We start from the raw sequence: 60,948 nt of genomic DNA on the forward strand, positions 1-60,948 counted from the left end.
ATCTGGGATGGAGAGCTTGTAACTGTTTAAGAAAGCACAAAAAATATTAGTAAACATTTTGACCATATATTATGAATTTAACACTTAAATTAACAATCAATTAATAATTCATTAATAATTTTTGAGATCATAATATGTTACTAGCAAGAATTGAAAAGAAAGTTGCCAGAAATTCTTACTAAATTCTACAATAAATCAAAAACTTAGGTGGTTGCATTTCCCACCTCAGACCATAACGAAGTACTTTTATTGATTAGTTAATTATTAATTAATAAAATTAATGAAGAAACTTAGCTGTTTTTCTAATAACTTTAAAAAATTACATTTCTTGAACCAATTGCAATCCCCAAATTTTTTTAATATGCTGTATTTGACAAAAAAAAAAAAATGGCAATTAAAGAGTTAAATACTTTAAAAAGGGAATTGTACAATGATTCAGAGAAATTTATGATTCGTCGTACAGAAATCGTATACCTTTGATAAAATACATAGATTTAAAAACAAATATTCTCTAGTGTGCATAAGACTCCAGTGCTGAACGATTCATTTTTCTTTATTCAAATTTTTAAAAACATGTTTAGTTTTAACAAAAAAAAAGTGTTTGCATTAATTGAAGTTTAATAATTTAAACTGCTTTAATTTAAAGTCAAAATTTTATGGAAGCTGACAAAAAAATTAGAGAGATACATAGTACAATGAACAGAACGGCGTAAGGCTTCTTCAATAATATAAGTGGTATGACTGTGTAAAGCTTAAAAATATTTTGCTGAAGAAGCTATTAAGATACCAAATTACATAAAATATGGAATTAAAAGTTTTAGATAGCATTAATCCCGCTAACTAGTTGGTCGCCAAAGACGGCTAATAAGAAATAAAATTAAGTATAGATCAAAATAACATTATTCCTTTTTTCGAAGTAGCAAGTAAGTTCATATTTTATTTTGTTTTCTTTAATAAAAAAAAACATCAACTTTTATAGCCTTTCTTTTCTTTTACGTATTTTGAAAAAAAAAGATAATGCCTAGGGAAAGTATAATTCCCTATTCGAATAATTCTTATATTTTATTTTTCTAAAAATGCGAAGATGTTCTGTATTATGCTGACGTTTCAAACATTGCAGCTAATAATTAAGTGAACTTAATGAAACTTAAAGGAACTTAACCAATAGTACAAATTTGCCCAATCCATATTTGACAATCCTAATCTAATTTATAGAAATTAATTTTTGTTTGTTCGTATTTTATCGTGACCTCCGAGAGACACGGAGATCACGATTTTATGCGCTTCTGTACAGTTCATCCAATTGCGATAAAACGTTTCCAATTTATTGCTTCCACTTGCGTGAAGATTACAAGCATAGTACAATTATTAGCATTTATTTTAAAACACAATAAAATTTACAAATAAATAGTTTCATACATCTCTATTATTCAACATTATTTTAAAATTGACAGTTGATAAAAGATAAACAGTACACGGCAAGCGACACGTCATTCGTAGTTCATTGCACATGTATCAAATCAAATCAAATTATTATCATCGATGCAATCAACGTGAGTGAAATGAAATCGAAACTATTTAGTGCAAGCGCTATTTTTTTTTTTTTTTCGTTAATGAATAATCATCTACACAAGATATTGTCAATCAAAGGCCACAATATTTTGACTGACGAACCGCACATATTGTTCAGTGTATCTCCCAAATACAAAAAGAATTATCATTATCGATGCCGATCAAAGTAATTTATATATAATGGAAATTTGCCATTGCAAATAGTAATTTTTCTATTTATTCAGTGAATCGAAAAACGATATTTCGGTTATACAAGCGTATATTGTGTTGATTGCTTCGTTAAAATGTATGCCTCTCTAACGTTCGTTACTTAATAGATCTACCAGTGACATAGAAATAAGCCAATTTGAGCTTCTCAAACAAACGAGGAACGATAAGCGAGCAATGAAGCAGATCGTTTATGAATCGCGAATTCAAGTGCTTCAGAATATCAAGATGAACATGCGGCAAGAAACAAAAGTCAACGTTTATGTGTGCCCGATAACGCGCATCAGAATCAGAAGACCAACATGCGACAAGAACTGAGACAACTATTCTTAACGGAAAGTCGAATGGAGAAGATGTCTCATTGAACGCATTCCCATTATTCCAGCCCGCATGCCTTTTGATTTTAAATGACTGCATTTCCCCTGACCATCAACCAGAAGCAAGGTCAATCATTTCAAATGCGGATTGAACCTATAAAACCCATGTTTTTCACATGGCCTGTTGTATGTTGGAAGATTCGGATAGCTAAAAAATGCATTTGTTTTTGCTGAAGACGGAAAAAAAATATTGTCTACCCTAAAGCATTTGAATAATAAAGTAAAAAAAAAAAAATAGAATGAATATTATTTATACCTCTTCTTTATATAGCATTCAATTTCAATGAATGTATTTATTGCCTACTAGAAAATAAATATCATTCCTAATTAAACAAGATAGCTATTTCAAATTTCAAACGATATTTCCAAAATTATTTCTTCTGCGTCAACAACGCGCCGGATACCAAAGTATTTTACAAATCATAAAATTTGTATTTTCTACAAATGCATTTATTTGGCTATCAAGTTAATAAGATTTTTAATCGAGATCTGTCTGCACCTCCCCCCCCCCTCCCTCTCAGCCCAATAGTCTTAGGCAGATGCCTAGCCTGAAACATGCCACTGGGCAGGAGCTGGTTTTTCACGTTTTTTATTACGTTCAGATAAAAATTTAAAAGTAGATTATTTTTATTTAGAACATACACGTTAAATGTCCGAGGAAAAATATTTTTAAACCAGACATTCACGCTTACTCCTTGTCATGCCATCGGATTGGCAGCATTCTAAAATTGATCGTCGGTGTGAGAACTTGTCAGAATTGGTATGGCGTGGAGTGGAAAGTCGGGAATAGTTTGGAAAAGCGCTCTACAAATGTATTTGGAGAGGGAAAGGCTTGAGAAGTGTGGAGGAGAAAAACTAAAGTGTACTCTTGCAAAGCATTCATTATGAGAATTGGAATGAAGCTTGTGTGCATTGCTCATAGATGACTGCCCAAAGAAATGGGCTGAAACTTGGAATGACATGAAATCAACACTTTACAGGCGTGTTGTAAAGCGGTTGTATAAGGCCGCCAAAATTCGATTCGTAGTAAATATTCTATTTGGATCATTAATATTCACATTCTAAGAATAAATTTTATAATATTCCAAGTTTTTTATAATACACTATTAATTTCTTACTCTTACTTTTTTTAATCAAAAATGTGTCGAAGCAAAACCGAAAAAATTTGAGATGGGGATAAAAATACTCTAAGCACATTGGAATTTTAATAATAATAATTATTATATATATATATATATATATATGTTATCTAGTTTCAAATGAGTATATTAGAATTTCTTTAGGTTTTTTTTTTTTTTTTTTTTTTTTTGCATTGTTGAGCGATTTATGATTTTAAAAAAATATTATTTCCTACTCTTTACAACATTTAAATAACACAAAATTTAAAGATTTTTTATTTTTATATTTAATTTTCCCTTTGAATCGTTAAAATACTTCACAATTCATGCTTACAAATATAGAATCTAAAATTTAATATTTCTCAATTTCCAGATGGCACTACCTCTGTGAAATCAATTTTTAGCTAAATTAATACATCAATCGATAATTAAGAGCTGTAAAATTATATTTTATTATCATTGGGGATCAATAGCTGCCAAATATTTCAGAAATCTAGAACAGGTAAAAATGAGTGAAAAATCGATTATGAAACAAATTTAGTTAAGATTAAAGCATTTAGTTAAGATTTCACAAATGCTGGAAAGTGCATTTAAAAAATATAAATGCTTACAAATGTAGAAATATGTTAAAAATATTGATAAAAATATAAAATAACTTGAAAAATCTAGAACAAAAATCTTTAATCAATATATATATCAATGAATGACATAAAACAATCAAGTGCATTACATATGACATAATCTATACAATTATTAATCCATATCATGGTGGCATACATGATTTCAGGGAAATATATCAATAGCTTTCTTTGTACAGTTACAATAAAATTTGTTAACGAAAAATCTAGAGTCCATTTTTGACGAAATACATCACAACAATAAAAAATTGATTTCAAAGGGAATGTAGAACTGGTTCAACTAATTTAAATATATGCAAAAACCCTAAGCTCCTATACTGATATTTAAAATGCAACTTTTTTATAAATACAAAGCTCTAATTTTCTGTTTTAAAATTATTATTATATTTTTTAAAACTCAGTTGAAATTTCTTCATATTTCAATCAATGATTCTACCTCGAATTTACATTAACTTTAAAAAAAGTCTTTAAAAATAAGTTTAAGAATTGCATTTCATTTAATATAGCATTGCATGAACATTGGATGATTTAACTTTCATAAACATTTATTACATTTCTTTAAACGACTTCAAAAAACAATTTCTTCCAGGTTTATTAAATGCAATATTTCTAGAAGAAATTGTTCTTTTTTTTAATATGTTTCAAATGAAATATATCATGAAAGACAAGTTTCTTCTTAAAAGAGAAAAGAAATTTGATAAATAATTTCAAGCCAAGATTCCTCATTCTGATTTTTTAAGTGGAACTTCCATAGCAAGATTTGAATCCAAAAAAGTATGGGAGAGACAAAAATGAATAGTTAAATTTAGTTGTTTTAATGTTCTTTGTTACTTTCAAGCAAAACAAGAGCTATTTTTTTAGTTATGTATAATAATTTTGAGCTATAGTCAGATGACGATGATGACACTCCATAGCCTCTCTTCTCCAAAATTTCCATGTCATATTGTATAGTATTATAAAAACGCTAAAAGCATAATACAAGAGATAATTTACGAAATAAAGTGGAACATGTATACAAATTTATACAAGTATTATACAAACTAATGTTATTAAATAAAATTGTGTACATCTTATTCTAAATATATTTTTCTAGCATTCTGTGAAATAATTAAAAAGGCATAACAAAGACTTAAAAAAAAGAAGAAAAAGTGAGGGACTAGTCAATCTACAGTATATATAAAAAAAAAAAAACCATACACAATTCTATATCCAATCAGAAATTGGAGGGAAAATACTGAACCAAAAAAAATGTTAACAAATGTCAATCGAAAATAGCTGCCAAAGATGTGTTAATATAGAATTGCTAACTTGAGAAAATTCCCTTAATATGTTTTATCAACAAATATAAATAACGGAAGAAGATCATGTAAAATCGTCAGTGATCATTTCGTTGTTTTGTACAATAGATGAAATAAGAATAATAATTAGTTATCTATCTATACTACAGAAATTTCACTTCAATTCGACTGTCCATTCAATGAGACAAGCATTTAATTATTTAATATGCTCAACTGAATTATATTAAATCAAGGCATCAAATAATGACATCACATGGTTTTAATGCGTATTTATTCTATAATTGTTAAAATTTTCAGACATTGCCTGTTAAAAATAAAGAAAAAGAGATTTTGTAAAACATACTCCAAATAAGAAAAATATATTAAAGAAATGCAAACTATAAATTGAAAATTTTTTTAAAAAAATGCTGAAAGAGGTAGATTCTTACATCCTGGGGAAAAAAATGAAACAAAAATGAGTAGTAATATCAAGTGCAATAGATTACTTTCATTTAAGAAAAATGTTTAACTGACAGCAAATGTTTTGACATCCTTAGAACACATTTTTTGAAATTGACAAGTCTGACAGTTACACTGACAAATCTGAGAATTCCAGCATTTGTAGAGAATAATAAAATAGTATTGCATGTTTTACTACATTTGATTTAAAGGATTCTAAGATTGTTCACAAAAATTCACATACACATAGTGGTAGCACAGATTTAAGCAATTTAGTTAAATTGCCACATTGTGAGACTGCTGTCTTAATAACTGGTAGATCTAATTTCACTTTAAAAATATATCATGGAAAAAAATGACTAAAATTATAAATGTTTGGTAAAATTAATTTAAGTCATTAGCAAGTGGTTTCCTTAATAACAAATATAAGATTTATCATTATAGATTATAAGGAAACAATAAACCTCAAACAAATATAACATTAAAAATTGTTTTACAGAACCTGCCTAGCAGAATAAACATATGCAGTGAAATGAATAATTAATATTCTAATACATTATAACTAAATTTCAATCAAATTTTATTTAATATTCTTTACAAATACCCATTGTAGTCATAATATTTTGTAACATATAGAATTTGTAATATTTTTTTTACAATTTATTTGGCAATTAGTCTAATAATTTTTTAATCAATCTACCTGTTAACATTATCTAGCGGCCTAGACATAGGAAAATCCACCACAACATATATACTAACTCAGCTACTTAAAAATTCTATTTAATGAAACAAAAAACAGTTTTCTTTCATCCTTTTTATTAACACTCACTATTGGAGAATAGTGCCAGATAAGTAGATATTTGATGCATATTTACAAGAGAAACATTTATAAGTGTATATATATATTATTTCATTGGTCTAATATCACAGCAAAATGTCATTAAAAAGATATTTCAATTCATAACATTACTAGATACCCATTCTTCATAAAATAATTATTTAAAAACCCATACACTAAAAAAAATGAATTTAAAGGTTTTACTCATAATAAAACTTTAAACAGTAGTAATTTCAAAGACATTTATTTTTTATCGTTGTTCCACTTCATAGATCAATTTAAAGTTGGAGATTTGGGGGGGGGGGTATTAAAATATTCCATTTTAAATGGTATTTTTTTTTTTCATAAGTGTGCACATAAAATTAAAAATCATATGAACACATATTAAGTTTTTCTTAATATTTTGTTGTTCAAATAATTAAAAGATAATCTTTGATGAAATATTTAGAAGAAAAATAATTAAATAATAATATTAAAAACATTCAAACCAAATTTACTTGATTGGTAATTCTGAATCATTATGACAGGGAAGTATATAATTCTTAGCTTCTAAAAAATCATCAATATAAATTATCTTCTAATAATCATCTAAATCTAATAATCATAAAATCTAATAATCATTTCCTTCAATAAAAAATTTAAAATCATCATTCTTTCAAAGAAAATATTTCTGATTTCAAATATCTACATTTATAAGCAACAATCACTAATTTACAATTCATTTTTACAAGATTTTATACAATAATATTAATTCCTTTTTCAATGATATAAACTGTATTGTTTTAATACTGTTTAAATTTTGTCTTGAAAAAGTGAAGTGAAATTGATTTCCATTATTACATAAGGAAATTTTAACTTGGTTTTGTTATTCAAAAAAATAAAATAAAAAATAATTTGATAACTTTCTTTTTTAATTTTTATCATTACATAAACTTTTAAAATTGAAACACATTTATAAACAATTATTTACATTCATCTTCTATATCTTAATATAAAATTTACAAGAATTCTCTTAAAATAAATATAAAGTTAAAGTTATTAAAGCAAGGAAAGAGATAATTTAAGTTTAAATGCTTATTGATTGAACTTGTTCATTGTCAAATGTACTTCAGTTTTCAAAATTTAAAATGAATTAGTAGATGAACATAATTTGATTATATAATAAAATGAGCTTCAATATCTTTAATGAGTACACATACGGAACAAATTCAGTAATGAAACCAAGTTTTAAAAATGACAATTTTTAAACCACACATATCAAATATGGTCTTACTTCATTAATCAAATTACAAAAAATAGAAGGTTAAGAATCTATTGATCAGAAAATAGTTTTCCAAATTCAGGCAATTGAATACTTAGGTACAAATAAAATTAAACAATGTAAAAGTTATAAAGTCATAACATGAGTGAATATGAATTCTTAGTGAACAAACTGACTAATTAATACAGAAATAGGCAGGAATGTCATGTTTTCTCATATTGCAACAGGCAAATTGTTTTTCAACATATTTTTTCCAAAATTAAAATTTATATTACACAGTGTTTAAATAAATAATTTTCTTTAATTATATTATGTATTCATAAAATACACCAAATTTTCAAAAGGAGCAAATTTTTGAGCATGAGTATAAATGGCTCATTGTTTCTTTCTGTTTTATTATCCTTTTCTTCAATCAAACTATTGAATTTTAAAATATTCAGCAAAATTAATAAATCGGAGTACAATTTAAGAAAAAAAAAGCCAGAAGTATTTTATTTTTTTATTTTCCCTAGTTGAATTAGTGAAACTGCAAAACATTAATGGTAACTGGTAAAAACTTTGCAATAAAATTAACTACTTAAATGTGCAGTCGCAGCATTAGTGCTCAACAAAAAGACAAAGAATTATGCATAACAATCAATTATTTGGTGGAGTGAAGTTTCTAATAATTTATTTTGGATGTTCTCATATTACTCAATAATAATATTTGATAAATCTTTTAATTTAAATATTCTTTTTGGTAAAATATGGAAGCAGATTTTTCAGCTATAATTCCCAAAATGTTTCATTAAATTAATAAGTTAAATGTAGTTCAAAATCCCATAAATACTTATACACAGAATAACATATATAACAATAACAACAATAAAAAACATTTAATATTTTTTGTAATGAATATCTTAAGGTTTAAAAGAAAATTGAAGACAAAAAAAAAAAAAAATCTCAAAAAAATACAAGTTTTTTTTTTTTTAACTTAATGCTCTTTCAAGATAAACATTTTTGCAAACTGAGTATCATAATCAAGAAACACATATGTGTTTCCTTCAATTGTGCAACACTGTAGGAAGAAAAATTTTACTTTACACAAATTAAAAGTTCAAAACTACTTTAATATTTTTTCCTTTTTTTTCATGTGTAACAAAGAGATAATATTGTATTAAATATGATATCTATACATTTTATCAAATAACAATCATAAAAAAACATTTGCATTGAAATAAAATAAAAAAAATTTGTACAAAAATTATGAATCTCGGTACAATAACATTTTTTGGTAGCATTTCCTTCCAACAAATTTGGCATACTCTAGAATTTCACCTTCATCGTTAGCATTCTTGTTTATATTTTTATAGATAGGATAAGTCATCGATGTCTTGTCATACAGAACAAGGACTTCATTCAGATTCACCACACCATTTACATCTTCTGTAATAAAATTTAAAAAATCAGATTTAATAAGTTTAGTACTAATAGTTTCTCTAAGAATTTTTCATACACCCAGAATACATCCTGACAGAGACATTTGTCAGCATGAAAATTATGGACCTTAGATAAGACCATAAGTATTCAGATTTTTATTAGCTTTGGTATCAGAGACAAAGTAAAAGAGTGACAAATGTGGCAATGTCACTCCCTGTCCTCCTCCTTTCTGACTTCTGATTATAGAGACACAGTAAGGCACATTTTGTATTGCATAATATAATAAAGAAAATTGAATAAACATTTTCAACACTTTTTTCATTAACTGGAACCAAAATTTAATACAGATCTATAATTTTGGTTACAAGATTATGTATCAAGCTTCATTTAATGCAGTTCTTACATTTTCTGTATTATCACATTAATATTCATATGAATTTAGAAACTGAAAAAACAGTCAACCCATTAATAGATTTGGTACAAAATGTGATAAGATGTAAAATTCTGATGATACAGCTCACTAAATTTTTCTCACTTTGCTCTCCCAATTTTATTTATTTTTAAATATGTTCAAATGATAAAAGATAAACAGACCACATTCCAGGTAAATTAATTTCATCCTGCATTTGATAGAAATCTACAAAATAAATTTCATTCATCCAGTTCGGAAGGAAGGTCTGACCTATTATCCAGGAGAATTTTAAAGAAAAATTTTAGCTAAAAATTTATTTAACTTCAATTTTCTCAAACTTTAATTTTCATAAAAATTATCCACCATTAACATGATATCTCAAAAACTAATAGAGGTATTTACATAAAAATTTCAGCGTGTGTTTTAAATAATATGGGCAATGAAATGAACCAAAAGTTTAATTGTTGGTGAAATACTTTTTCATTTATAGGTGTTTTTAGAAAAATTAAGTTGTAAATTTATGGAAAAAATGTATATATGCGTATATTTTTACCCATAATTTCTTTGCATCTCAAAATGTTTCTTAGATTTTGGTTCATTTCATTCATCATTATATTCTATAACTTGTGTACAAAGAAAAATAAGATTGCTGCATTACAATTTTGTGTAGAGTGTTAACCGTTTTGGTTAAATTTCATTAAAATTTACTACAAATTTTCCTATTTCTCAAAATATATTATATTTCCAAATAATTTTTTTGTGCTTATAGTGTTTATAATTGACAATACATCTAAAAACCATAAATAGTTTTTTAAAAAATCCAATTGTTCAAAAATATTCCTTTAAACGTAGTCGGTTACCTAAATTCACTGAATTTTGAAATTTTTTTTAAATTTTGTAAGAATAAAAAATAAAGTAAGAGTTTGCAAAAATTTAAGAATTAAAAAACTAAAATTCATACACTTGACATTCTTAGAAAAAAAAATTAGGTCACTATTCAAACATTTCTCTCTAATCTAAAACAAGAACAATCAAAATATAATCTTTCATTTATATTTTGAATGAGCTTAAAGAGTTTCTTCACTTTTAAGTAACAGACATGGATCTGTAGGGAAAAGTTCAGTTTCTTTTTGTTGATTTGGAAAAGAGCTAAATTAGGAAATGAATTATGAAAATTATTTTTATATAATTTTAATAATATTATTTTTGCTGGAAAATTTCTAATTTCTTTCCTCTATCATTTTTTAGTGTTATTTATTCTACTGTGGTATTGTTGATTTCCAACTACTTATTTTGATTTGTATTTCTGCAGTTCACTAGGTGATATCATTGTCATAAAACATATTAATCTAATTTAAATACTAGTTAATTTCCTCCCCCCCCCTTAAATTAGCTCATATTACTTTATTCTAAAATTTCTCTTACTTTCTGCCCCACATCCCTCTTTTTTTATTATTTCTAAGACACGCTTTTAAAAAATTGATGAATATATGGTTTTCTTGGTGCAAGGGCAAGGATAAAAATCTTTAGTGCCCATGGCTTTCTTTCCAAAGATACCTATTATTCTTTTTTTTTAAATGACACATCTCAAAGAAATCACTACAAGAAACTCTCAGTAAAAGAATGAAGCAAAAACTTCTCACACTTTTTCTCTTATGTCCCAGTGCAAATAGATGTATTTCATTGATTATCTTTATGTTTAAATCATGCCTTCCAGCAGAAAAATAAATGGAATTCCAAAATCAATTTTGTCTAATGATCAGCCTTATATTTGTAAAAATATGCTACATATTACACAAATGCAAAATCAATATTATTTTTTACTTCATTTTCATAGCTTTATTTTATGCTATGGTGCTTTAGATATCATTAAAATTTATCATTTCAGGAGCAATACCATGTAGGTTCTGCTAGTGTCTTATTTAACCTAATCACAAAAACATTTTTAGTTTTACAATTTTAAGCTGCTTTCTCATAAGTAATAAGGCCAAGTAATAAAAAAATTGTAGTAAATACAAATGAAAAAATTAACCTTTTGTTGGATCTTCTTCCAGCCGATGATACTTGGAAACATCCAATAAAGGTTTGCACTTCTCTATAGGTTGAAAAATGTAAGTTTCTGGACAAAGTAAAAATGATGGTACATATTGTCCCTAAAAAAATTATTATACATTATAGAAACAAACATCATTACATATTTTTTAATTCATATTGAATTAGATTGAATATGTATCAATTCCCTACAATCCCTCCTCCTTTATTTCTCTCAGCTTGAAACTCTCAAGTCAAGAACTGATTTGTTCAATAAAATTCTGCAATTTAATTATTTAAAGTTTCTTTTCCTCATTTTTTTTATTTTGCAATTTCTCTATGTTTAGTATATTAGAGAACTCATATGGAATGATTAATCAAATTTGATCTCCTTTCCAGCTGCTAAAAATTGAAAATTAATTTAAAAAACAGTCTACATTTTGATTCTCCAAACAAATATTTCAAATTACAACATAAAAACTAATTTACATATAGAAAGAAAAAAAAAATTGATTGTACATCTAAGCTAACAAAATGAAGAACTAACGGGGTAACAAATGCCATTATAATAAAATATTATCCTAAGAAGTGTAGGTTTACAGATCATAATAAAAGAGGTATATATTAGTTATTGGTCTTATTCCTAAATGCAACCAACTTTGTATGTAATTGCCCACATAAAACTAAATACAAAGTAACTGTATAAAATAATTTTAAAAAAATGCCTTGAAATAATTTATTTTAAATAAGACACAATTTATAGTGAAAAAAACTGATAAAATATGTAAAATGAGGAATTTTTTGCTTAATGTTTTGAATGTGGAATATATAAATATTTATTCATTCCACATACATTTTACTATTCATTTAGTGCTAAAAACTATTTGTTACTTATTTTCTCTGTTGATCTTTAAGTAAAATTAAATAAAACAAAAGTTTCAGTATATCACAAATAAAAATATCATTACAATTTTTCAAATTTTGGAAAATATAATGGAATTCTAACTTACTTTGTATCTCATTTTGATGCAAGAGTGTATATAGTAACCCATGTAATAATATTGCAGATCAGGATATATTTTATTAAGCTCACGTGTGAAGGCAATTTCTCTGGAAATTAATGTAAAATTTTAACACTGCATATAACATTCATATTATATATCACATATTATTCAATTTATTTGTACTTTCAAAACATTTTTTAATTCCACTTTTTAAAAATATTTAGTTTCTACTTCAGTTAAAATATGTTTACTTTACTTTACTTCCACTTCAGCTAAAATACTTTTACTTTACTAATTGAATGAATCTATTTTTTCTCACAATTTTCAAAATTTAATGACACATTTTAATTGCCTGAGAGTATAATCTTAACTAAATTATGAAATTCTTAAAGATTCAGAAATTTTTATTAAATATATACATTATTTGCTTTAAAAGTTAACTTATCACGCTTTAAACTTGTTAGATAAAAGTAACAATAATAAATGCTTAGAAGATTAAAACAATTCAGAAATGATACTGATTAAAACTCAACAATTAAGTGTCTCTCCCCCCTCCCCCTTTAAAACTCTTTAAATTGAAATAATGGAAAATCTTGTTTCACACACATATCAACTATGCTTTTAACCCCTTGCATGCCGCAGGCGTATATATATGTCTCCCTAAATCAATGTGTTAACTGCCCCTGGCGTATATATATGTCTTGCAACTATATATGTATATATACACATGGCACTGAGGACCGAATCTCGCAAGTTATCCTCAGCAAGTAAGGGGTTAATTGGATAGGCAAAATAAAATGCTTAATTAAAGAAAAAAATTTTTAATTTTAGCACTTTTATTGTTATTCTAAAACAAAATGTTATAAACAATTAAATACATCATCATAAACATTTTATAGGCACATAATGTTTAGGAGTTAATAGAATACTTATAGAATGGCCAGTATCTGTAAAATGCATGATGAAAAAATTATTCAAAATAGTTTAGGGAAGAGTCTGCTGAACCTAGAGCAACCAAATTTGATATAAATTATTTCTTGAATAGTAGGTGCTCACTAAGAAAAGTTTTCAAAATTTCAATAAAGAATTTAAAAATTAACAGAAATTTTAATGATTTTCTTCCATAACTTCAGAGCATATTCTAGCATAAAAATCATTTTTACATCACATTAAAATTAAAAAGATCTTTAAAGATAAATAAATTTTATTTTCTTATGATTTTTTTTAATTTTTAAAAATATTTTAAGTTTATTCTACAATTATATTCATTACTTCAATTACTGTGCTTAGACGCAAACTACAGCAAAAGTAAAAGCAATTTTGTGCGAGTGAGTGCCTGTTGATAATTGCTATATTTAAAAATAAAATTTTAAATATAAACAGACTAATTAAGTTTGAATCATTATCAAGTCATACTGGTGGATTAAAAATTTGAATATCCTTTTAAAAACTTTATAGCTGTTTAACAGTCTGAATTATCATATTAATGAGTAAAAGAAAAAAAATTAATATGAAATAAAAAATAAGATTACAAAATATTGAATTCATATTACCTCAAAGCAGCATATGTCCCAAGAGAAAGGAAACTGTAATCAGGGTCATAGTAAAAGTAAACAGATGACAAACAATAAGGCAAAATATCTAAGACACCAACTGCGATTAATTTACCATCAAGCCAGTATTGTTGATGATATGAGCCATAAGATGGTTCTGGTGAGGATGAACTAGCTTCTGGCTTCTAAAAATATAAATATAGGTATATTTATTTTGAAATGGAAGAAACTAAATTATCTGAATTATAAGCAACAATAATACAATTTATTTTACAGGCTTTAGCATTTGATTTGGAGGTTAAACATTTAAAAAGAAATTTTGCTTATGTGTTTAAACATGTTTTTAATTTTCAATTCTTTCCTCAGTTTTAATCAAATAATCTGTGACCTCATCCTTCAACAAAAATTTAATTTTGTGAATGTAAGCATATTGACATGCAAGAATAGATTTTTTTAAAAAAGTGAAGCATGAAATTAAGGAAAGAAATTAATTAAAATTCCTTAATTATTTAAATTATAATAAAATTATAATTTAACTTGCAAAACTTACATATATTATTTGTATACAATATGAAAAATTTATTTACTACTTATTTATGTGGTATTGTTTTCACCTCCCAAAACACATATGTTTCATTCAGGACAGGCCCTGTATTTTAAAAAGTTCAGATATAAAATAAATATATATATTATGTAACAACATTATAGCACATTTATTGGAAAATAATACCAGATAAAATATAAACTTCCTTTAAAGATACTCACAATGTCAGCTCTATGCTAAAATAAACTCTATTTATGATCATTAGTTATATGAATACGATGTTAACTGCTGAATGGCCAGTTAAAATGCAAGAACAATACATGAGCATATCTAATAAATATATGGCTGCAATTAACTCAATATTCAGTATTCAGAACATTTAAAAGAAACAATATTTTGATCTTAATAAGATTGTAAGCAAAAAGAAGGCTGCACAATCAGCAGAAGAAATTGTAAGAGAGAAATTGTAAAACTCAACTTGGGATAAGAATTTCGCTACTTTTTACAAAGAAAAGAAGTGAGATCTTTGAGTAGATCAAAAATGAAAATAATTTTTGTAGGCAAATTGACAAGAAAAATGCAAAAAGCAAATCAGGATGAGAACCATTACTTCCTGAATCTGAAAACAGGCTACTGATAGAGACATATTGTTTGGTTATTTGCAGGGTTGATATTAATTTTGGATCGTTTCATTGGCATCATAGTTAGATATATCAATTAAAAAAAATTACAGCATCACAACATCAGATGGGTAACTCATTTAAATGATACAAACATTAGTTCTTTCAAATTAATAAATGCAAAATGCGCTTGAGAAAAACGTGTTCTCTGAAAATAAAATCTAATGCATCTTTTGGAGCAAAATATAATATTTTCCCAGATTATATTTTCAGAGAAACACTAGTCAGAAACAGCAATTAATTTTTTTCTTGATATATAAATATAAATTATAGACAAACAGATCTAAGAAAAGCAAAAAACGAATGTTTATCTCATTTCTTATTTTTCATCAGAAAAATTAAACAATTTTTTAAACAAGTATAATTTTTTTAAATGATTTTTCCTTAAAAAATTGAATATTTGTTTTAAAATTAAAAAATTTTTATAGAAGGTAATTACAAAATTACAATACTACAATATATTCTATAGTTTTATTTTACTATAAAGTTTTAGTAACTTATTAACACTTTTTATTCTGGTACTATTTTCTGAATGTGTATTAAAAGTAAATTAAGTCTAATTGAGCACCTAATTCTGATTAATGCACATTTTCATCATTCAATCTAGATTATAATATGCAACTGAATTGATTTTCCCATAAGTAATAAAATTTTGTTCCTTCTTTTGCTGTTTGCTAATCAGCAAACAGCAAGGCTATCTCATCTAAAACAATCAAATTTGGTAAAAATATAATTTAGAAGGTAAAAATTTTCACCTTTAAGGGGTTTTATTAAAAATTTTATTATCAAGTTTTTACAAATTAAAAACTAAGTGACACATTAGCCTTTTTTCCTTAACTTCTGAATATAATGTTGCATGAAAATTAATTGCACACTACTTTAAAATTCAAAATATTGACTTTTTATAATGAATCAATTTAACTGTCATGCAATTTTTTCCAGAATTTTGGCAACTTAAAAAAAAATATTTTTGGCAAATTTTCAAAAATATTTTAATTGTTTCATCACGTATTTAAATTTATTATAAGTTTTTTTTTTCTTTTTTTTTTTTCAATTGCTGAAAGTTAAGATAGAAATTTTGTGCAATTTACATCGAGAATTTAAAGAGAAATTGTAATATTATGGAAATTTCATAGATTATAACTTTCATAGATTCGTATTTATAAAGATTAGAAGATAAAATATAAATATATCGATAGATCTATTTCTAACAGAATTATATTATTATCAGACTTGACTGTTTTAAACCTTTGACTACGATCTTTTTAAAAATATTTTTCTCTGTAATCACATAGAAAAGATAATAGTTCTTATATTAGACAAATCTGTTCGATTTTTTTTTCAAATGTTTTTAAGGCTCTGTGGCTGGGACAAGATGATCATATACACACTCATCCCACAAAAACCACTACTTTTACTCAGAATTATTTAAACTAATTTTGTCAAAGGGTTAAGAAGGTATGCACAGACAATAAAAAGAAATTATTAAAATTATGCAGTTTTAATATCATTAATTTATTGGGGAAATCATGAATACTATATAAGAAATTTAACTAAAATCAACATTAGCAATATTTTAAGAGAAAGCCAACTAACTCATTTAGTAGTATATTACAACCTAATAAATGGATTTTTAAAAAATTCCACATAGATTCTACCTCACATGACATATATAAAAAAATTATCATCTTCTGAAAAATATATACAGAAAGAAATTTTATAAAGATACATTACTTTTCTTCAAAAGTCAGATAGTATACATCCCTGAAGATATAAATTAACAAAGTAAAACACTATATTATATGATCAATAATTAAATTCATCACAAAATAAGAAAACTATACCTCAAAAAGACTCTCAACCAGAAACATGTCATAACTTTCTTTATCACAATCCTCCTCTGCATCGTGATGTATGGCCATCTGATATTTTACATAAAGTTTATGTGATTCATCATAAGTAGAGAGAAATTCTTTTGATTTTGGATGAGAACGTATAAGTCGTAACTGAATAAATGAAAATATGAATTTTTAAATTGAATAAAAGAAAAAGGAAAACCCAATCTAAACTGGAAAGTTTTCAAAGAACCAAGTTAATAAATATAAGAATGTGGAGTTGTAGGAAACAGCAAATGATTGAAAATTTTATGTAGAGAGCTCTATTTAGAATTTAAGGGAAAAAAAATTTCTTTTGTAATTCTATCTTTTAATATCTTAAACTTGCATCGATAATAACACACTCAAAAATATCCATTTCTTACAATATTTTTTTTTTCACTTAAAATGTGGCCTTCGTAGTAAATATGTTGAAGGGGGGGGGTATTCTAATGTAAAGCATATTTTAATGTCCAATAAATACAATAAAACAAGCTTAAATTACCTTGATGATCAAAATATCAGACCTTAAAACCTAACAAAAAGAAAAACAGCCCTTCCCAGATCTCCATGAAATTTATGAATAATTCTATCTAGATAAAGATTAAAAATGAACCGTAAGATGAATATTATGCTTTTAAGTACAAGCAAAGTTACATTTACCCATCAACATACACACACAAAATTTGCACATATTTTAACACCACAGAATGAAAGTATATACTAATTCTCACTCATAGTCCCATTTCTATAACTGTGGGGAAAAAATCTGTCCCAGTGATAGTAGGAATCAAAAGCTGTTCAAAACACACACAAAAAAAGTACCCTTTACACAATCAATTAAACATTGCATAATCCCGATTTCTGCCATATCCAACCAATGTCACACACACATACACACAAAATAGAATAAGAGAAGAACAGAAATTACAACATAAAAAATTATGTTTCAAATACTATTCATTCATTTAAGTATATTGATTCAATTCTAACTGATACTAACTAATGAACTACTTGTACTTTCAATCTTAGCATTCCGGAAAATAACCAAATTATTCTGAATGTATAGAGAAAAAGAAATTGAGACTTTGCACATAATTTCAGGAGCATCTATATGGATTACTTTCAGGAATCAAAAGTTTTACCTGAAAAGGATTATTCACCAAAAAACGTTTGAACTGTTTGGTTGTAACTTTCTCAGCCGGATCCTTGTGTACAGTCATCTGATATTTTTTATAAACACTGTATGATTCTTCAAAATGATTACAAAATAGTGGATTGTCAGACCTTGAAGAGACCAATCGAAGCTGAAAGCAAAATTACACTGCCTTCAAAACACTTTCCAGTTTAGACAAGGCTATTTAATTGAAATATTGAAAACAAGCATAAATAAGTACATAAAATAAGAAAGATAACGGCCAGTGCAGTATAGTCTAATCTTCATCATTAACATTAATGTGCATTTTCAAATTTAAACAAGTTTTGAATTACAAGTTTAATAAAATTCAAATGACAAGAGAAAAGAAAGTGCAAGAGGTTATGTACAATATGATAATATACTACATTAATGCAACTGTAAAGGCATAATTCAATTAAATATATATATATATATATGAAATGATTCATGGAAGGATTTAAACAAACAGAACTTTATGCCTTTTTATTTTTAAAAAGGCCAGTCATCAAATTGCAATAACAAACACACTAATTCTAGTTTACAAATAAATAGAACTAAGTTACATGAAGCCATTTTTTGAAATCAAATTATCATTGCTTTCAAAAGAGAATTAATAAATTGCAATATAATTCAATGAATGGCTTTAAATTTAATAAAATCAATACTCTCTAATAGAATAATTCTACACAATATTATAAAACAACAGAAGAACAGCTCTTTTACTTTTATGTTAACAAACTGAAATATACAAACCTCTAATTTATGAGCAGGTTTTAGAGGTAAAGGTTCATTAAGGAAATCTTCAATGCTTTTGGGTTCATTTGTCTTTGGCTAAATAAAATGTCAAAAATCAGAAAGAAATATTGCAATCAACTAATAAATACAAATTATTTATTAAATTTTAAAACGGCATTTTTTTTTCTTTTGCAAACATTTTAAGTAACATTTTCAAAAGCTGTCACAGAAAAGCATCAGAATCCAATAAAATTTTTAATTAAATAAAATTTTAATTAATTTTGGAGAAAAATTGAAAACAATGTTCCTCTTAGTAGAAATGATCTCATTAAACCATACGTATGTAAAATTTCATCAAGATTGAACAAAAACTTTAGATTTGTACAATGTATATATATAAGATTAATACTTAAAAATGATATATAAATATATGCTTTCTCATGTGTGGCATTTATTTATATATATACTGCATTCTAGTGAGTTTTTCGAAAACATACAGGAAGACGCTTTGTGAATAAAATTATAATACTGAATAAAGATTTAATGAGAAAATATTTTCAAAAATTATTCAGACCAGGGCTTTTGATTTAACCTAAAACATACTAGGTTTGTAATTTTAAGTTTATTTTATGGACATAAGATTAGCATTATCAAAGCACTTGTACTCTTTGCATATATTTGAGACAAAAATATGAAAAGATCCTAAATATCTTGCATATATAATACAAAAAGATTATAAAACACATAAATATTATTATATTATGAGTGAAAATATATTATGAATATTATTTTACTTTAAGAGCATTTATGCATTTTCCCATTTCATAACCTTTTCAACTATTATTACAGAAGTAAGGAATGCTATAAATTGAGCTATAATTTGTGCTATAAATTGAGAAATCAATCCAATATTTCAAAAAAAAATCAGGCAAATTAATCAATTATTTCAAAATTTCTAAAAAGCAAAAGGATTGATTACTTCAATGGCAGAAAAATGTGCAAAAATTATTTGAGTAAAAATATACCTTAATTGATGACGAAGCTTCTTCTTCAGACAACCCTTTCTTTAGTAACTTTTGCAATTTTCTTTCTTTTCGTATTTCTTTTGCTTTACGACATGGAGGTTTACTATTTGAATTACCTAAGCAAAATTGGAAGTAAGCAATGGACATAATATTAGGATAAAACTGTAAAGAAATCATTGCCTCATACAGAAAACACAAATACCAGTCTTTCCATATAAAACAGTTATTAAATGTCTAAAGAATAAAAAAATGTTGTATTCTAAAAAAAAAAAAAAAAAAAAAGTTGTACAGTTAAAATAAAATATATGTTTTTATAAATTTAGAATTAAAAGAAATATTAAAGCAATCCATTTATTTCAAGGCAATTTGTTTTTTCAATATTTTTTTTAATTACAAAATTTAGGCTACATTTTCGGGAATGAAGAAAATTCTGGGAACTGCTACGTTTATGTTTTTCTCAGCTAATAAATGAAAGTTCAGTTTTATTCAGGGACAATAGTTTTCACTTATTTCTATCAGTTTTCCTTTAGAATCTGAACTGCTTGCAATTAACAGGCATTGGAGAGGAACAATTACCAAGAAGAGAAGATTAATGAGAAATAACAGATTTAACTAGTTTTATTAATATAAATTAATTAATTTTTGCATCTTTTTTTTAGTATGAGTACTTCTACCCAAAAGTTAACAATATAAATATTGTCAATTCCTGATTAAGATAACTGAAAAAAATGTTTATTAATTTTTTATATCTAATAACTTTTTATCAACTGAAATTGTATTTAACAAATTATTTATCAATTTCATCAAAGAAATAAAAGTTGTGTTTCATTATGTACAGCAGGAATCAAAATATTAAAACTTGACTATAAATTATTAAAACTTACTAATCATTCTGATATTTTCTGATTTTGATATTGTCTATTGAAAATTTCTAAAAATAGATTACACTGTTGCCACAGAAGTCAAAATTGCTTTCAATGTTTCATTTCTATTTCATTGCAAGATTTTAAACTATTGTTGAAAGGTAAAGAAGGATTTTTCTTTAATATCTGTGTAGTTTACAGAGTTTTTATATCTGTAGTTTTAACATTGTTTGTTTAATATGTAATAAAAAGATGAAGCTACAATAGCACTAAATTTAGAAGATAGACCAACCGAACATTTACATTTTTTATAACCATTTTTACCATGATGCCATGGAACTTATCTCCATTAAAAAGGTTCATGTATATAATAAATACAGCATATGTAAGAGACAATTAAAAAGCATGGCTTAATATCTAATAATTTAGCAGTATCATGGATATAGTTATATTTATAGAATTTAATGAAAATTAAAAATAACCAATATTTCCAGCAAACCAGCTGGTTGCTAAAAGCAAAAAGTTTTAAATAAAAAGAAAAATTCAGACTACTGTATCTAAAAACTGAGTGAGTTATGAAATTTTAAATATTACTATCTTATAAAACAGCAAGACTTTAGGCAACTCCATCGAATACCTCAAAGAAGACACGCCAATTAATGCCCAGTGTTTTCCCAAATCTTATTGGCTTAATATTATGAAAATGTTAAATGTTTTATTCAAAACTTCATAATTTGGCTCAATTTGGCCACAAAAGATAGAAATATTTTATATTTTATTTAAAATTTGATGTATTAAAAATATTTCATTCAATATGATTCATTAGAACCAAAATAATGCTTCATATTTTTTGGATTTCATAATTTTTTCAGAATTGAAACAAAATAAAATGTTATTTACATCATTTAAAAACTTTTAAAAATAAAACTAAAAACTGAATTCTGTGACGAAACAAATTTTTATAAAGTTTTGTATTGTATAATATTAATATTGCATTGTATTGTAAATTGAATGCTGAAATATTAAATCAACTATCAATTATGAAATTATATCAATTATAAAATCAATTATGAGAATTCTTAAATTCGGTTTTCTATATTCATTAAAAAAAAAAAAACATTCTTGGTTTCAGCAAAAAAAAAAAAAAAAAAAAAAAAAAAAAAAATGTATTTGTATTAATTGAAACTTAATTATTTCCACTTTAATTTCAAATTGAAATTGTATAGGAGGTCAAATAAAATTAGAGAAAAATACATAGCATAATGAACAGAATGGTTTATGGCCTCCATAATAGTATGAGTGAATTATATGACTATCAAAATTTGAAATTTAAAATATTTTGCTGGAGAAGCTATTAAGAAACCAAGTTACATAAAATATTTAATTGAAAATTATTGTAAACATTAATTTTAGAAAACAAGTTGGTCATCACAGGCGGCTAGTCATAAACAGATTTATTATAATAAGTTCAAATAAAATTAAATCATTAGCAGATAACCTTCAAAATTTCAATCATAAATCATTAAAATTAAGTTAAATGTTACAATGATGAATTTGCTCTAGTTAGAATTACATAAAGATCTTTTGTCAAACAAAAACAAATAAATAAATAAAGGTTTTGTGGAAGAAAAATTCAACCTTCACCTTCTAGAGTTGCAATTCAGATTGTCTGAATTGTCACATTTGGTGAGTTATTGTTTGAAAAAAAAAATCTAATTTGGTGACCATAAAGAAATTTTAAGTTCATTCAGACAAAAGAAAAAGTTTTTAGAAGGGGGGGAAAAAAAACTGAAAATTTTGGCTTGGGGCGAGAACACCCTCAAATTTCAGAGTACAATCAGCCTTGGATGAAAAGACAATAGAGAAAACAGAATATGATACCTCAACAAGGAGAAAAAGTAGTAAATAATATTTTTCTTATAAATATATATATTCCAATTAAAATTTAAAATAATCTTATATAATTATTTATTAATTTTCATAATACTACAATTCAATCTTTGTCATTATAATCCCTTAAAACAATGTGTTTTAGATGTGTGCGACTGTGTGAAATATATTTACTTAGTAAAGAGCAAACAATGAATTTTTAAAAATGATTTGTTTTTATTCTTTCAAGTTCATTACAGAAAATGCCTAATTTTAAAAGTTTTGGAAAGGTTTTTAAAATTTATGACAAATCAGTAATGCTGTCTGAATAGGAAAACAGAAAGAAGAGAAAAAAAAAAGTTCTGAAAATACATTCAGATGTAGTTAGTTACACAAGGGAATTTTCCTTAATTTTTAATTATATATATATATATATATATATATATATATATATATATATATATATATATATATATATATATATATATATATATATAAGATTATGAAGCATGGGAAGAAAAATATTCATGCAACTCAAAAGTTACAGCAGAATTTTAATTCAAATAAATAGAAAATAATTTTTTTTTAAGAAAGTAAGATAAATTTAAATTACACACACACACACACATTTCAAGAATTTATGATAAGTTAACATTAAAAAGTTGTTATAATAGTGTTTAAATGAAATTTTGATTTCTTTACCTGTTTTTACTATACTTTTAAATTACTCAAAAAATTAATAAATTCTAACAAAATTTTCTGCCAAATCATCAGAAAAAAATTTGCTCTTCTGTAAATAGTTTTTTTACTCACTTTATTATGATAGTCATTGACAGAAACTAATGAATATAATAGAAAGAAGGTTAATTAATTAGATTTTAATAAATTATACAAAATAATTTAAGATAAGAAGAAAAATTCAGAATGTCTCCTTTTTTCTTTATATATTTCTTCTTATTAGCTTTTTCATAGTATTTGTAACTTTCTAATGAGTTACTGATACACAGTAAAATTAGGGAACTCAGTTTTGAATTAGAGCACAAATAAAACCTATGCAATTCAAAGAAAATATTTTTTTAAATTCCTTATTTATTAAATAAAAAAACTGAATGTTTAGGATCAGCCTTAAAAACAAACTTATGCAAAAAAAATTACAAGTAAATGGCCATATTGATTGGGTGTAAGCATTTTGGGAAAAGATTTTTAACAAAATTTTTAATTAAATAAAATATTAAAAATTTAAAAATTATTATATTTCAAGTTAATCTTAAGATAATTACTGCATAATCCAAAAATTTTCTTACTAGATTTGAGAGGAGAAGAAGAAGTATCACTTGATGATGGAACTGTATGACTAGATTTTGTTGCTTGATCAGATGAATCACATTTGTCACTTAGTGAAGTGCTGACATTGTGACTGTCAGTGCTGGTTTCTATGAGGATTAGAAAAATTAAAACATATTAAAATATCACATAATGACAGATTTTCAGCCAAAGATTTTTCAAAAGTAGAATTTTCTATGATATTTAAGTCAATTCAAGTTAACATCACACATAAAATTCCGAATACCCAGATTATAGGTGAATGATGCAATTTATATTCTAATAGATTACAGGAATATGATTTCCATAAAATTAAATAATTTTAGTTTTGAATAAATAATAAAAAAACATTTTGCACAAGATAACAATAACTTGTGTTTAAAAAACATTGTGTTCAAATACATCAAATTACTTTTAAATAAATTAGAATCATATGACATACAACTTCTCTTGGTATAATGATAAGCGTAGTGGTTTTAGGGTTTACAATTAACTTGTGCTGTCACTGACTATCACTTTAGGAACAACTTTCATAATGTTCAATTTTAATAGCATTATTAAAAGACTAAACATTTATACACAGTGATGGTTCATCTGTTCAAAATCCAACATGGTGGCAAAAGATAATTCTAGAGAGTTGAAATTCATTGTCAGTTCAAACCAGTCGAAGGTTTTTTAATTCAATTTCTTCAAATACTTACACAATCTAACACATTTTGTATTTACTCTTATACAGTGAAAAAGAATCAAGTCTGCAATTTGGATCTTATCCCATTAAATTATTCGGTTCAAAATTTATGATTCTGATGCCAAGATCCATTTTTCATGCTTATTGTGCTTTTGAGTTATTATATTTATATACACATAAACAATATGCCAAATTGATGAATGTGGTAAAAAATTAGATATATCAATCATTCTAAAAAAAGATTATATATTAATATTCATTCATTTAGCTTTTTATGACTGAATTATCGCATTTACAAATGAATAAGCAGAAAGAATTGTAAGCAGTTAATCCTTCAACAGGTTTGATTATAATTTGATAGAGATATAAAATTTTAATAATAAAATCATGCACTGAATTCAGTTTGTATCATTTTTTGAATTATTATATTCATATACATACTCATAGCCACACAGAAATACTTTTAAAAAAATTTGGCCAAAAGTTACAAAAAATCAATGATTTCAATTTATAAACTACATACTAAACTACATACTAAAGTTTTTGAATTATCTTCACAAACAGTTTTTTTTAAACTATTATTCAGGAAAATCAATGAAGTGTATTCATACATCAAACTCTCATTGTATTTTTTTTTTTTTTTTGATAAACTCTCTTTTTGCAACAAGAAAATAAAAATTGCTTTAACTTTTATTAGACAAATTTTTTTTAATCAATGTAAATTGTTGATTGTTTTTTTCATTTAAGAAGAAATAAATGAGCAGCCTTTAATGCTTTTTTCAAACTACTAAATTTTGAAAACTATACATAAGCAAATGCATCAGCATAACAATTTTACAACTCCTTAAATTGTTATTCCTATTCTCGATTAACAAAAATTCTCCAAATATGTTTATTTTCTTCTATTTGTAACTTGTTATAATTATGGACATATGATGAAAATAATTTTAGTACTGTACATGCTAAGCTAGAAACATTTTCTTTCATCCAAATATTAAAACATTTTTTTTAATCAAGAGAAACAAAATATATAGAAAAGAAAGAAAAAAAAAAAACTGAAGGATGACAGTTATAGATTTTCTTAATGTTTAGAGATAGGTTAACCTCAGTGCAGCTTTTAGAAAGCTAGTTAGTTAACTACTTCAAGTTTCCCCCCTAATTTAGCAATATTTCGTATGCACAAAGAGAACAAACAAAAATATCCCATGATGGAAGTAGGGCAATCTATGAATGTTAATTTCAGTGTGACAAGAAGTAATAAAATGTTTTCTCATCTTAATTCCATTAGCAGAAAGAAACTAATGAATAGTGTAATATATAGCTAATCAAAATCATTAATTTTTAAGCAAAAAAAAGTTGATAAATGATATAAAATAAATTAATAAATAATTATTTAAAATAAGATAGGGTTTGCTGCCCCGCTGTTCATACAAAATCCTTTGAAAAATACTTAAAAAAATTGAAATCATATTTTAGAAAATAAAAAATAATGTTTCAAAGCATATAACCTCTAAAATACTTCCTTGCTTCTTTTATTTTCACAAATTAATTTCTTCATGAGTTATAAAGTTACATAGCAGTTTGCAAAATTTATTCAAATAAGTTATTTTTAAATTATAAAAAATTAATTTTAGAATAGTTACCTATTTTATCTGTTTTAATATCTGAATTATTTATAGTTTTGATTTTCTTTATCCTTTTTAAACTTTGCATATCTATGTCTTGAGGACAGTCAAAAGATACCTCCATATCTTGGTCGCTTTTATCACCAGAAGCTCCTTCATTTCCCTAAACAAAAAATTATAAATACTTAATAGGAATAAAACTTTACTAACAATAACTAGAAAATAATATCCTCCATAGTCTGCAATATTAATATTTTAATTAGCATTTTTCATATTCTTTAAATTATTTAACAACATTCCTTCCTTCAACATATAAATATTCTTCCTTTAAAAAAAAAAAAAACTATGATCAAACAATACTGCAATCCATAATATGCAAAAAGTTTAGTTTAATTAAAATAACATTTTGATTTTTAAAACTTGTATTGGTATTTAAAGACAGATGAATATTTTAAGACAGACCTGAAAAATTAAAATAATTAGATTATAATGAAGTAGATATTCAAGTTAGTATTTTCCTTTCTAACTATCCTTGTCCTACAAGCAAGAAATCGTTAGACTCCAACAGATTTAATAAGTACTAGACCAAAGTACAAATCTTAATTGGAACTATGTCTTCAACTAGCAATCAACCAGGTACAAAACCAGGGATCAGCTACAAAGCCAATATAGCTAAATATGCACACTGCAATACTTATACTAAAATAGAAGTTAATCAAAGAATTTTAAATAATTTGTTATCTGTTTTCTTAGATCTGTCTGTAAATATCATAAATTTCAAATTCCAAATTTGAAAATTTTTCCAATCAATTTTTACATTTTTCCAAGATGTTATACTACTCTTACAATCAAAATTTATTCTCTCCAGAACACTTTTTCTTTTTACTTCTTTAATTTACATTCAATATTAATATCCATAATAATTACAATATCCAGAGTATATACAGACAGTTATAGTACAGACTATAACTGTCTGTAAATAGCACAGCAGATATAGCAGATAGGTATAGTATTATACTAAAACAGAATGAGAAAATCTTAGTATGTAGAATCCGACATATCAACATCAAAATTATATATAAATAGTTTACAGCTCTTTTAAAACAATAATTTCTTCTAAAGTTTTATGACATACCAAAAACAAACAAACAAAAAGCTCATTTACATCATTTATAAAATAGCACTGATTTTATATACATACGAAAATAATCATATTTTTTTCTTTATAATAATGCACTAATATTATTTTCACATTGCATAATATTATGCATATAAAAATTATTAAACTTAAATTCTTATGTATAAGAAAATTATTAAATTATTATTAAGAGAATTTTTTTTAATGGATATGAGGCTTTATATTTAATACAAATGTAAGTTTCAATAAAAGTGAAAAAAAAAAAAAAAAAAAAAAAAAAATAGAAATGCAAATGAGAAAAAAAAAAGAAAAAAAAATTTTACTTTGCTCTTTTCTCCATATGCTAAAAACCTATGGACTTTTTTTAAAACCTTTTTCTGAGATCTTGTCAACACTAGTTTTTTTGCTTCACACCTGAAAAAAGCAATAAAATTATAGGAAATATAAAACTGTGAAATAACATTTTTTAAATGTAAAAAGAAATCTTTGCTCACCTGATTGTATACAATGGACAACAAGTTAAATTCATTGTAGGCTTATAACAATACTTGCCACTTCTAAATAGGAGAATAAAATGTTTTTCTTTAAAATTACGATTACACATTATTAAATTCATACTTCAAATGCAAATAACATTAAACAGGTCATCAGGTTAAAAAATAGTTCAAATAAATACAATACATTTTAATCCAAAAGATTTGTGGTTCACTGTGAATCAAGAAAAATCAATATACAGCAAAACACTATTTATATATTTCTGAATTATGCATCATTTTATTATAGTCTTAATTCATTCATAACCATTGTAATGATATGGTATTTTATTTATATGATACAAAATTTGGTTGTGCACTATTTTCAGCATTGAAGAAATTGGAATCTCTGAGGAGCAGAAATCCCTTTTGATAAGTATATAAACTGTGATACCTGGCATTAATCATAACTGATGAATTAACAGAAGAATGTTATTACAAGCTAATTTAAGTGATAAAGAATATGAAGTATTCCATTTTCCTTTAAAAATGTAGCAGATTCCATTGAAAAACTTTGAACTAAATTAGTTTATTAAAAAAATTGATAAAATATTCAATTAGCCTAATACTTTCAGACAACTGGATATTAAATAATCATTTAAAAAAAAATAATGCCTTCTTACTTGCAAATAAATTGTATAAAATAAGAGAGGTAAAATTTACATTCAAGACATGCAATGCACATACCATTTTTCAACTTTTATGGTGAACTTTTTACTTTAAAATTTAATTATTACTTTCAATATGAAGTAATATATTAGCACTATCATTAAAAATTTTATTACTTTCCAATCAATTTGCATCAGAGCTACTTAATTTGTACTAACCAATACTTTTATTAAATTTTGTTTAAAAAGTCTTTTTTATTTTCACTTCATTTCATGTCAGATCCTTGAAACATGAATAAATGGGCCCTCACTCCATTTGAAAATAAAATGTAAAGTTAAAAATTAACTGATTTTAACAAAAAGTATATGTTATGAAAATCAGCAGCTTTAAAAAAAGTATACATTATATTTCTTTCACAATTTTTACTCTCATATTAATAAGAACCATTCATATAATATCACATTCAATTGGTATAAGCAGAACCATGCTTGCCAATGAACTACATATTGTTTCATACTATGCTGAAATGTGAAATTCTTTTTCTTCTGAAAGAACACAATAAAGTTTTTAAATAGATGCTTTTTATTCATGTGTATGCATTGTCTCCATTAAGAAATAATGTCAGTCTAATTTAGAGGGGGAGAAAATGAGTAAAATATTAATTTAATGCATTAAATTAGCATACTAAATTAAAATTCCAGAATTATTAAGTTAAAAAATACTATTTATTTATTTGTATTACATCTGGTAGTTATTATACACAAATACCAGATGTTAAACATTAAGAAATTTAAAATCCTTTCAAATCTACAATGTTGTTTTTTAATAAAATTCTTAAAGTTCTGAATTTTTTAAAGGCTTTTTTCAACTTATGTTTATTCAATATTTTAAGTAAATTTGTGAATAGAAAGTTTAAACTAAGAAATATAGAATATAACAAAATATATTCTAGATTTGAGCAATGACCATTGTGAAGATGCCAAATTCAATAGATTGACACGCTTGCATAGAAGAAAATAAGATATATATATAAAATACAGCTCAATAATATTAATTTTAATTAGCATTTAACTTCAGCTATGAAAAGCTTGATAGTAATTAGTCTAGAAGGGTAAAAATATTTCTCTCAGTTTAGAATTTTAAATTATATCGTTGAAATGGTAATGAAGTTTGAAACTGCTTTATAAATTTGAGACCAATAAACACCCAGTTATATGCAGATGTTAGCACTGAGATATTAAAGCAGTAAAAGTAAGAAAAGGTGGAATATAGCAAAGCTAATCCCTCTCACTTTTTGCACAAGAACATATTCAGTTTTAAAAACTGAAATAATTACATTGATATTTTGTCTTTATTACACCTGAGGCATCTATAATTTCTTTCCTCCTGTCAGAACACTACTGAGAAAAGTAGTTTCATTTTAAATGCTAGATACATTTATTCCATATTACTTTAACATTAAATATATTTTGGAGCTTAAATTAATGCTAAGTAAGTAACCTCAATATGCTTGCTACAAATAAAAGAACAATAGTAACTGCAAACCAAGAAACATCTAATATGCATTTAACTTTCCATATAAAAATTACATTGAAGGAAATTCATCAATTAATCTGATAAAAAATAAGTAAATATATATATATATTTTATCTTACCTTCTCCATCCTCTGTCTATAAGATTTTGATAATCAAGAGGTGTTAAAACATGAGCCCACATGCCTGTAAAAATAACATAACAAATTCAAAATTTAAAAAAGATTTCAAATATTCCATGAAATAAATGATGTCAATTCCTTTAAATTAAACTATGGACAATACAATGCTTAATTAAATCAGTATACTAAAACTTTTTCTTTTTAGTAATTTAAGTACACACAGAGTGAATCAAAATGAATGCAGTAATTTCAAAGCTGCACAGTAGGGTGAAACAAAAATGGCCTTAAAAAAAATTTTTTTTTAGATTTTATTTTGGTAATAGTGCAGAAAAGATGTCTTTTAAGTTCAAAAACAATATTTAAAATTTTGGTTGCAATATTACATTATCTTAAGGTGCCACAAAAAGCTTGAAATTTGTAAAAAAATTGAAAAAAAAAAAAAAAAATGGGAATTTTTAAAAAGGTCTTTACAATTTTTTCTTAGATTTTAGTTTGGCAATAGTGGTAAAAAGTTAGCTTTTAGGTAACTAAAGGTAAAATTATAAACTTTTATAAAATACTTTTATGAATTTTTCGTTCATATAATGTTGAAAAAGATGATTTTAAATACATATATATGAATTACAATTGGAAAAAAATTATTAATTACAAAGTATAATAATAAAAAAATATTTTTTATGTTTAATTTTGTGTTTTTTACTTCTGTATCTTTAATGATTATAAATGATACAGCTGCAAAATGTTTGTTTATACTTCTTTGCTACATTAAACAGTTTTTTAAATTAAATTCTATCATATTCATATAGGAGTCAATTTTTGCTCTTATGTATCCTTCTCTCGTGATTGTACCACTGACATTTTGAGCCAATTCGGCCATCAGACTCACAGCTCTTTCCACTGCTTGCATGTGACAAGGAAGCCGAGGAAAGTCGATAACTAAATTCCCTAAGCTATTTGGTTCAGCTTCAAATGCCTTCTGTTTAAAGTTTTAACAAAATATTAAACTACACAAGCACTTAGTACTTTTATCGCTGCTTGTCTATTTGATGGATCTGGTTGGCTTGCCTCTTTTTGTGAAGAACACTGTTGTTCTTCAATGTTGTCACTGTCACCAGTAATCGTTTCTGATGCATTAGTATTTTTTGCCCATTCTTGATTAAGCTTAACTATTTTCTGTAGTTCTTTATTCTTTCTTCTACAAAGCGCTTGTGGTAGCAATATCAATATTACCTATAACGATTTTCCTGTTAGAGCATTGATCGTTTAGAACCTTTTTATTCCATAACTGGTACCTTTTTTTTTTCTTTTATACAAGTTAGCAATATCAAATAAATGACTAACTTCTTTTCTAAATTCTATGAGATCAGAATTAAACTCATTTGAACATTTTCTGCTTTTAGACTTTAATAAATTTCTGTATTTAGCATGAAAAGCTTTAATCATTTGTGAAATTCTTTTGCTAGAAGTAACGGGAATAGAAGCTCTTGATCATATTTGTTCTATTATGGGAATTAAAGTATCACATATTTCGCTTAAAGAAGGATCCTTCTCTAAAGCAGTTTTGAAATTATATCTAATATAAAAGTAGCACTAGATTCATCAGTAGTGTGTTCAACTTCAAATAAATCACTAAATTTCCCAAAAATAGAACACTCGATATTTGTCTTGTCTTCCTTAATTTAGACTGAGACATTTTTACTCGCAGCAAAGCCCACAAGCACAAACTAACAAATCAGTTACACAATAGATGGAGGTGAGATGCCAACTGAATGGAACTCAGCAAAGCTATCGATTTGAAATCAGTTCTGTCCTTGTCTCCGGACAAATCTCCATCTTACCTCAACAACAACTGCTCCAGCAATGTCTCAGTGCCATGCCAGTGTAATAGTAAAACTGTTTTTATACTTTAATTCATATGACAATGCCTAATGAAAGCTTTTTATTTCATAATCAAAGCACACAAAAATCCTTAAAAAGTTGCAAAAAGTGTGTTTTTATGAAACTTTAATGTCCTTGCGGCACCTCCAGATGTGCTCAAATATTTTTTTTTTTTTATTCATTTATTTTATCTATAACAAAAGGCAACTTTTCCGCACTATTACAAATTAAAAATCAAAAATTGATTTTTTCAATCCGCCGTACTGCACAGTATAACAGATAAATGCTGAAAGATAGTAAGAATGCAAGTTATGAAGAAAGATAGTAAGTTCAAGAAGTAATGAAAGTTCAGAATGCAAGCTACACAAATGTTCAACATGCACTCCTTTGATACATGATACAAAAAAAGTCTATGGTGAAATTTATGACAAATATCTCTAGAATAGGTCTATTCAATTCTGATAACAGCAGATGTGATTTGGGCTACAAACCACTGATATTTCATTAGACAGTGAGGAAAAAAACACACAAGATTTTCTAAAAATTCCCATATTTACATACACAAACTATATTGAGAGTAATATGAGAATTTTGTGACCTAAGTAACAAATATCTAACTCTGTTAACTCAGCAATTGATCCACCAATGCAATTATATGTTAACGAGATAACGTCATCATGTGCAACATTGTTACATAATTCATTTGAAAGTGCGAAATGTGACAGTTACTGGCAAATTTGACAAGCAGTTATAGAAAGTTAGCTAAAATTTCCATTACAGGTTCTATGTATATCCATGTAACAGAAGGAAAGCAAATTGAATAAATGTTTGTATTCAAAACTTGAATATATTACTTTGTGATGTCTTTCAAATAAATATAGCAACTACTTGTTATACAGAAAAAGTTTGAAATTAGGATATCCATGCCCAACTGCTTTATATGATGATAATAAAATTATACTTTTTATTAAAAAAATTATTTATGGATTTAATTCATAGAGAAACCATTAAAGAAAAAAATGTTTGGGATAAGAGAATACTGAACTAATCTAACTAACAGAGCAATAATATCTTTCTATTTAGGCATTAGTAAAGTGCATGGTGTTTGAGAGCAAAAAATGCCCAACATTAACACCATCATGCAATTCAAGCCCAGTTTAAAAAATGAAGTAATAAAACAAAAATCATTTTCAAATTTTTTAACCTGAAATGTCTCAGTTAATCAAATTACTTAATTCTATTTTCTGAAGCAATATAGTGAAATGAGTTCAAGTAATATTTTGCAATTTTTATTTTTTTAACTACTTAACATTTTTTTTTTTTAATCCATAGCCTACACCAAATATGAAAACAAAAAATTTTTATTACTGAATAAAAATATTTGTTTAAAATATTTATAAAAATATTATCTATTACAGAACTTTGCTAACAATACACCCTCAAAAAAAAATTTTTTTTTTTATTAGTTGTGACTAAACAAATCCATAATAGTATGAAACATGAGAAAAAAAAAGTTGCAAAGCAACCAATAATTACACAATCTTTTGATTTACTGCATAGTAAGTACACATATTTTATAATGTTACTAAATATGATATGTTTTGGATTATGTCAAACTAACAGAAAAGCTCCAACCTTTATATATTAGTAACCTCCAACTTTATATTCCTAATATGAATTTTTATTTAGAACCAAAATTTATATGAAATAAAGTTTTTGATGGTTTTGTAATCTAGTACTGATATTAAGATTAATCAGTAAAAAACAGATAAGCAAGTTACCAATTCATCCAATTTGTTGAAATAGCTTACACATGTCAAGAAAGTAACTTACACATGTCTATGCAACAAGAAATGAGCTTAATATGTGAAGTATTAATATATTTTTTATTGCATATTTTCATGCAGTAAAGAAATTTATTTAAACATGTTCATTTCAAAGGACAAATGAGTCAATAAAGATAAATTGCATTAAATGAATTTTTTCCAATCAAAGAATAAGAAAAGGCAATAGGATAAATTTAAAAAAAAAAAGCCTAAAAATTCAAAAGGAAAATCCCTATTCAGTACAAAAACACAATAAATCCATCACAATACTAATTCAGTCAACTTCTATACATACATTAGCGAATTACATCATTGACAGAGAAAGAAGGTAGACTAACGTTTTAACATGAAAATGAATAACACATATCAAAAGAACATTCCTGATGAAAGATATTCATTAAGTTGAATGACTTTTACGCTATCAGATTTTGGAAAGAAAAAGATCCTTTTATTCAATACATTATAAAATTATATAAATATATTTCAAATGAATTAATTTGTTTATATCAATAGATCGCACTGTTTTATGAAATTAAATCCTGACTTACACAGTTTTACATTATTAAAAAAAAAAAAACCCACTATCGGAGTGTCAATATCAAAAAAGTGAATATAAATACCATGAGAATAACAGCTGTCCGTCGAATGGCAATAGCCACAACGATATCCTTTATGCCCACCAGAAAAATATTCAACTATACTCCTTTGAGGCATGATTTTCAGCGTACAAATAACGTCCCACTTCTATTTAATAACATAAACGAGAGCTCAAAACAGACAAAACCATCTCAGGAAACAGAACCTAACGTTGTGCCTAATCATACACATTGTAGCGTGCAGCACAACGAAGGTGAAAAAAAAAAACCCTAACAAATAAGAAAGTCGTACGAAGTGGAAAAACTTGATTTTATTAAACGCTATTTACACAATCGTTTAGAAGGTTTCAGTCTCTAATGATTGTATACAAATCCTGCAACTACTAAAGAATCTTTAAATACGAAAAATTGTGAATCCATTTTCAGTAAGTAAGTAAACTGCAACCGCAAATTATAATGTAAATATAAACAAAGTATGAAAAATGTGATTGTGATATGAAAGCGATAAATTCAGAATCTGCCTTAGGATGTTTATGAACATATCAAACAGTCTGTCTGGAAAGAGAAGGAAATGAAATGTTTCACGGTCATTATTTTCGAAGATATGTAGTCAAAATAATATCAAAGAAGTATTGTAAAAATCAGGCTTTTTTATATAAAAATATTTTTTAAATATTCGAATTATTTGATTAATTAATTCATATTGAATTTTATTTCAACAATGTTTTCTTTTGTAAGTTTTTTTTTTTTGTAATTTAGCATTTATCTATGTATAATTTTATTTTGTGATGTCTTCACAACATTTCCAAGAACAAATTGTATAATATCATCATTGTATTTATTATGAAAAATATAATGCAGTCGTTATTTGTGACATTTTTAATGTTAGTTCTAAATACGAAATTTAGAAATAGTGATAGTGAAATGTCAAATATATATATATAGTTTTTATTTTTTTTAAAAAAAAGGAGATATTTGTTTCTGGTTGCAGAACAATATATTAAATAGGAACTATTCACTTTACAGTTGAAATTGAGTTGCATATTTACACAAAATTAGTATGAAATTCTTTCAGTTCTTTTTATTTCTATAAATTTTGAAATGCTTCTAAATTTTTATTTTTTATCATGCAAATTTTCCATTTCTAACAATTTTAAAAAAATTAAATGTATAAATGTTTTTTATGTGATATAATCAAATCCTGGTGCATATCAAAACTACTAAAACATTCTCCTAATTTTGTTTATAATCTGTATATTATTAATCATTGAAAATATATTAGAAAAGATTCTTTTAGAATTATAGTCTTAAAATATTTATATAATTTTTAACTATGTATTTCAAAAGATATTTTAATATTAATTATTTGAATCAAATTTACTTTTAAATCTTGGTAGTGATATATTCTGTGAGGAGAAAAAAATGAAAAGACATATATGAAATATTTTTAATTATTTCCAGGCAAGATTTTGTTTGTTTTCATTAAAATCTCCTAGGCTAACTATAAAAGTGAGTCAACAAGCAAAAATGATATCATCTTTAAAAACACCCTTGGATTTTATTGTGCATCCTAGTGAGATGCCATTAGAGGTATTTTCATTTATATATTTTTCAAATTTAATTTTCTATGAAAAAGTATATATGGTTTTTCATCTCCTTTTTTATATTTTCCAGTCAAAAGCATATGAATTTTGCAAACAATATGTTCTGTTATCAGCTGACCAAAAATTAGATGTTTTAAAAGAAATGTCTGTGAAATACAATTTTGACCAAAGTGCTACAGGCAAAGCAGCTGAATCATACATCACTTCTCAGGTTAGTCATATTAAATACAATTAGTAATTTAATTCATAAGCTATTTTGTTATTATATTAATTAAGAATTCTTTTATACTGTAATACATTTTTTGTAACTTTATTTAGATAACATCTAAGATCTGCATCTAAATATTAAACATATTTTTTTGTCACCTAACTTGATAGAATAATATATAACTGAAATTTTATTAAGCCTTTAACTTTCTCCCTTTTATGACGATTTTGATGTCCCATCTATTTAAAATTATATAGAAATCCAAAAGTAATCAAGTAACATCAAGTGATTTTTGTAATCTAGCCTATGATGATATGATCATAGGCTAGATCATATCAATATGATCAGAAAAATTTTCATTGTTAAAAAAGAATAAAACATAATTTTATTTTGTGACTTTATGTGACAGAATGATTTCAGTACAGCATAATTTATTCAAAACAATTTCATTGTACTAAATAATAAAAGAATTGCAAAAAAAGAGTAAATTTATTTCTTTTTATTTTCTTAATTTTCTAAAAGCATTCAGTGAATTCTATATCTGTTTCATTTAATATTTTAATGGGATTTTGTGAGTAGATATATATTACATTTAAAAAAAAAGTTTATATGTATATATTTCAGTTTGTAATCAGTATAAAAGATAAATTATGATATTCAGAATTTTTATACAACTTATGGTTACAAGTATATCTACAACTGTTACATCATCTCCGACAGCTGTAAATGCTTACCTAACTGAGAGTAACCTAACTGAGAGTAATGTTCTTAACTAGTATTTCCTAGTAAATTACATGTAAGCATAAAATTGTGGGATATTTTTAACTGAACTAATATTAGAAGTTTCTTTTATTATTGTTGTTGTTAATCAAGTGGAATTAGTCAATAACAACAATAAACAAAGTTAAACAGGCTAGGCCATGATACAAAAACTCATGTGAAAAAGTAAGTATTGCTTCCATCTTTTATAGATTGAAGCAACTCAGATTACCTAGATTGTACCTGAGATAAAAATCTGACTCAACTGTAACATATATTACTTTATTTTCTTCGAGAATTTTCAACTGAAACTGGCTCATATTTATGCTTCACTTGAAGGAAAATCAGAAAAACCTCAAATACCTAGCACAACTGCAGTGAGCAGTTCTTTACTAAAGCACACATTTGTCTATCTATTTTTCAATTCTACTATTAAAAGTACAAACAGGAATAGAACCTTTATCCTAAGGTTCAAATTCTGCAACTGTTTCGTGCCTTAACTCATTGGAACACTATTTTGCAGAATCTTTTTACATTATGTATCTATTGAATTTTTCTATTAAAATTAGATTATTCTGAATAATTATCCTGATTTTTTTTAATTTTTTTTTTTTGTATTTCATAATGAAATTTAAGCTAAATTTGGAAAAAATTACTTTAGTTAAATTTAAACATTTTTTTTTAGTTTATAGTTTTAGCTTCTTTCTTTTAAAATATAACATATAGGATAAAGATGCATTTCAATGAATAAATAATTGCAATTATTAGCAGAGAAATCCATGCAATATAATTTTAACTTCATTTATCCTAATTTATGAAAAAATATTCTCCTTCTAAGATTATATATTCTCTATATACTTGTTTTATATTTTCAGAATAAAGGAACTGGTGTTATTTTAAAAGCTGCAGACAGATTAAAATCATCTCTCAATCCAAGTTATGCATATGCATTCAATCGTATAAGAAAACTTGATGGTGGAGTAAAATTTATAGTTGATGTCCGTGCAGATATTTTGGTATGTATTTTTCAATTCTTTTAAATCTAGCTGTCTTGGGAGTTCAGTTTTACTTACAGAATTTTCTATTGTTTATATATCTAATATCATATAGAATGTCTACAAATTTTTGTAGCAAAAAAAAAAAAAAAAAAAAAAAGTATTAGTTGACAAAGATATTTGCCATAGAACTTATTGTTATCATCCACAATTATTATGTGTAATGTTTCAATTTCCATGTATATATATACTGCCAAAGTATTTCATCTATTCATATTGGCAGAAAATAGAAGCATTACTTGTCTACTTTAATCCTTTACTAGAAAAGAAAAATTAAAATCATGTAATTATTATTTCATGCATCCTCAAATGATGAAATCATGTAGATTCAAATCTGAGAAACATGAAGTAAAAGTAAATCTGGCAAGTCCTTCTCCTTTTGCATGAATAGTATGTGTTAACATGTGGCATTATCATAACAATTGTCCATGAATGCATCTATTTATTCAGAAAGATGGATAAATGTGCCTAAAAGCTTCATTTTTTTTTTTTTTTTTTTCACTTCAGCAGCTCAATATCACTTCAGCAGCTGATGACATGCTTCTCATATTGTATTCAACCCTAGATTCTACCAGAAGTAATTTTCTTGCCCCATTTCCATTTTTTTCCAAGAATTTTACAGACTCTGTGTATGATTACATGTATAAAAAAATGGAACTTTAAATCAAAATTTTTAAGAAATGGTGATTATTACTTATGCAATTTAGATTTGTGCAATCAGGTGCTGAATGAAAGGTTGAATGAGGTGCAATTATGATATGAAAATTTGTTGGGGCTCTGTGAATCATCACCATGCTTAGAGATTAAAAGCTTATATAACTTGAGAGATAAAGCTTATTAGTTCAAAATTGTTTAATTTGCATGATGCTTGATTAAGTATAGTATAAAATTTCTAAATTTATAAAAGCTTGAGCACTTTTCTAATCATAAGTAAAATCACATATTGTCTTCTCCCCTTTCTTCGGCCCTCTCTCCCTTAACTTTTTATAAAATTAACTTTTTTTTTAATTCTTCAATATTTGTTAAAGAAAACTTTTTCAGTATTATATAGAAAAAAAAATATTTTACTTCTTTGCTTTTAATTAGTTATTCTGATGATTTTTTTTAAAATTATAGTCAAAAATGGACCTACTTTCTACTATTTTTTTACTACTGTAGTTTTAAGGAATTAGACTAATTAATGACTTATATGTGACTGCAAAATTATCCTATTGTTTCAGTCAAGTAAATTAATAAATTTTCATCTAGAGTGGGAAATATCAAATTTTAGAATTTTAGTGTAGTAAAAGTTGGCAGTATTCTATGGGGAAGAAATTTATATCAGCCCTTAAAAATATTTTTTAACACTACTTTTCTTTTAATTGATGAGCCACGATTTATTATTAGTTAATATTGTTTTCTTTAAATTTTTTGTTAAATATTTTTAAATAATTTAAGTGTTTAATTATAAAAGCTTTAAATTAATTCTACAATAACTTTACATTACGCTACATATATACTTCTTAATTTGTATGTGGATAATTATGCTAGATATTAATGTGAGAGATTTTAAGTTAGAATCAAATTTAATCTGTATAACTTTATCACCAGCTTCAAAAGAATCATCATATATAAAGTTGTAAAATAAATAAACTTACATTTTCTCTTCTTTGTCTTAAATATTTTTGTGAATAATATTTACTACAATTTATTGAAACTTATTGCTTTCTAAATATCATTTAAGAAAGAGTAATAATTTTCAACTTTTTCAGAAAATGTTGCCATCTTTGGATTTCAATGATGAAGCAACACATCATTTGAAAACTCTTAACAATTATGTAAAGGAGATATTGTCATTTTCTTTTAATGTTGGATTCATGAAATTGGAAAGGATTACATGGGATTCATCATGCTACATGCTGGAAAAAGTATATGGATTGCCTTTGTTTTTTCCTGCTTAAAAATAGCATATAGCTAATAAATTTAAAAATATTATTGAAATGTTAAAAGGACCTAGAATTTTCATGTCCTTTGTATTTAGATTTCAAAATCTAATGAGTATTATTATTACAATATGCATAACTCAGTAGCTCATTATGCATTTATTCAATAAAAGTACATCTAAAAATTTTTCTTTTTTTTTTAATTCGTTATTATTATAAGATTTTTTTATGTTTTGTAATTAATATTTAATTGGCAGACAGGGGGCAAATATAATGTTACTAAAATCAATACTTTTTCATTAATTTTTTTTTTTAATTTTAACTTAAATGATAGCAATTTCAATTTTTAAATGACAGAAGGTTTTTTTTTTTAAGGAAGCACTATGTTTCTCCTTTTAAATAAAATTCGGTAATAATTCAAAAATAGTTTGATAAATTTATTGATAATTTTACTAAGAGTTTTTTAAATTTAGTAAAATACCTTATTAAAAAAATATCCTATTGCTTATTGATAAAGAAGAAATCTTTTACTATTTAAATTATGTGATAGTTGTGATTAATATGTTTTCAATTGGTTATTATTATATTTTATAAGCTTTATAAGAAGGAATTTCGATATTTTTCTAATTTCGAAAATGAAATGAAACAGTTTTATTAGGATCAATAAAATAAAACTGTGCAGAAATAATTTCATTCACTTAAGTAAATCATTCAATATTTCTTATATTTCATATTAACCATTTTTAATGATCGGAGAATTCAGTGAAATATTGATTGTATTTAATTTCAATTAAAGGTTTAATGCACCTTGATGTTCCTGATTCCTGTACCAAAGCATTTTTAATCAAATTGTGATTGACATTAAAACTGTATTATTTAATATCTAATAATTGCTCTGTTTATTGTATATTTGAGTTTGCCTTATGATACGAAATCTGATGACATCAATGGTATTAAATTCTTCTTTATCTGATTTATATATTTTCAAATTGCGTGTTTTGTGGTTCTGTACCTCCATTTTCTTATTATTCATATAAACTGTGGGCATATGCATTCAAGCAAATAATAAACAAAATCTTTCTTTCTTAGCTTTCAACAATGTAAGAAAATCTAGAGATTATGTATTTAATGAAGCAAAATTAAGCAATTTGAATATTGTTGTAAAAATGAAATTTTACAATAATATTTAATTTTAAATTAAATAAATATAAATATTAAATATTATACAATTTTATTTATTCATATATTTTGAATAATTTTCCAAAATTTAGGAAAAATTTGCATAACAGCTAAATAAAAAGATTATATTTTGGTTTTTAAAATGATAATAAATTTAGTTTTCTGCAATAATATTTTTGAGAGGTATTGTGGAAAAATGCCAGAAATTTGCTTAATTTTTTAATTAATTAAAAAATTACTTTAAGTGCATATTCTACACTGTAAAGGATTTTTTTTTCCAAGTTTGGTAACTCTGGATGAAACTATTAGGCATGTGAAGTGCAAATGCTCAAACACAAACACAATTTTCCTTGATTAGCATTAGAGATTCAGTTATAACAATCGATAGTATTCATTTCGATTTCTTATATTTTATAGCTTTATTTTTATCACTAAATGATAAATTAATATTACTATATAATGGTTTAGTCTATGAAATTTTGTTTTACTTAGATTTCACAATATGAAGCTGTTCACCCAGTTAGAAGTTGGACTGACATAAAGCAACGTGTTGGACCCTACAGGAGGTGCTATGTTTTTACTCACAGCTGCATGCCTAGAGAACCCATAGTAGTTTTGCATACAGCATTAACAAGTGAGATATCCTCCAGCATTGCAGTAAGTGTTTTACTGAGATATAAAACGTTTTAGTCTTTCTTTTGAAGTTGTGTATGATGATGGAATTATTTTATGAGAATAAATTTCATTGAGAAAATCTGAATTTTTGAAATAAATAATTTAAATTCAAAAGTAAGAAATGATATATTAATTCTTTATATATAATTTCAGGTACACAACAGTTTTACATTAAAAAAAATTGACTTGTAGTTTTATACCTAACTTGTGATAAAAGCAGCAAAAGTGGTCTATCCAAAACTTTCTCACATAATCTCCAATAAAGGCCTTAACTCGTTTATACCATGTAAAATTATAGATCTTGGGCAACACTGTGAATTACTTGTATGTTATTGGTGAACAATAGTGCGAAATCTAGACCTTTGGCATGAATCTAGCATTTTTACTGATTATAGCATAAGAATATATATTTCAGACGCCTTTTTTGCTGACCAATTGATACCAAATTGGGCACAAAACTGCAATTGCAGTCGCAAGATAACATACTGAATTTCAATGATTTAAGTTATTGCACAGTAATTCAGAAGTAGATTGACAGATGGTCAACTGTTTAATGATGGATTTTGCTCAAAATTTGATAACTACTCATATATAAGATGCTAAATCTGTGTACCAAATTTTATTAACCTAGCTCCTTGCGTTTTGCAGTTATTGAGTTCACTTGGGCCCGAATAGCCAGCCAGGCAGACAGTGAATGGATTTTGTTCAACATTTGTTAAACATTAGTCCACTTATGAAATTTTGTCTATCTAGCTGAATGCGTTTTGAGTTATCATATTTACTAACAGCAAACATAATGCCAATTTTTTTTTCTAATTTTTTTTTTTTTTTTTTTTTTTTTTTTTTATGCAGGGAGGTATAAAGCATAGCGGTTTATCAAAATCTCGAATCGAAATTTGTTGACATCATCTAAAACACAAATTTATTTCTTATTATACAGTATGCGAGAAAATTTTGGGGAGACTACTCTCGTTAGTTTTAATCAGAGAAAAGGCTATGTTGCATTGTTTTTTTCTAGCAGCATGCAAGGTTGAACCGGAGTTTAACCCTCTTCTTCGCCAAATTACGATAACGCGCCAAAGCTGGCAACCTCCAGACTGGCAAACTTATTATCTTTCGTCTTTATTATGCGCTATGATTGGACATTGCTCCCTTGCTTTTGAACATTTCGCAAAACACGGCACAAGACCGTTGTCGGCGATTTTTGAAAATTTCGCCAAGCAGGGGGTTAAACTCCGGTCGTACCGCATGCAAGTATAGATACTGTACAATTCATAAAAATCAGTTACAGCATTTTATTTTATTTTTGTTAAATAACCTGTATATTAATATAGGGGTGGGCCGCTTAATGTTATCATTCGCTTTATATTATCAAAATACTCTGACCTCGTACCGATGTGTTCAATGCACATAAAAATATTCGTATAATGTGAACATTATACTTCGTTTAATATTATCAGTTTTGAAATAGGTGATTAATCGATCCTTCATTTTCAATCAGCGTTAGCGATTGATATTCGTGGAATTTCATGCCGCATGAAACAGCAGTAATCACAGTTTCTGCGACTGAATTATGATAAAAAAAATTGATTAAAAAAGAACTGATATTTAAAAGACAAAACTGAAATTCTTAACAGATATAAAAGTTTAACTACATTCAGGTAGGACATCGCAAATTGAAAATTTCACTGCGTGTGTGCTTCTTTTTATAAAAGTTTGAAAAGTCGTGAGTGTTATTTTTTATAAATGTAATAATAGAATAAAATCTATACTTATATAAAGCTCAATGTGTGTGTATGTTGGCCCTCTACAGGCTAGATCGTTCGACCTATAGCTATCAAATTTGGCACATGCATACCTTGGAGATCGGGAATGTGCACCTGTGGTCCCTTTTTTTGAATTTTTAATTAGAATTTTAATTATTAATTAAAAACTAACTTTCCCGCCAAAAAATCTTTTCATTTCCCCACCGCCAAATGAGTAAGGCTTCAGTTTTTTTTCCCCCACGCTGATGAGGATAGGCTTAACATATTTTCGACCGCTTATTTCAAACGATTCTGTTTATTTTCTTAGCGTTTGATGCATTTAAAATTAAACATTGTTAATTAATCGAACTTTCAGATTCATTCTGAAGTACTTTTGAATTAAAATAAAACAGTGTGGTGAATTGCATATAAGCCAGTAACAGCGCTTCTGCCAGAACAGCTGTTTTGGCATAATCGGATTGTTACTGGACTGCTAACCTAAAGGTCCCAGGTTCTATCCTAGCGCAAGCATGTTGCTATTCAAACTGGGTACCAGCCCATTAAGACAACAGCTACTCCTAATAATACATCACCACTCAACGCCGTATCGTTCGTCTCCCCTTCGACTCACTGGAGGGAGAGTACTGTGGTGAATTGCATATAAGCCAGTAACAGCGCTTCTGCCCGAACAGCTGTTTTGGCATAATCGGATTGTTACTGGACTGCTAACCTAAAGGTCCCAGGTTCTATCCTAGCGCGTCCCTACCTCTTCAACAGAATAAAGGAAATTAAAAATTTCTAATCTGCGTAGCGTTACCTCAACTGGCGTGGAAAATTCACGCATGCGCATTGTGTTCTGATTGTTGACAACTCTATTTTCAACGGATACTGACTTGGTTTTGAAGGCTTATTTCAAACGATTCTGTTTATTTTCTTAGAGTTTCATGCATTTAAAACTAAACATTGTTAATTAATTGATCTGTTCGTGATGAATCTGAGAAAATTTTGTAGAAGACTTCTTGAGATATTACATAAATTAAGATATTCTTTAGTGCCCATAAGGTTTAAATACTAAGCGATTCGGTTTTCAGTACTCATATTTAAAAAAAAAAAATGCTACGTTTCACTAAAAAATGCTCTTATATTAATTCCAATTTAACCATTTCCACTTCAATTTAAAGCATAAATTCTACGGAAGCTAACAGAAAAGTAGTAAAATAAATATTACGTTATGTCTGAAAGCCTTTATAATATTATGAATAAATTATATGAGTATCAAAATTTGAAGCTTTAAAATATTTTGGTGAAGAAGCTATTAAAATAGGAATTACGTAAAATATTTAATTATTAAAATTTTAACAAGCATTAAGATTGACGAACCGGCTGGTCGCCAAAGGCGGCTAGTAGTAAATAAATGAGCAAATTATAAAATAAATGAGTTGATGATTCCAACGGGGACAACTGCGTTGAAGCCTCCCCCCTCCCCCAGAGAACGCCGGAATGAGTCAAGCTTTTGATATCTTGAAACCCCACATGCAGCATCATTTAACAATTAAAAAAAACAATAGAAGTACAAACAATATATGAATGAACCGTTAAGAAATAATTATTGTGAAGCCACAATTATTAATTAGAATATTTTAATTTTGAAGAAAAAAAATTATAGATAGTCTGTAAGTGAATTTCATTTACTGTTGATGATTAGTTGATTTTTCCCATTCGATTAATGTCTTAATCGGTGAAGTCTCGAAATGATCACATTAAGTGGCAGGTATTGTACTCCATAAAGTCAGTCTTCATAACTTGCATGTACTTGCCTATTTTTTTTCCTTGCATAAATGCCAAGCACTGAAATTTAATATCCTTATCTATAAATAACTTCTCAATAAATTAAAAATATATTTATTGTTTTTAGTATGAAGATATTTTGGGGCTGGCATACTATTTAAAAACTGTGATAGGCATGAAGAAAAAATTTTCAAATCCCTATACAACCTAAACTACTGGACCCAGAGCTACCAGAAATTTTCATTTAAGGATTAATCAAAATTTTTGAAGTTTTTTTAAGGAACATCAGCACATATTACTATACAGAATAATTTTTACACCACTTAAAATTAAAAAAAAAAAAAAAAAAAAAATCTTTTCAGTGTTAGCAATTTTATTTCCATTCATTTTTTTTCTTTTATGTTAATAATTTTTAACAATATTTTTAAGAATATTTTTCATTGTTTATATTTAAATGCATTGCTAAGATATCAAATACATTATTTATTTATTAATTATCACCTCTATATAATTGCAAATAAATTTTAAAAATAAAATTTAAAAAAGTGAATCATGTTCGAAACCTTATTATTCTACTATCTTTTGAATTAGAGATTCGAATATCCTTTAATTCGTTTTATGTCTCTTTACTTTTCTGTCTCTTATTGTATGGAAATTGATTCTACTTTAAAATGGCACTGTGATATTAATTACAATTTTAAAGATAAACTAGGGGTTCCACCCCTTAATCGCTTATGCTCGGCAATCTCCTCTTAATGCAGTTCCTCTCGGATCGCTTCGCTCGCTCGCCATCTACTATCCCACGTTAGTCTAGCAACAGATATATTCAGAATCAATTTATTCCAAAATATGATAAAACAATGAAAGAAATAAAAAATGTAAAGCAAAAAGTACACTCGCAAAAATCACCTGCATCAAAGTTCTTTGTAAACACAAATATGGTGTAGTTTATTTAAATAACTATGTACATCCACCTTACAAACAAATTTTAAACAATGTGCTTTTTTCACAATTTTTCAAATTTGGAAGTTACACTATAGAAACAGAATAAGAATTTAATATTTACCAAAAAGAAAATGTCTGAAAGGAGCTATATTCAAATTCAGTCCATTCCAAAATAAGATAAAATAATGTTAAAAAAAAATGTAAGCCAAAAGGTACACTCGAAAATTGAACCTAATTTTCCTCTTGGAAACAGCAAGAATAGACCATGGGATCACAACATTGGTTTAATGGAGAAATATTTTTGCAGCTATTACCTACAGGATAAATGCAGATGTCTTTCGATATGTTATCTCCAACAAATATTGCTGCAATTTCTATTTTTGTAATAGGTTGGTTATATCTACGTATGTCTAAATTTCTGGTCTCCATGAAAACCATCCTGATATTTGTAACAGGATTTTCTTCAATTATACGATGCATCTGCAGGTAACAATCGATGAACGGATCGATTGCTCTCAACATACAATCCAGTCTTTTTATCACAGAAAGTAAACTTCCTTCATTTCTCTCCATGCATTTTTCAGTGGCTTCACTGATATCAAACACATATAACTGACCATAATCTGGTTTGTTATGACTGTATAAAGTAGAAACCATGTGGTATATCTGACCATGAATCCTATAGCAATATGGCCCTATTCCAGGAGGAGATTTAATTTGAGCTTTCATGGAAGCAAAAACTAAAGCAGAATTATATTCTCTTATATGCTTACGATAGTTTCTTTCTTCGATTGAATCACTGATCAGCAAGTCTTTCAATATTTCTGGTGGATTCAACAGATGTTCCAAAATTTTTTTATCATAACAACATATCGTGTATTTCCCACTTAAATTTACTTCTTTTTCCCAGTAATGTACCTGGCAAAAAGACCAGAGTCCTGACATAGCCCCGCAACTATGCTTCTGTAGTTTGGAAACTTCGCTCCGTACACATAAACGTTTAACCCTCTCTCGTTCATTACGACTGGATCTTCTTATGAACAATTCTTGAGCATTTTCATTCGACCTGTCTTCTCTTTTTCGACGATTTCGTTTTAAAATCTATACGGCACGACTTAAACCCGACTTAAAAAATGTTGTCCTTTTTTTTCTGCCGTTATTTTTTTGTTTAAAAATTTTCAAACCGATTCAAGAATAGCATTCGCTTGAAATCTTATCAAGCCGCGTGTTGATGTTCCCGGGCAAGATCGATGTGTCGCCAAATGGCGAGTAAATAGATGAAAATACAATTATCAACAATCAGACGACACTGCGCATGCGTGAATTTTCTGCCAGTTAGGGTAACGCAAATGTGTGAATTTTCTACGCCATTTGGGGTAACGCAATGCAGATTAGAAATTTTTTATTTCCTTTATTCTTTTTTTTTATTTTAATTCAAAAGTACTTCGGAATGATTCCGAAAGATCGATTAATTAACAATGTTTAATTTTAAAAGCATCAAACACTAAGAAAATAAACAGAATCGTTTGAAATAATCGGTCAAAAACATGTTAAACCTAACCTCGTTAGCGTGGGGAAAAAAAACTGAAGCCTGACTCATTTGACTGTATTAAATGTTGCCAAATGCGATTAAAAATTCGGCCTGATTTTGTATCCACGTAAGCGTTTTATATATATAGATATATTATAATTATTTGGGACATTACTGTGATATATTATGGTGATATTCATTACGTTTTTTTTAAGGTTTTGTCGGAATTAGTTCTCAGAATATTGAGTTAATCTATTAAAAATGTCAATTTTTTTAAAGTATTGTTTCTTCTACTTTAAGTTTCTTTTTACAGTTAAGATTTCTTACCAAAATTATTTTGCATTTGCATTATAGAAACATTATTTTAGTTTTAAATATAATTTGATATATGATCTAAATTGAATTTTCTATTAAATATTTCCTATCATTTTCTTTCTTTTGTTATTTGTTTTGTTTTAGTCCATTGTGAGACAAACCAAAGCACGTTCAAGTTCCGAGGATTCCACTGTAAAATTTCAGAATGACATTGAAAATCCTAAAGAAATCAAAGCTGCCATTTTCTATTCCATAACTTCTACCCAAAAAGGTTTATTATTATTTTTATTATGTAATGAGTATAAATGTAATTAAATGCTGTGAATTAAAATTAGAACAATATAAAGTTAAGCTAAAAATTTAAGGTGGAAAAAAATGAATAAGCTTTGAATTATTAAGTCAATGGTTTTATAAATTAAAAAAAAAAATTGGCTAATAAATACTAGATAAGCATAATCATACCTCACTTAACGACTACCTCACATAACAAGTAATTCATTCGCATTACGAGCTAAATGAAATGTAAAAAAGTGACTCTCTTAAGGAGCGATGTTTCGCCGAATGAGTGACAAGAAGACGTCTTGACATCCTGACGTCACATGTCAGACTCGCCTGCATCTTCGATGGCAGTGTATGTTGAGCGTTTATTTGAAGATAATCCTTACTTCTGCATGGGAGAAGTTTTAGCCGGAAATCACTGCCTAATCTGAGGCCACTTCAGCAAGTATCAATGAAGCCCTGATCGGCGAGATTCTGTCTCTGACCAAGATTATGCGAATAATAGAATTGGATAGTGACGATATCGATGAGCTGGTGGAAGTAGATAACTTATGGAACTGCGTCACAACAAAAAGTTACCAATGAGATTTGATCAAGAAGGGAAAAAATAATAGTCTCAGCAAAACAATAACCTTCCATTGAAATAAGAGAAGTGCTGAAAACATGGGAAATTTATGTATCGTGCTTTGAGAAATATAGCTTTAAAAATATTGTTGTAATATGCGCCGCTATAAATTTATTTACGATAATGCTGCATCTCATTTTTTCTAAATTTTGAAACGTAGCCAAAGACAAATGCCTTTATAAATTTTCTTGTTGAAAAAGAAAAAGCTAATGTTATTATACGTTATAAATAATTTGAATTATGATAAATTTGTTTTGGGCTTCAAAAGGGTATTTCTTTCCCTTTCAAAATCGAACACTTTGTCGTACTTTATATTGATTCGTACGGGGAAAAAAAAAAAAAAAAAAATTGTTTCGCGTTACAGAAATGAATTATGTTCGTTAGGCGAGTTCCTACAATATAAAAAGTTTTTATTTAAAACATGCCGTCTTCCTCTTAAATTTTACTTTATTTTAACTTCTTTGTAGAAGCATTGCTTTTAAAAAATTTTCATATTTATTCATTTTAGTTATGATTAAATGTTTGTGCTAGAAAAATATTAATGAAAATTAATACAGTTTTAAACATATTTCTCACTATTCATTCTTTTCAAAAAACAAAGAATCAATTCAGCATTGATTATAAATGTTTATTGTACAAAAAAAAAGATGTAACATTGATCTTGATTTATGCAATAAATTAAATGTGCTCATTAAATCATTATTCTTAATGAAGAAAATGTTAACTGACTATTCAACATTTCTTTACATTAAGGTCTGCATGGAATTGAATTGGGAAATCAACTGATTAAAAAAGTAGTGAAAGAAGTTCTTGCCGAGTTTCCTCATATTACTCAGTTGTCATCACTTTCTCCTATCCCTGGTTTCCGTGATTGGTTTTTAATGGAAATTAAAAAGATGAGAGGAGGTAAATTGACTTTTTTTTTTTTCACAATTCTTTTACCTTTCGGTGTAACCAAATTCTTTTGAATAGTTTTTGTTATATTGGAATTATTCTGTTGCCTAAAGTCATGAGATAGAATTAAATCTTTTTTTTAAAGCAATAATAATTCTTCTGATTATATTGAGTATCATTGTAGAAAGCCAAACAGTGAGCGTTTTCTGCATGTTTCTCATTCTTTATAAAATTTTCTTTAAAATCTTGTTGTATTGAGCAATATCTGTTGATATACAAAGTAATTATATTAATGCCTGAATAAAAATTTCTGTGCTGTTTATTATTTAAAAATTATTGAAATTCTCTATTTTATTGCATTTATAATGTGCTTCAATAATGGAGTTAAAACAAAACAAACAAACAAAAACTCTAGGAACAATTAAAACTAATATATACTTATATACTATACTATTCAAATTTATTGGGACAAATAAAAAAAACGATATTTTCTAAAACCTTAGTACATACCTTAAGATGACTGATATATCTCTATATTAGTACAAAGTATGTCAACCTTTAGCAGAAATGACTTCTTTAATGCGTCTTGGCATTGACTCCACTAGTGTAGAGCACATGCTCGTGACTTCGTCATCGTGGTCAAGTGGTATAGCACTTTTTGTCATTTGTCTTGTTGTCGTGCAATTCGTCTTAACCAAACGATTCTTGAGAACATGCCATAAGTTCGCAATGGGATTTATTTCTGGTGAAATTACCCCACTGAGAGCTTAATGCCAATCTTAGGCTGCAATTCAGCACTTTTATTTTATTTTCCTGCATAGAAGTCTGAACCAATTTTGAAGTGTGACAAGGGGATAAGTTATGTTGAAGTATTTCCATCAAATGTTTCCTTGAATGGAACAATCCTTCTGCGTAATATTTCTATATATTTGACAGAATTCATCAGGAAGAGGAACTTTTTATGGTGCCATCAGCCTTTAAGAGGAGCTAAGCTTCCAGTGCCATTTGTGTGTGGGGGGGGGATTCTCAAAACATCTGTTTAGAAGGGTGTTTTACAGTCTGTTGGATATGATCTGGTCGCAGAGTTTCACCTACACCTCATCTAACTGCACTTGATTTATATTAGTTAACAATTCTAGTTCGGTATTTTTTAGTCCATGCACGTTTTTTCATCATTTTCTGAGTTAGAAATTGACGACCATTACGACCCACTTCCAGAAGCCTATTCCGTACAGTTGAGGTACTCACTTCAACGCCATAGTCCAATAAATCCTTTCAAAGGTCTGAGCTTGTATTTCTTGGATTTATATGCTATTTCCTATTAGCTATGTTTTGCTATTTCTTATTAAAACTTTATCAGTTCTTGGATTAGTTTCCGTTTGCGCCTACATTTTCCTTTTCTTTTTGGTGACGATGATCCGGAATCTTGAAATGCTCTTAAAATGTTTTTGAATGTTCTTGAAACTTTTAATTTTCCCACACCAAATGCTGTAACTATATCTCTCACAGTCATAAAAGTGTGCTCATTAAGAACAATTATTTTAGAACGTTTCCTCTGGGAGTAATATCCATCTTTGAACATGCAAAAATAACTCGTGTTATGTGGAATTTAAAATTATAACTATCTCACAACTGATCTACTGATGCATTAAAACCTGCCAAATGTGTAAATTATAGTCAAGGTTGACCCGTCACACTACCACTAGGCAGATATAACCGGTTTGATGCGGTTCGGGATATCACTGGTGATCATATACCAAATCGACAAGAAAAACGTGTTTGTCCTAATTAATTCAAACAGTATAGTATATGTTAGTTAAAAAATTATTTCTACTGAATAACTAATTTCTAAAACATTATAGATAGATAAATATTATAAGTTTTAACTAACTTAAAAATTATTGTGTTATTTTGTTTAAGACAATAAATGTACCTACTGCAGAAAAAATTACTTACTTTTTATATAATCCCCTATTTCAATTAGTAATATTTAGTAAAATATTCTTCATGCGTTTACATTTTAAAAATATTGTTTTTTTTTATTTTATTTTATTTATTTTTTATTTTATTTTATTTATTTTTTATTTTATTTTATTTATTTTCTATTTTATTTTATTTATTTTTTATTTTATTTTATTTATTTATTTTTTGCAAAAACAGATTAAATCATGAAGCTTTGAAAAATTGATGTTTTAGAGAAATCAACGTTTGCCAAGTCCTCAAGATGTTTAGTTGATTAATGGAATTTCTCTGAAATAGCCAGTGAAATGGTCTAAAATAATGACATTAAAGCTTCATGATTTGCTCTATTTTTGTGTAAATCTTTTATTTATTTATTTGCCCATTAATATTGAGTGGATACTCTCAATATTAATCTCTTATTTATTCATGCTTTGTGCTTTTTTTATAGTAGCACATTATGTACATTACCTGTAGTAAATTGTAGCATTTAGCATATTTAAAGCATTTAACGCATATTGATTGGAATATATTTTCATATTAATTAAATTTCATGCGAAATTTTTGCTGTGCAGAAATATTGCCTATGTATTCTTTATAATATGATTTCATAAGTATTCTTGATTTTGGTGTATCTTATTTAATTGTAGGGAGGGGGGAGGAAAATTTCAATATGTGATTTAAATATTAAACAACGTTTTTGATATTTCTTTATGCTTTTTAGGAAGCTCTGTAATCTCTTCATTCTTTTCTGAGAAAGATCAGTCTGTTTTGAAAAATGTTTTCTCAGCTGCAGATCAGCAAAGTTTGTGGAGCAGCCTTCAAAGTCTTGTTGCATCAAACCAGTGGATACATAATGAAGACTTGAAAGAATTGTTGAAAACTCCTCTGATGAAAATTTGCGCCCACTACTTGTATTCTGAAAAGAGAAGGTCCAATGCTCTGAATAGTGTTGGTAATGTATCAAATTGTTTCGTAAATTATCCGAAATCCGTTAGGCGGGTATGCAATGAAATGGTGCAACAAGTTCAATAACAAATAACGGTGCTTTATTCTACGTGAATGCACAAAAAACAAAACACGGACGAAACGTACTCAAAACAGCAGCAAATTGGTAGTAAAGAACTGTAATACAAAATACTCAGAGAGGGCTGAACTCCGTTGGAAATCATAATTCCAAAGAGAGACTTCACTCAGCTACTCACTGGAGTTGAAATCAGTTGATTTAATATTGGCAGATTCTTAGCTTTATCTCTCGGCTTTTTATAGTTTCCTGAACAGGGCATTTAGAAAGATGCCGTAACTTCGTTCCTAATCGATATACTGTCGAAATTCCAGCAGTTTCAGGGACTTTCGCTCTTTCCTCAAACTCGCGTCGTTACCCGCCAAGGCGGAAGGTCATTCATTAGGAATCTATCTGAGCAATCTGCAAAACGTCATTCTTTACCGTGAAATTAATTGTGCGGAGAAATAAAATTACAAATTTCATAACATTCTTTCCATATTAGCTACGTAATTGCTATCTTCTGATATCCAAATTATGCGCTTACATTTATAGGACAATGAATAGTTGCAATCTATCATAGAATCATAAAAGTACTGTTTAATGCTGAAATCTTATATACAATATTCTGTGTTACATGAGTGGTGATAAAATATTAACTTTTTTAAATATTAAAAGGTGTACAAGATCATTAAGAGTTTTGCTATATCTTGCTGTTAGGATACCCATAAGATATTTTTTGATACCACATAAAGATCCGTTGTTTAAAATTAATATATTTCGTTATATATTATAACAATTTTACTCTGTCACCTTTTTTTTTTTTTTTTTTTTTTTTTTTTTTTTTTTTTTATCATCTCTTTGAAAACCTTATTATTTTCTCTTTCCAAAATTAGTAGAGCTTATTTGCAAAATATTCTTCGAAATGCGTTTTTATTCCATTGTCGTTCTGAACTATTTATTAAAAAGATAATATTTTTAAAGACAGGTACCAGTAGTAGTCTAATAGAGCATGATCCGGGGAATACGGAGAATGCGGTAAAACATAACAATCAAAATGTAAAAGTTTTTCTTATAGTCAATGTAGTATATTGCTTTGTATTGTTGTGATGTGCGGCGATTGGTATTAGCGAGAATAGGATCTGGGACCTTGTAGTTCGCAGCCCAGTAACATGAGCACGATACAAAAGCAATTGCTCGGGTAGCGTAGTTGTTAACTGGCTTATAAGCTTTCACCACAGACTCTCCCTCCAGTGAGTCGGAGATGAGACGAACGATATGGCTGTTGAGTGGTGATATATTAGCTGTTGATTTTAATCCATTTGATCCATGTAGTAGCGCCAAGCGTTATGGCGAGCGCGTGTGTGGGTGAATGGTTGCTGTTGCTGCGTCAAGTCAGTCTGACGACTTTGGGTTGCTGTGGGTAGATGGCTCTACTTACGCTGTACGAAAGTTGAAGGTTCATCGTCCGAGGTCACCAGAGTGGCGGATTGTTATGGGCGAGGATAGAACCTGGGACCTTGTGGTTCGCAGCCCAGTAACATGACTATGATACAAAAGCAATTGCTCGGGTAGCGTAGTTTTAACTGGCTTATAAGCTTTCACCATTGATGAAAAACAACGCTTCGTCAATTCTGGCCGTTTATCTTCTGAAGCGATTTGATTGATGGTTTCACCTTGAGGAAGATGCTGGTGACAAATTATACATTCTTCGGATGAAATCCAAACATCGTGGCAATTGAAGATCTTTTGTCCTTATACCAATTATGTTTTATACATGCATTTTGATACAGAATCTAAGTCTGGCCTCTAGTGGCAAACCACTTGATGAAAGGATTTCTTTCACGTCGCCGGAGAAACAAATCCCACATAGAGACGCGTTTCATAAAGCCGATCTCCGTCAATAGGTGTGAAATCCAAACTTTATATCGATGGACATGTCCTATATAATTATGTCCCATTGTCCTGGCAATGTTGGTAGCATCTGCTATTTCGCGGATTTTCAATAGCTTTAACATAGCTTTGATTAGATCCGTATGTATCATTGCTTTGCGGCGGCTGCGTTCTTTATCTTTCAAATAAAATTGCCAGCTCTAAATCTGTTAAATCAATTGCATACTGTCGTAATAGTCATAGCAGCACTTCCTCGTTTTTTTTACAGCAATAAGGCATACATGCCGCAAATGCTTCCTTCGGTTACCCATATTGGACGATGTATAAAAAGTTTTAAAAGAGATTGTATTACTAACGAAATATACTTTAAAAGAGTTTTAGGGCATCTGAAACGATGAAATAAACGACTAATAAATAAAGCCTGTATATTTGTAGAGACAGCCTGTTAAAATCCTCGGGTGAGTATCTTATGGAATACCTAATATTGTTGATATTTATAATCAGGCATTTAGGTTTGAATCTTGATTCTACTAAATCTTTACATATATCGAAAACTCTCATATTAGTACAGTAAAGAAATTTAGAAAATGAGTACCAGTTATTCTAAAATCTTATTTCTTTTCAAATTAGACCTGTTTCTTTAAACTTATGATGTAATTTTTAAGTGGAATGTAAATCTAATTTGACAAATCAATAATTTATTGTTTCAACTTTATGTACTACTAAATAAAAATATTTACTTTTGGTTTCTGCAAAAATAAATAATTTAAAAAAAAAAAAAAAACTGTTTCTCTAGCTATCATGATCGACAATTGAAGCGAAGTATGTTATTTTATTTTGTTGAAATTTCTATAAATTTGAATAATAATGTTACATTTATAAAAGAAATAGGTAATTAAAATTATTTTTAATAATTTTTTTCTATACTTCTTTTGATAAAAGTTTTAATTTGTGGAAATGGTTTTTTTTCCCTTATTAAATATCATTAAGGGATTATCATTTTCAATTTTTTTTTATATTACTTGGAATTGTATACAGTTTTAAACAAATGTATTTTGTTAAAAAAAAATATGCAGCCAGTTTTTTGGAGCAAAATTCTGTGGGTGTGTAATTTGCAAAATGTTTTATACATATTTGTGTTTATTATAATAATTCAATAATGCACCTGCATTTACTTGTTAAATAATTATAATTCTTTTGAACATTTTGTGTTCATTTTTCATTTAATGTTCGAGAGAAAAAAAAATGTTTATAGCATTTTCTTTTTGTTTACAAAATCTGAGTTTTTGGATCTGTGAATAGTATATATTAATTCAGGATAAATAATCATCAGGGTTTTTTTAATAGAATTAAAAAATATTAAACCAAAGAATAATATGTTATTTTAATTCTATTAATTTATAAAAACTGAAAGTATGCCAATATTTCCCCTTTTCCAAACTGGAATCAAAAACCTTTTCTTATAGAAATTTTAAACTTTGGGATATTGTATTCGTTTTGTGATCTATAATCAAACATTTTATATTTATCATCATTTTTTCAGCCCATTTTCATCTCAGAAATGGAGCAGTTATGTGGCGCTTGAATTGGTTGGCAGATCTCTCACCACGTGGTTTGGACAACTCTTGTGGCATGATGGTTAATTACAGGTAAGATTTACTGAAAGGCATTAAATTGTCATGTGCTGAAATGCCAGTTTCTTAAGTTTCCACTTTTACCTATATTTTATGAAAATATTTTTAAAAAACATATATTATACATAATGTTTGAGAGGCTATGCAAAACCGATTGATTACTAACTAAATTGATTGTAATAATAGTTATTACTTTGGAGTCATTAAAATATATAAAATTTTGTAAAACTCATTTAATAGGGATAAAATGTTGTCTTATTTGTTAAATTGAAATTGTAAAAATAAGTACTATTATATATTAACAACTTTTTTAAAAAAAAGTGAAAAGTAATCAATGATAAGAGAATTAATAATTCTCATTAATTCATTTGAATTTTCTCTGATTTATTTTTTGAAATCATTTTTATTAAATTCAGCAACTAAGCCTGCCATCTTCTAATACAAAGGAGTCTCAATTTAATGATGTCAAAAATTTTCAAGTGGATTTTACAGATTATTTTTTAAAGCAAAACTTTGAATGACAAAATTTATTCGTACTCAAAGTTAAGTTTATTTCACAGATTTGCTGTATAAGTTTAATATTTTAAACAATGAGGGAAAATATGTTGTGTTGGTTATGCATGTAACAATAGATATTGCCACCAAGATCAGATTCATTCAATAGGGTTAGAGTAATAACCATCCAGGTAATAAGGATGTTACATCCTCTATTTTATTTTCAAAATAGGGACCAAAGGATAAAATAGGAAAAATAACACTTCAAGTTTCTTGATATTTGTTATTTTGATGCATTTGGTTATGCATTTCAAAGCAATATTTTCTGGTAATATATGATAATGTTTTCAATAACCCATTGTTTCTTTAAAAGTATTTTCTATGACAACATTAAATTTTCCAACTCACTTTTCACGAAAAATCATGGAAGTTGCTCACATTAAGATTGAAATGCTTAAGACTGAAACTATGTTTTTATTATTTTTTTCCATTAATTAACTTCTTGAGTTATAAAAAATCACCTCCTAATAATAACGGTGATAGAACTTCACATTTAAAAAAAAATAGGTTCTAATGCTATGTTTAACACCCTTTATGATAAATTTGTTTGTTAAAAATTGTAAAACAGTGCAGTTAGTTAGATAGTTAACATAGATATCAAATGTTAATCTCCCAAATAATTGAGCTTATATTGTAATTATTTTATTATATTTTTGATGTAAGGTATATTTCTTAAAACTGCATTTTCATTTTATTCCACGAGAAATTTTTAAATAAATTATAGCAATAATCAATGTTAGAATATATAATGAAGATTTAAGATCTGAATCAATATTTTCAACGTTGCATTGTTAAATTCTTTAAGTTTAATAAAGCTGTATACTAATATTAACATGTATATATATTCAGCATACAACTTTATTTTTACATTCATTGCAGTTATATGTTAAAATTTGTTCTAAATCTTTGTGTTATTTAAAATGTTTTATGGTAAATGTTTTTCCAAAATGGTGAAACAGCTGAAAAAATATAATTTATTATTAACTCTTCTAAAATAGAAATCACATAGTAAATCTACCAACTACTTTATAAATACTATATATACTACTTTGTGAATTTTTTTAGGTACTATTTGGATGAAACAGAATTCAATAGCAAGAATTATGTTGAAAATTATATAGTTACTGCATCTGATGATTTTAAGAATCTCTTGATTCCAGCACTCAGTAAATCATCCCTCTAATAATGGTAAACTTTCATTTTATTATTTGATTAAAATAATGTGAATAGAATTAAAAATAAATGTATAAACTAAAGAAATTAATCCTTAATTTTTTTTTATTTTTATGAAATTTTCATGCCTCTAATCTAAAAGAATTCAATAATATTCAGTAAATTTTATGATGTCTAAAGAGGGAAAAAAATCGATATATAGAAATTTTGATATACAAAAATATGAATTGCAAATATTTTGTTATTTTTATCTATTTTATTATATTTTTTAATACTATGCCACTTTTCGAATTTATTGTGCTATTCAGATCTTGCTTCAAATTTATAAATTCCTAAATTAGCAGTAGATTTGGTCACTTTAATGAGTAGTCCAGTCACAGAATTTTTGTTTTATTTATATCTGTTTCAATACTGTTACGCTGGTTTTTCAAATTTTAAGGATTTTAATATTTTCTAAACACCTACAACACTTTTCAAAGTTTTAAGAACCAAATCACAACTACAAACAAAATGTTATTGCTTTTGTTGAAACATTATTTTTGTTGCCACAACTTTATTCCCCATCTTTCTCTACATCCTTTGCTAAGCTAAATTTCTCTTTCAAAATTTAAGATTTTCGTTAAGGACTATACTCACCATAAAAAACTAAAGTTTTCCCGAAGTAAAAAAAGAAATTTATGGAACAAAAACTAAGAATGACATATCGTAGTACTTTGAGAGAGTAATTACTCTCCTTTTTTTTTAATAAATGACTATTTCATGAATTTCTGTTGTAGAGAGCATCTTTGAAACAGTCCTCCTAAACCTTATTCAGTTTATATAGCTTCTTCAGAATGAAGTCCAAAGCAACATATATGTATGTGTATCGTTTTAATTATTGAAAATACAAAACATTTGAAAAAGTTTCAATATATGGGTATTCAATTGTTTTTGAAAAAATATTGCATTTTTATTTTAGTTTTAATAATATCAGTTTTTTTTTTCTTCCCATATACAGAAAGAAAAAAAAAAAACTGAGGAAATATCTGCATTACATAAAAAATTCAAATTACATTATTGATGAATCTCACTATTTTAAATTCTAAAGTATAAATTTTGTTTTTCTGAGTGAATGCCTATTTTTTTTTTTTTTTTTTTATGAACTCAATAATTTTGATATATTTCTAAAGATCTATTTACTTCTCTTTCTTGTTTATTATAGTCTTAAAATATAAAATGCACACATTTATGTGAAAGGTTTGCAAAAATGTCTTAAGATTAGTCTCCCAAAAATTTATTTAATTCATGGAAATTCATTCTTTTAAATCAATTTAAGACGATACTTTCTTATTCATTAATATTTATTTTATACAATTGAAAATGATTGTTAATAAATTAATATTTTATCTTTAGGTAAAGTTGAAAGGCTTTGGAAATCTTTCTAAAACAGGAAACTTGAAAGATCTACTTTTTTCTTTTATCTCTATATCTTATTGTTTACTTGCACAAAAATTGAGAAATGAAAATACTCCAGATAAGAAAATTATAACGCAAACATAATTAAAACTTTCTTGTTATGATTTGTATTTTTGTAAATATGTGCATTTTAAACACTGTTATTTTTACTTACAAAGTATATTTTATGCTAATTAAGTGCAATCTTTTCAGAAGGAAATATTACATTATGGCTTTGGAGAAAATGTATACATTTTTATATTCAATTTATTTTTTACAATTTTTTTTATATAATACAGTGTCATTAAGCCAGGAGAAATGGTTTTTGCTCTAAGAGCATGTTTACAGTAGAGTTATTAATTATCATCTTGAATCCCATGAAATAAGATATGCTTCCATTACCAGTACCCATATATTTGGGAGAGAAAAATATAAATTATTAAAAATGCCCAAGAAAATATTTTCTAAACTATGTTTCAAACAAAGGATTTCCTTCATAAGTAAATTTGTTGAGAGAAGCAGATGATTATTTTATTGAATTTATTTACAAAGAAAAGTTATGTTTTTTCTCCCCTTCTCTTTTACCAGTTAACATAGTATATATCTGTGATGTTCTAGTATCTGGATTTTTGGCACTGTACATTGTATGTAATTTCTAAATAAATCATCTATAATTTCTATATAAATGTATTTATTTTTTAAATGGTCATTTTTGAAAAATCTATTTAGATAAAAAAAAATTTCCAAATTTAGTCAATTCAACTTAAACAATGCAACAATTATATGCTCACAAACAAATCAATATCAGAAAATAATTTGGTTTATTTTAAAATGTAAAGTAAAGATAATAGAACTTGTGTTGGCTTCAATGATAAAGAAATTAAAGCATGTATTTAAATAATCCAAAAACTTTTGAAGCAGATAATTTTTGCGTTTTTTCCCAATAAAGATTTAAAATTTTGGTCCACA

The 60,948-nt window shown here is 26.6% G+C and overlaps 2 protein-coding genes across 7 annotated transcripts; one reads left to right on the forward strand and one right to left on the reverse strand.

Annotated features, from left to right (window-relative positions):
- Positions 1-7,536: 7,536 nt before the first annotated feature.
- On the reverse strand, positions 7,537-35,042 carry LOC129975078 (arginyl-tRNA--protein transferase 1-like). Of its 2 annotated transcripts, none has more exons than XM_056087975.1 (13): positions 34,829-35,042; positions 30,505-30,568; positions 28,202-28,264; positions 28,031-28,121; positions 26,588-26,732; positions 24,238-24,366; positions 20,202-20,317; positions 19,195-19,272; positions 17,235-17,396; positions 14,167-14,351; positions 12,620-12,719; positions 11,611-11,731; positions 7,537-9,172 (listed from the first exon to the last, which is right to left on the reverse strand). In XM_056087975.1, the coding sequence occupies exons 1-13, from the start codon at positions 34,920-34,922 to the stop codon at positions 8,991-8,993; spliced, it is 1,530 nt and encodes a 509-aa protein (XP_055943950.1). In that variant the 5' UTR covers positions 34,923-35,042; the 3' UTR covers positions 7,537-8,990. The 2 variants fall into 2 exon arrangements, with proteins under 2 accessions (XP_055943950.1, XP_055943951.1); XM_056087976.1 differs by lacking the exon at positions 17,235-17,396 and adding an exon at positions 18,410-18,571.
- A 61-nt stretch (positions 35,043-35,103) lies between these two features.
- On the forward strand, positions 35,104-60,667 carry LOC129975079 (malonyl-CoA decarboxylase, mitochondrial-like). Of its 5 annotated transcripts, none has more exons than XM_056087979.1 (12): positions 35,104-35,233; positions 36,266-36,394; positions 36,479-36,619; positions 38,251-38,391; positions 40,182-40,337; positions 42,024-42,188; positions 48,675-48,801; positions 50,188-50,340; positions 53,012-53,242; positions 56,727-56,832; positions 58,438-58,560; positions 59,938-60,666. In XM_056087979.1, exons 2-11 carry the CDS (start codon positions 36,332-36,334, stop codon positions 58,553-58,555), a joined length of 1,401 nt encoding a protein of 466 aa, XP_055943954.1. In that variant the 5' UTR covers positions 35,104-35,233; positions 36,266-36,331; the 3' UTR covers positions 58,556-58,560; positions 59,938-60,666. The 5 variants fall into 5 exon arrangements, with proteins under 5 accessions (XP_055943954.1, XP_055943956.1, XP_055943952.1 ...); XM_056087981.1 differs by having other exon boundaries at positions 35,106-35,229; XM_056087977.1 differs by lacking the exon at positions 35,104-35,233 and adding an exon at positions 35,267-35,537 and having other exon boundaries at positions 59,938-60,667.
- The last annotated feature ends 281 nt before the right edge of the window (positions 60,668-60,948 follow it).

The sequence above is a fragment of the Argiope bruennichi genome, chromosome 7 (genome assembly GCF_947563725.1).
Source record: "Argiope bruennichi chromosome 7, qqArgBrue1.1, whole genome shotgun sequence".
Taxonomy (NCBI): Eukaryota; Metazoa; Arthropoda; class Arachnida; order Araneae; family Araneidae; genus Argiope; species Argiope bruennichi.

Bases quoted from the DNA above. Each gene is read 5' to 3' on its own strand.
- LOC129975078 (XM_056087975.1), bottom strand. From the start codon at position 34,922: ATGCCTCAAAGGAGTATAGTTGAATATTTTTCTGGTGGGCATAAAGGA. The intron at 24,367-26,587 runs GTAACTATTCTA...TAATCCTCATAG, and splicing joins TATTAAAACAGATAAAATAG to AAACCAGCACTGACAGTCAC. The intron at 14,352-17,234 runs GTATAGTTTTCT...TTATATTTTTAG, and splicing joins TGGTTGAGAGTCTTTTTGAG to AAGCCAGAAGCTAGTTCATC.
- LOC129975079 (XM_056087977.1), top strand. The intron at 36,395-36,478 runs GTATTTTCATTT...TATATTTTCCAG, and splicing joins CTAGTGAGATGCCATTAGAG to TCAAAAGCATATGAATTTTG. The intron at 53,243-56,726 runs GTAATGTATCAA...TCATTTTTTCAG, and splicing joins CAATGCTCTGAATAGTGTTG to CCCATTTTCATCTCAGAAAT.